At 46.4% G+C, this 53,096-nt stretch overlaps 2 long non-coding RNA genes across 2 annotated transcripts in view; both read left to right on the plus strand.

Annotated features, from left to right (window-relative positions):
• Positions 1–6,696, plus strand: part of LOC108519092 (uncharacterized) — an 8,448-nt gene extending 1,752 nt beyond the window's left edge. The window contains exon 2 of the long non-coding RNA XR_001882523.1: positions 5,456–6,696. This is a non-coding gene — a long non-coding RNA (uncharacterized LOC108519092). The remainder of the gene's footprint in view (positions 1–5,455) is intronic.
• A 14,414-nt stretch (positions 6,697–21,110) lies between these two features.
• Positions 21,111–52,499, plus strand: LOC108519149 (uncharacterized). Its single transcript, XR_001882541.1, has 3 exons — positions 21,111–21,191; positions 52,108–52,242; positions 52,393–52,499. It is a non-coding gene; the product is annotated as an uncharacterized LOC108519149 (long non-coding RNA).
• Positions 52,500–53,096: the final 597 nt, after the last annotated feature.

A 53,096-nucleotide genomic window follows, 5' to 3' on the forward strand; every position in this document is an offset into this window, starting at 1 on the left:
TGAGCCACCGCGCCCGGCGGGAATGCTATTTTATTTATCCTTTTACTCTCTCCCCATTGTGTGCTAGCAGTGGTACATGAGGGGAGACATGATTGTGTCATTTTCATGTTTTTAGATTGAGAGGAACTGCACCTGAGAAGTGGTACCTGAAGAGCCTCATCCACACCTGCACTTGATCTCTACGATGAGGTCCTGGACCGTAAGCCTGAACCTTCTGCCGTAGTGGACTGAAAGTTTGGATGTCTTTGGAGGCAGTGAATCAATTTTGCATGTGAAAAGAACGTAAATAGTGGCTAGAGGCTGGATGATGCTAGCTTGCCTCCAAAGATAACCATTATTAATTATTTTACCTGTATGCACATGATACTTTCCCATCGAGAAGTGAAGTCTCTTCTTCTAACTCCTTGAATCCAGTTTATGCTTTGACCAATAGATACAAATGATGATATCCAAGGCTAGGTCATAAGAAGCTTTATAACCGCCACCTGAGTCTCCTGCAAAGCTTGCTGTTGATATATACCCTTTGGGAATCCAGCCACCATGCTGTGAGATAGCCCCAAGCCCATACAAAGGCCATGTGTGGGACTTTTGGTTCCTATAGCTCCAGCTGAGCTTCCAGCTGACAGCCAGTGTCAACTGACAGCATTGTGTCTGCACCAACTTCGACAGCAGGCCCACTTGAGCCTTCAGGTGACTGCACCTCGGCCGCCATATGACTGAAACCATGTGAGAGAGCCCAAGTGAGAACTTACTTCCTTAACTGAGCCACATCAACCCACAGAACCATGAGTGATAATCATAAATTGTTTTAGGCAACTCAGTTTTGCAGTGGTTTGATGTGTTAGTAGCAGTAAAATTATACAGGTCAGCAGCAACCTCAATTCTTGCCTCCTCAGAAGAAAGAATTCAGTTGAGGGGCATAAGGCAGAGTGAGAGACTGAGGCAAATTTTAGAGCAGGAGTGAAAATTTATTTAAAAGTTTTAGAGCAGGCCAGGCAAGGTGGCTCACACCTGAAATCCTAGGGGAGGCCGAGGTGGGCAGATCACTTGAGGTCAGGAGTTCCAGACCAGCCTGGCCAACCATGGCCAACATGGTGAAACCCCATCTCTATTAAAAATACAAAAATTATCTGGGCGTGGTGGTAGGCACCTGTAATCCCAGCTACTCAGGAGGCTGAGACAGGAGAATCGCTTGAATCCAGGAGGCGGAGGCTGCAGTGAGCAGAGATTGCACCATTGCCCTCCAGCCTGGGCAACAGAGGGAGACTCCATCTCAATCAATAAATAAAATAAAAATAATAAAAATAAAAGTTCTAGAGCAGGAATGAAAGAAAGTAAAATACACTTGAAAGAGGGCCAAGTGGGTGACTTGATTCAAGTGCATGGTTTGACTCTTGACCTGGGGTTTTATGTGTTGGCAAGCTTGTGGGGTCTACGTCTCTTCTCCCCTGATTCTTCCCTGGGGTGGGCTGTCTGCATGCGCAGCCGTCTACCAGCACTTGGGACAGGAACATGCGCAGTGTGTTTACTGGAGTTGCGTGCATGTTGGCTTAAGGCGTTCTTCCCTTACCAGCTGAGTGTTTCTAGAGTAAGGTCATATACCAGTTAAACTCCACCATTTTGCCTCTCAGTGTTCATGCTGAGCCCACGCCTCCAACTCCTGAGACCTTATTGGGAAGCTGCTGATCATCAGTTTCAGGTGTTTCTATCTGTTGGGAGACTGCCTTTCCCTGGTGCTGGCTGTAACCAATTATTATTTTAGAGAGACAGTTAATGACCACCTGACCATCACCTGACCCTCATCTGACATTCCTGGTTGGGAGGAGCCCTCTCCTGCCCTGCTTATGTCTGCCTGACTACCTACTGTAACAGACGCAGCCAGCTGGAACATCGGCTTTGCTCGGTATCATGTAGAATCAGATTTCCCGGGCTCCTTTGCCCTCTGGGTTCTTGGTAGTTTGAGCTAATGGGAAGCACTGGTGGGAGACTCAAAGGTGGAAGGAAGGAAGAAACCTGGGTGTTTTCTTTCTCTCACTCTCTCTCTCGGCTTTGGTTGGCATCTCCCGCAATGGCTGTATCTGTTCCTTGGCTGTATGTCTCCTCAGAAAGACCCTCCCTCTGTGGTTCCATCCCCAGGGGGCAGCTCTCACTGTATTCTAGCTCCTACCAGGCTGCCCCAGCTTCTAGCTCCTGGCAAATGTCTGTTATCCTTCCAGCCTCAGGGGTGACAGCAGTTCACTGTCATTGCTACAGCATTTTCCTCACCATTTTCCTCACTCGTGTAACCAACTTCTAGGATTTAAATTCTTTCTACTTGAAACACCTAAAGTTGCTTCTGTTTTCCTAACTGGACCCTGGAGGATACAGCGTGTAAGAGGATAGCACAGTCTAGTCCAGCAGGCCAGGGAAGGCGTCCCACCAGAAGGGGTGTTTGAGTCAAGGTATGAGAAATGACTAGGCTTTCCGGGCATAGGAGATACACAAGTGCAGTGGCCCAAGGGAAAGGCAGACTGACATATTAGAAGTACGGGGGCAGGCCAGGTGTGGTGGCTCACGCCTATAATCCCAGCACTTTGGGAAGCCGAGGCGAGCGGATCGAAAGGTCAGGAGATGGAGACCATCCTGGCTAACACGGTGAAACCTCGTCTCTACTAAAAATACAAAAACAAAATTAGCCGGGCGTGGTGGCGGGTGCCTGTAGTCTCAGCTACTCGGGAGGCTGAGGCAGGAGAATGGCGTGAACCCGGGAGGCAGAGCTTGCAGTGGGCCAGGATTGCGTCACTGAACTCCAGCCTGGGTGACAGAGTGAGACTCCGTCTCAAAAAAAAAAAAGACTGGGGCAAAGTGGGCAATGTTGCTGTGCCACAAAGAAAATGAGAGGGGGACTGTCATGAGATAAGGTTGAAGTTTGCAGGGCCAAAGCAAGGGGCTCTCAATCCTTAAGGCAAGTTAGAATCACCTGGAGATTAAATATATATAAAAACATATAGTTTGTATATATTGATATATAATATATTTAATATGTTTATACTGATATAAATATATATCAGTATAAATATTATATATTTAATATATCAGTATATATAAACATACACATATACATAATATATGGATATGTTTATATATTTTATTAATATATAGTTATATATTAATATAACTATATATTATAAAACTATATACTGATAAAATATATCAGTATATATGTGTGTATATATATCAGTATATGTAAATATGTATTAGTATATTATATATACTGGTATATATACACACATATATACTGATGCTGGGACCTCATCCCAGACTAACTGAATCAGAATCCTTGGGATTGGACCAGCATGATTCCTATATGCAGTCAGGGTTGAGAACAGCTGGGCATTGACCCTGCAAGGCCTTGTCAACCATGGTCTTTATCCTGATCAATGGGAAGATCCCAAAAGGTGGTGAGTTCTCTGGCTGTAGGGTGGGGAAGTGATTGGAGTGGCCAGGAATGGAGGCAGAAAATCCCTAGGCAGCTATTGTAGCAGATCGATGTGCTCCTGGCTTGCTGAGCATGGCAAGGGACAAAAGCTGGTTCTGTACTTGCTGGTGAGACTCCCTGGCTGACCCCACTCAGTTCCTCACGTCTGCCATCTTGCTCTGGATTTTCCTGCTCCCCGTTGGTTCCCTTCAGCTGGGCTCTGTCCTCGCGTTCATCTGCCCTGGAGAGTTTCCTGCTAACGAACCCTCCCCAGTACCCATCCCTCTTTCTCCTGGGCAGATGGATGCAGCCATTCCACATCCCTGCAGAGGGTTACTCTGGCAGAACCTAGGATCCTAAACTCCTTAAGTACCCTGAATTTTAAAATCGTGATTGTATTTGGCAGCTTTAATCAAAAATTGGAAGTACATGGAATTAGAACCTTTGGCCAGAGACTCTCGGAGTTGAAAGCCCTCCCTTAGAAATAGCCTCTTCCAACCCCTGAATTTCATTATCCAAGAAGATCCATGAGCTCTGGAGAGTTCAGGACCCAGGTCTGCTAAGGACTTCTGCTTCCCTGACTTTCCTTCATGTCTTGCTGTCCTAGGGATTTAAGACCATGAATTTGCAAATGCTCTGCCTGAAGCGTGTACTGAAGCTCTGGAGACCTCACCCAATTCCCAGGGCCATAATTATAATAATGTACAAACGAGAGAGAATCTTTCTGTAAATTTAAACCACTGCATTTTCACTTCTTGCTTTGAATTAGGTTTTCTTGCAGCTGCTCCCTCCAGGGGAGCCAGAAGGCTTATTGCCCCAAGGCAGGAGAGGCTGTGTGAGACCTGGTTTTGAAAGCTTTGAGAAGAGAAGTGCTGGGATTCCTTTGTCTCCCCCATTAGCACATAAAGGGCAAAGCCTAGAGGATCTTAGGGATCCCCGCGGTCTGCTTGGGGAAGGCCAGGCCACCACTGGGAGTGGAGTCAGGGAGGCTCTGGGAGAGAAGCCAGCCCCATGGGAACCTGGAGAGTCATGGGAGAGAAAGGAGGAGGTGTTAGAGGTTGGAAGGCCAATGAGGCAGAAGCTTGTCTTCTGATTCTTCTTCCTGGACCCAAGGCTGGAAGATAGGGTGTTGGAACCATAAGGATATTCATGGCAAGGAGGGAGCTGTTGCCTCTGGTCCTGGAGCCCACCTTCAGAAAGGTGCCAGGAGAGTCAGCTGAGGAACCTTAAGTTTTCGCTTTCTCCTGAGTGGTACAGAGACTGAATGAACTGCCCAAGGGCCTGCCCTGGGCAAGGGAAGGTGACACTCAGGCCAATGGGCTGGCTGGAGGTGACAGCAATGGCAATCCAGGAGGGATCCTGCACCCCTAACAAGCTCCAAGATCAGACTGAGAGTTACCCTGGCCCCCAGGGGCTCCAGGGGGAGAGGTGACTGTGGGGACCCATGCATGCCAGCGGCACATCCATATGTTACTGGTGGAAGGTGTCCAGGTTCTTGGCGTCTTGAACAAAGAATTGGACAGAATGCACAAGGTGAGGAAAGCAAAAACACAGGTTTACTGAAAACGAAAGTACACTCCATAGTGCGGGAGTAGGCCGGCGCATAGGGGCTCATGAGCCCCGGTTACGGAATCTTCTGGGGTTTCAATACTCTCTAGACATTTTCCACTGGTTACTTGTTATATGTTCTGTGTCAATGAAGACAATGAAGAGAAGTTACAAGTCATTTACTCGGAATGTGCGCTATGTAAATGGAGAGGATGTTATTTGGTGTATGCGGTTTATGTAAATGGAGAGGACGGATGTGAAGTTACCAAGTGTAAATGGAGAGGATGTCACTTGGTCTGTGTGGTCTATGTAAATGGAGAGGATATCACCAGGTGTGCAGTTGATGTAAATGGAGAGGATAAATATGAAATTACAAAGTGTAAATGGTGTAACTGGAAGGGATGAAGTGCGGTTACAAAGCCATTCATATTCCATTTGATTTTGTTCTAGGAAGTCAGCGTGGATCAGCCTTATGTTCCTGGCCTCCAGGTCCTATTCTCCTGCTTCACAGGGACGGGCCAGGATCTCTATCCTTACAGCACGTTGGAATGTATATGTTCCTCTCCCCACATTGCCTTAGGGAGCAGGCCGGTGTCAGGGGCAGCACAAGGACGGCCAACAGGACAGGTGCATAAGTAAGACTGATACAATTTGAGGGATCAAATCTGAGAATATTCTAAACAGGATCCAAGTAACATTTTTGCCTCCTAACCAGCAGGTGGGAGCTCAAGAGAAAGACTAGACTTATTCCACATTAAATAATAGTATTTTTTTTCTTGAACATCTTGATCATAATATCAATTAAATGTGTGGCCCTGATTCAATAGCTACCGTTTACTGAGCATCTGTTTTGTGCCAGACTCGCTGCTGGTATTTGACAGTGCGGTGCCTGACAAGTAGACACAATGGCTTAAATGTCGTTGGTACTGGTATTATTGTTACAATGATGTTTTAATCCTCCCAATGTGATTGAGCCTTTATTATAAAGATCATAAGATGTTCACTTTGCTTATTTCCTTGTCCTTTTCTTCCTCCATGCATGCTTGATTGCACAAGAGAAGTCACTAGTAATTGATTGACTTCCTATCCTAACCCCCAGCGCTGCCTGCAAGATTGACGAACTGTTTTTCTTTCAAAGAACAAGGACCCTTAGGTCATGCAGACCTCCTTGATAGCATCTAGGAGTTTGTTTCGGCAGAGGAACTCAAACAGCTTTGATTACTGGGGGAACCCATCTTCTGCATACATGCTTTGCTCATAAAAGCCCCCAGTTATGTTAAAAGGCAGATTAGATTTGAGAGACTGCTTCTCCTGCCTTCTTGTTTTAGCCAAATCAAATAAACTTTTCTCTGCTTCTAAGTGCTGATGTGTCAGTGTTTGGTTTGCTGTGTATCAGGTACATGAACCTAAAATTTGGGGTTTGATAACACCAACAGCTCTGCACAGGAGATATTGTCATCCAGTCTTACTAATGAGGAAAACGTGTTCACAGGACTTGCCCAAGGTCACACATTTTAATCAGTGGCAAAGTTAGAGTTAAAAATATTCATGTACTTTTGTTGTTTTATAATTCAAGGATGCATCACTATTCTATGTACCACAAAGAAGAAAAAGAGCTAGCTATTAAACTATAGTATTTCCTTCACATTTAGAATTTTTGTTGTAAACTCATTATAAAGAGCTCTTTTAAATTTAGTTAGACATAGACTTTGGTTGTTTATTGTGCTTTTGCATATATAAAAAAGAAAATATGAGTAAAATAAATGGGTTCGGCTGGGCGCAGTGGCTCAAGCCTGTAATCCCAGCACTTTGGGAGGCCAAGACGGGTGGATCACGAGGTCAGGAGATCGAGACCATCCTGGCTAACATGGTGAAACCCTGTCTCTACTAAAAAACACAAAAAACTAGCCGGGCGAGGTGGCGGCCGCCTGTAGTCCCAGCTACTCAGGAGGCTGAGGCAGGAGAATGGCATAAACCCGGGAGGCAGAGCTTGCAGTGAGCTGAGATCCGGCTGTTATGCCCAGACCGTTTGTTCCCCGAAGAAGACCACCAGAGTCCAGTCAGAGCAAAGCCAAGCACGGCAAGGATCCATTAATGCAGGTTCGAACTTGGTCCCTCCTTTCCACAAGCATACAAGAGGGCCGAACAATGCCAGCGGGCTCGCTTTATAGCTCCAGGGAAAACAGGACTGTCAGGTTACAAGAGAACAAGGCATTTCTCTCGGGGCACAGGCATACATTGGTTTACAGTTAATGTAATAGTTATCCTTTGCACCCTTAGTGGTTCCTGACGGCTTTCACAGAATACGTTTATCAACGGCTATGAGTTTTGTGTTGGCCAGGTGGAGGCATTGCTCAAGGCTGTGATGTGTTGAGGAATGTGTTCTTTCAGTTAAGGCTGAATACCACTGTATGTACATAGCACACTCTGTTGATCCACTCATCCATTGATGGACATCTGGGTCGCTTCTACCTCTTGGCTACTGTGAATAATGCAGCTAAAAACATGGGTTGACAAAGATCTCTTTGAGATCTAGTTTGCAATTTTGGGGGTATATATTCAGAAGTAGAATTACTGGATCTATGGTAATTCTATTTTGATTTTTTTGATGAACTGCCAAACTGTTTTCCATAGCAGCTGCACCATTTCACATCCCCACCAATAGCGCATAAGTGTTCCAGTTTCTCCACATCCTTGTCCATATGCATTACTTTGTGTTTCGACAGTTGCCTTTACAATAGGTGTGAGATGACATCTCACCGTGGCTTTGGTTTTGATGTCTCTCATGATGAGAGGGGGTGTTTGCCATTTGTAGATCATCTTTGGAGAAACGTCTCTTCAAGTCCTTAGCCCATTTTTAAATTGAGTTATTTGTTTTTTGTTGTTTCTGACATTTTTACATTTTAAATGTTTAAAAAAACAACAAAAGAAAAAGAGTGTTTTGTGACTTGTGAAAATTATGTGCAATTCAAATTTTAATGTCCGTAAATAAAGTTTTATTGGGACACAGCCACACTCATTTGTTTCTATTTTGTCTGTGGCTGCCTTCGTGCTGCAATGTAGGGTAGTTGCAACAGGGATCGTATGTTCTGCAAAGTCTAATATTGCACTACTTCATCTTTTATAGAAAAAGTTTGCTACTCCTATGCTAGAATCTAAGAGGTTTAGAAAAAGCCTGCAAAGTCCAGAGACCCTCCTGGAGACAGCTGGGGGCAGCAGAGAGCTGCTCTGGTAAAGATTCCATATGGGTCTTGCAGCCCAGAATCCTAAGATGTCTGGGCTCCAGATCTCACTGAGGGCACCAGGGCTCCTTGGCATGGAAGGGTTGGTGGAAACCAACCTTGTGAGGCTGAGCTGGGAGAGAGTAAAATCCTGCCAGTCCTCCCTGCCTACCTCTCTGGATTCCAGTCTTTTCTCCCTGTGGATGCCAGACTGGTCTTCCTAACACACGAATCTGACCCCGTCACTTCCCTACTTAATGCTCTCCACTGGCTGTCTCTGCTGTTCTTAGAGATCAAGTCCAAGCTCCTTCAGTCTGGTTTCCAAGGTCCTGTCTCTCTCTCTGCTTTTATCTCTTGGCTCCATCCATCCGGGATGGCTCAGAACCTCCTGTTCCACCAGTATAAAACCATGCTCCCAGGTCTTCCATGGCGTTCTCTGGTCTGTAGGCCTCGGATGACCTGCTCTCCCTCTTTTTTTTTTTTTGACAGAATTTCAATCTTGTCACCCAGGCTGGAGTGCAATGGCACCATCTCGGCTCACTGCAACGTCTGCCTCCCAGGTTCAAGTGATTCTCCTGCCTCAGCCTCCCGAAGTAACTGGGATTACAGGTGCCTGCCACCACGTCCAGCTAATTTTTTTGTATTTTTAGTTGAGACGGGGTTTCACCATGTTGGTCAGGCTGGTCTTGAACTCCTGACCTTAGGTGATTCACCCGCCTTAGCCTCCCAAAGTGCTGGGATTACAGGCGTGAGCCACCACGCCCGGCCAACCTGCTCTCACTTTTACCCTTGTCCCCTCCATGTCTTACCCAGATAACTTCCCCTATCCTTCAAGGCTCAGCCCAGTCTCCACCTCTTCCAGGAAGCCTTCTTTCACCTCCTACTTAACCCCAAACACAGTCAGGTACTCCTCTTCTGGCTCCTTTAATTCTCAGTGTTTACCCCCTCCTAGTACCACAAACATTGCCATGGTTCCTGAGGGCAGGACCAGGGTCTAGTTATCCAGTTATCTACTTACGAATGAATGAAGAAACAAATTAAACACAAAATCCCATCAAGAAAGGAGTGAGAGGCTAGGCATGGTGGCTAATGTTTGTAATCCCAACACTTTGAGAGGCCATGGTGGAAGAATGGCTTGAGGCCAGGAGTTTGAGACCAATCTGCGTCACATAGGAAGACCCCATCTTTACAAAAAATTTTAAAAAATAAAAACCGATTAGCCAGGTATGGTGTTGTGTGCCTATCTATGGTCTCAGCTACTCAGGAGGCTGAGATGGTAGGATGGCTTGAGCCTGGAAGGCTACAGTAAGCCATGATCATGTCACTGAACTCTATCTACCCTGGATGAGAGAGCAAGACCTTGTCAGAAAGAAAGAAAGAGAGATAGAGAAAAGGAAGGAAGGCAGGAAGGCAGGAAGGCAGGAAGGCAGGAAGGCAGGAAGGCAGGAAGGAAGGAAGGAAGGAAGGAAGGAAGGAAGGAAGGAAGGAAGGAAGGAAGGAAGGAAGGAAGGATGGATGGATATCCTTTCAGGTCAAGAGGCTTTAGTAATGTCCAGGGGACATTCTCCAGTTCTCCAGGTGAGGTTGAGACTGAGGAAAGAATGAATGCTGTACGATTTTATCTGCATCAATGTCTGGCCCCTCCGGATTTGTAGAGCTGAACTGGTTAAGAAGTGTTGCTTCTCCTGCTAGAAAACTTTATGCTGCAAGGTTGACAGCTCAAGACACTCTCTGCCCCTTTTTGCACATTTGGCATGTGAGATGGGCTGGTTTTCATGGGGACTCCAGTGGCCACACTCCATACAGCACTTTGGAGCTGAACAAGGCGGAGATGTTCTGTGGCAGTCCGTGAACACCCACTGCCCTGCTTGGGAAGCAGAATGAACTGGTAGGTCCTTCTCTGTATCTCGTCTTCCTTCCTGGGCTGCAGTCCACTTTCCTGGAGTGGACCAGGACCTGAACGGGCATTGGACGACCTGAGTCTGAGGCTGAGTACTGCTGGTCAGTAGCTGTGTGACTTTGGAACATCACTGGCCCTCTCTGAGCTTCCACTGCTTCCTCTGTGAAGTGAGAGTGAAGACTTCACCTCCCTCACCTCCTAGAGTTGCTGGAAGACCATGTGAAGATTGACCTGAGTTCTTTCTGCTGTGTCAATGGTTCTTTCTACAGTCATGCAGGTGGCCATTGGGCAGGTCACCTGGGACACAGCCACCATATAAGTAAAGCCTCTTTATCTGCCATCCAGTGCCCATTTAAGGCGGAGCACTTTTAAAATCCCAGCCAGCCTCTCAGTTCTGAGTCTTCCCGAGTGCCGCCCACACAATGCAGGTCAGAGCCGGCAAACTCATTTGAGAACTGGCAGGAGGAATTACTCACTGTACAAACAGACTTCTCTTGTCAGATGCAATTTATAAATATTATTTACATGAAGAAGTCAATTAAAACTTCCCCTGTTGATTCAGCCCTCCCCTTCCCCCTTGGCAGATGTCACACTTTATAAAAGGTATGCGATTTTTGGGACCAATTACTTTCAGAATTTTCCTTGCCTCTATTAATGGGATATGATCTGGGTTTGGTAGAAATCTTACAGTTCCTTTATTTTTTTGAGATAGAGTCTCACTCTGTCACCCAGGCTGGAGTGTAGTGGTACGATCTAGGCTTACTGCAACCTTTACCTCTCCGGTTCAAGCAATTCTCATGCCTCCGCCTCCCAAGGAGCTGGGGATACAGGTATGCACTATGATGCCCAGCTAATTTTTGTGTTTTCAGTAGAGATGGGGTTTCACCATGTTAGCCAGGCTGGTCTTGAACTCCTGACCTCAAGTGGTCTGCCCGCCTTGGCCTCCCAAAGTCCTGGGATTACAGGCGTGATCCGCCATGGCTGGCCTGAAATTTTAGTTTCCAGTTCTTGCTGTTGAGCTATTTTACCTTAGAAATAAATAAAATATAGTTATTTCTTGCTTCATTCATTTATTTATTCAACAAATGGATGAATTGTACTCATTTCCTTCAAGTTTGAGCTTAAATCTCACCTTCTCCATGAGGTTTCCCTGGCCCCCTGTTTACTGCTGCAGCCTGGTTTTCCCCCAACACTTCTAATCTCCGCTCTCCTCCTCCCCCTTTTCTCATAGCCCTTAATATCTTCTAACACAAAAAATAATGCAATTTCTTTTTTTTTTTTTTTTTTTTTTTTGAGGCGGAGTCTTGCTCTGTCGCCCAGGCTGGAGTGCAGTGGCCGGATCTCAGCTCACTGCAAGCTCCGCCTCCCGGGTTCCCGCCATTCTCCTGCCTCAGCCTCCCAAGTAGCTGGGACTACAGGCGCCCGCCACCTCGCCCCGGCTAGTTTTTTGTATTTTAGTAGAGACGGGGTTTCACTGTGTTCGCCAGGATGGTCTCGATCTCCTGACCTTGTGATCCGCCCGTCTCGGCCTCCCAACGTGCTGGGATTACAGGCTTGAGCCACCGCGCCCGGCCAAAAAATAATGCAATTTCTTATCTTTATTGTTTATTTGCTGTCTTCCCAGCTTGAAGTGAGGGCAGGGGTCTCTGACTACTTCATTCACATGTGTATCCAGATGCCTGGGACAGTGCCTGGCAAACACTGAAAAATAGTCGACCGGGCGCGGTGGCTCAAGCCTGTAATCCCAGCACTTTGGGAGGCCGAGACGGGCGGATCACGAGGTCAGGAGATCGAGACCATCCTGGCTAACACGGTGAAACCCCGTCTCTACTAAAAAATACAAAAAACTAGCCGGGCGAGGTGGCGGGCGCCTGTAGTCCCAGCTACTCCGGAGGCTGAGGCAGGAGAATGGCGTGAACCCGGGAGGCAGAGCTTGCAGTGAGCTGAGATCCGGCCACTGCACTCCAGCCTGGGTGACAGAGCGAGACTCCGTCTCAAAAAAAAAAAAAAAAAATAGTCAATGAATATTTTTTGAAAGAATTAATGAATGAATTCATGAAAGAATGAGAAGCTACAAGCTTGTTGCAAAAGACCTGAGCATTCAAGCTAAGACAGAGAATGTAGTGATACTGGCCAATGGAAGGAAGAAGAAAGAAGGCCAGGCATGGTGCCTCATGCCTATAATCCCAGTACTTTGGGAGGCTGAGGTGGATGGATCACCTGAAGTCAGGAGTTCAACAGCCTGGCCAACATGGCAAAACCAAGTTTCTACTAAAAAATACAAAAACTAGTCGGGCATGGTGTGTGTACCCGCAGTCCTGGGTACTTAAGAGACTGAGACAGGAGAATCACTTGAACCCGGGAGGCGGAGGTTGCCGTGAGCCAAGATCACACCATCTCACTCCAGCCTAGGCGAAAGAGTGAGACTCTGTCTCAAAAAAAAAAAAAAAAAAAGAAGGAAGAAAGAAAAAAAGTTTATTGAATATTTCCCTTGCTATAAGGGATCTGTGTCATATAGTCTTCACAACGGCCCTACAAATTAAGTGATTATTAAGTGATTATTCTATTTTACATGAGGAAATGTCTGCACAGAGAGGTGAGGCCATTTGCTTCAGGTCACAGAGCTGGGAAGAGGTGAGTCCACACTGTAAACCCAGTGCTAACTGCAAAGCTGCCTGTGCTGCAGCAGGAATGGGAGAAAGAACAAATGTGCTGGGGCTAAAAAAAGAAGACTTCCTGTAGGAGGTGATATTTGCGCCACTTTGAAGACAGGGTAGGTGTAGGATTTGTTATTTGTGATGAAGAGAAGGGTGACCTGGCAGCCCAGAGAGGGGATCCATCAGGGAAAGAACTGTGGCCAGGGCCCAGGCCACTTGGGAAGCACCCTAGTGGTCGAGAAGGCTGGAAGGGCAAGAATGGGGTCAGCACCAGTTGGGACTCAGGTTCAAAGCTAACACTTCATTTCCAGTTTGTCAAGCTAACACATATGTGACTGAAAGATGTGCCATGCTCTGAAAAGTCCTTAAAATAGACAGATATTAGCATTTCTCTGTTTCGCATTTCCTCAAACGAGGCAAATCCAAGATGTACCGAAACAAAACAGTACCACCTTTGACGTTTATGGGCCAAAGACATTATAAAAAGCCCGTTCAGCTAAAAGTCCGGCTGTTGCCAAAACATTTTTTTTCAAAGATCCTTGGTTCTAAAGAGGGTCTACTACAGGCTACATATTTTGCATTATGTGTATTTAAGTATCCTGAGGCCAGCTGCACAATGGCCACTTAATAAATGAGAAAACGAGGGAAGAAATGAGAAAATGGGGGCTCCAAGAGATTATGTTTTATTTCCAAAGTCACAGGGCTAGTGAGGATACAGATAAAATTCCCAAGAAGATAGTCACTTGCCCTGATGCCTCTTTTGCCCTTGAAAAAGTGCATATCCCAGCTGTAGAAACACTTCTTCAGCCGGGCGCGGTGGCTCAAGCCTGTAATCCCAGCACTTTGGGAGGCCGAGACGGGCGGATCACGAGGTCAGGAGATCGAGACCATCCTGGCTAACACGGTGAAACCCCGTCTCTACTAAAAAAATACAAAAAATTAGCCGGGCGAGATGGCGGGCGCCTGTAGTCCCAGCTACTCGGGAGGCTGAGGCGAGAGAATGGCGTAAACCCGGGAGGCGGAGCTTGCAGTGAGCTGAGATCCGGCCACTGCACTCCAGCCTGGGCGACAGAGCGAGACTCCGTCTCAAAAAAAAAAAAAAAAAAAGAAACACTTCTTCAGTGACCACCAACAGGGTGTCTCCCATGGAGAACAATTCATTTCACAACACTATGCCTCACCATTTTGGGGAAACGTCGACATGGTCCTCAGAGGCTCAGCTTGATCTGTTTAGCTAGAAAGTTCCTCTGGAGTTAGCAGATGCAGGAAGCTGGGGATCTGTGCTCTTGTCAGCCTTCTCATTTGATGGTGACAGTGTAATCACCACACAGGTTCTTCCTGCCCACTGCACAGACAAAACCAATTCACTGAGACCATGACATTGCAGTGAAGAAAGAGTTTAGTTGATATGAGGTCAGCTCATATGGGAGAATGGAAGTCGTTACTAAAATCAGTCTCCCCAAAGTCTCAGAGGTTAGGACTTTTCAAGGATAGTGTGGTGGGCTGAAGAATATGGAATGGGTGCTGCTTACTGGTTGGTAACACATCATATGGATGTGGAAAATGGTCCTTGTGCACTGAGTCCGCCTCTGGGTGGGGTCCTAAAACCAGGTGAGTCATGATCACAAGTCCAGCTGGAGTCATCTGGTCCTCAGAAATGCAAAAGTCTGAAAAGACATCTCAGAAAGCCAATCTTAGGTCCTACAGTCGTGATGTTATCTACAGGAGTAATCGGGGAAGTTACAAATCTTGTGACCACTGAAACCATGACTGGGTATTTAACTACACCTACATCTTAGCAGAATTCAGGCCACTCTCATTATCCTAACCTTGTAGCCTTACATTAGTTTTACAAAGCAGTTTAGTTTGGGGAAGGGCTATTATCCATCCTTGCTTACATCCTTAAACTATAAACTAAATTCCTCCCAAAGTTAGTTTGGCCTTTGCCCAGGAATACCCAAGGACAACTTGGAGGTCAGAAGCAAGATGAAGTCAACGATATCAGATTTCTCTTCCTGTCATAATTCTGCAAAGGCGGTTTCAACAGTCTGGGAAAGTTAAGGTCAGGGAGGCATCTCTTACAAAACCAGAAATGTGTACCCACATCACGCTCCAGAGTCAGAGAGCCTTCCCATTATTTACCCATCCAGCTCAGAGCAAGGTTACGCAGATGAAGAAGGTACAAAGTCCCTACCCTCAATGAATTCCCAGCACAGAAGGAAAAACAGATACGTAAGAGGATACTTTTAGTACAGCTCCATCCAAGCATCTGAAGACATTCCAAGGTGAGAAAGAAAAACTTTAGAAAATTAGAAGCTTTGAAAGTGCTCTCCAATATCTCTGGTTCTGACCCATTTTTTTCCAAATGGCGCAACAAGGTAGCAGGATGGTTTGAATTCCTTCCCCAATCCCCATCTGGAAAACAGTATTATGTTCCTGAATCATCTTATTTCCACCCACTATATGGAAGCTCCCCATTACAGACGTAGGATCTCCCTAAGATGTGTACAAATGGTGTGAGGATGATCTAGTGCAAAGAGTCTCCCAAGCACAGACCTTTCTATAGAGATGTTACAAGTTGTTAGTACTTGAGCGGCTTACTAAATAACCCTTCTCTTTCCTCGCTTGAGTTCAGCAGATGGAGAACAAATATTACCTCTAAGCATTAGGTTGGATGATGTTTTGGTTAGGCTTTTTTGTTGCATAACACATAACCCCCAAATCTTAGTGTCTTATGACACACGCAAAAATGTTTTTCTTACTCATTGGTCTGTATGCACTAGTGCAGCTCAGCTTCAGGCTGCAGGTAGGGTTCCCCTCTGCCCTGCATGTCTCTGATTCTGGGATCAGGGGATACATGCGCATGCTACTCCCATTGACTCTGGCAGAAGTGCTTGAAGGGTAAGCAGAAATGTGTGATGCCTCTTAGTCTCCGCCTGGAACTGACACTTTTTCATATTTCATAAGCTGAGGCAAATCACTTAGCTAAGCTGATCATCTGAGGGGCAGCGTTACACACAACGAACCAGTAAGGAAATCACACGCTCCAAGCGTGGAACTTGGAAACAAAGGAGGCATTGAGTCCTTCATCAGAAAGTCCCTCCCACTATTCATGGGCACAGCTAGACCACTGTTGGCTTCCCCACATGAAGGCCTGCCCCTGTAAACTTAACACCTAAGGAAAAGCAGCTCCAAATGCATACTTCATATAGGAATCTGGGTCTCTAAGAAGAAAGAAAGGAGGGGCTGAACTGGGAACGCCCACTTCCCCTTTCCTTCATCAGAATTCAGAGTGAACAAAGGGTTGGTAGGAGGCCCAGAGCATGACCCCAATTGATGGTCCTAGAAATGGAAACATGGACAGCAGAGAGAAGGTTCTCTCCAGACACCACGAGGGGCACTTGGTCTTCCACAGCCCACTGGGCTAGGCATACACTCTCTTTGTATGGATGGTACCCCAGGGGCTGCTGTTTTGTCCTGAAGGGAACAAAGGCTGTGTTTATTCGCTCAATGTCCATCTATTGAATCTCTATTAGGTGCCAGGACTGTCAGAACCCTTTAAGATCCTCAGGCCATAGGCTCTCCTGCCTTAGGACCTCCCAGCACTCACTATATCAAACCCATTGAAAGACACCACCATCACACATTAGACATTCTCTTTTGGAAATTTTGAAAGCCTTTAAGATGGTTTTACCTTTATTTATTTTAAATTTAATTTTCTTTTCAATTGACAAATGGAGGCTAAAGTAACTCCATCTTAGATGCTAGTCTGCCATGTTGACTTCCGATTAACCCCAGGTCTGGGAATTCCTCTGATTCCCACTTTATCTCCTGTCCCTGTGTAAGAGCATATGCTTACCATAAATCCTGCCTTTAGGTCAAGATGGCCTTGATATTATCACAAAAATTCAAGGCTATGATGTACACAGCATTTTTGTCCTTTCCTAGAAGGTCAACTTTAATTGTCCTGTGCATTTCTTATAGATCACATGTGTCTTTTCGCTGTGGTATATAAGCCCTGGGTCTCCGGGAATAACAGTGGAGAGATCTATCTGTCTTACGGCCGTCCAAGACCACACTTCTGTCCGTAAGTTCCCCAGTAAATCATCCTCTAAAGGCAAACTGATTTGTCTGCCTTGTTCTTTGGTTTCTCAGCTTCTTTCGCATTTTGGGATCACTTTGTATATATGGCCTTTCACAAAACAACAAATGAAAATGACACATATTTATGGTGTACAAAGTGATGCTTTGAAATACGAATGCACTGTGGAATGGCTAAATCAAGCTAATTAACATATGCATTACCTCACATACTTACCATTTTTTGTGGTGAGAACATTAAAAATCTACTCTTCTAGCAATTTTCAAGTACATAATACATTATTATTAACTATAATCACCATACTGCACAATAGATCTCTTGAACTTACTTTCCTGTACTGTCTAATTTATGTCCTTTGACCAACATCTCCTCATTGCCCCCTCATTTTACTTTTAAAATGATTTGTATTTAAGTAATTTATTGTGATTATCTATGATTTTTCATCAATCATTATGCATATGAGGGATTCTTGCAAAGAAAGAAAACCTACCCTACAATTTGTTTTCAATTGTAATGACATTCTCACAAACACTAAAGTGAATAACTAATGAAAATGATTTGATGTTACGGTTAATGGACAAACATTAATTTTAAATTTGCTCTCTTTTTTCTGTAGTTGGAGCTATTATTTTTTTCACGTCCTGGATATTTTTGTTTGATACTTGCAAATTTAACTGACCTAATTAGTACAGCACTAATTTATCCCTAAAGGGTAAAATAGGGCTGAGTACTATGCAGGAAGCAGCGGAAACAAGGACAGGAAAAGGCAGCAGTCTTGTCTCCTGGAAACTTCCAGTTTAGAAGGCCAAATGGAGATGTAAAAATATAAATGACAACGCAGTGTGAGAAATGGGATCATAGGAATGTGTCCAGGGTGTAGTGGGCACAAGAAAAGGAAGGGGCAGCCTTGGTGAAGGCTTTGTGGAGGCCAAGGTGCTCGACTATGACCTGGATGGTGAGTGGGTGGCCTCAGGATGGTGAGGGGGTGAGCAGGGGTTGTAGCAGGACAGAGGGGAGATGGGGAAGCGATTCCAGTTCTGGGGAAGGATATAAGTGAAAGAGCATGGAGGAACATGGTTGGGTCGCTTGGAGTAATTCACTGTAGCCGAAGCCTAGAATGTGAGCAGGAATGTGGTGAGCCTGTGGCAGAAGTGGCAGCCTGAGGCACCATCCTCGTAACTGGGTACCTGGGCAGGCTTCAGCGGTGTCCTAATTTGGTTTAATGCAGGAAAGCATAACTTCGGAGGTCTGGGAAGTTTTCTTCTATTAAAGTGTGGACTATCGTTCCTGTATGATTTGTGCTTTCTTTGTAAAACTGTGTAGTAATAGGTTAATATTTTGCCCCTTCATTTCTTTATTTTATTTTATTTATTTATTTATTTATTTTTTTGAGACTGAGTTTCTCTCTTGTTGCCCAGGCTGGAGTGCAGTGGCATGATCTTGGCTCAGCACAACCTCCACCTCCCAGGTTCAAGCGATTCTCCTGCCTCAGCCTTCCTGAGTAGCTGGGATTACAAGCATGCACCACCATGCCCGGCTAATTTTGTATTTTTAGTAGAGACGGGGTTTCTCCATGTTGGTCAGGCTGGTCTCAAACTCCCAACCTCAGATGATCCGCCCACCTCAGCCTCCCAGAGTGCTGGGATTACAGGCGTGAGCCACCACGCCTGGCTGCCCCTTCATTTCTTTTACATTTTGTTGTAACAATCCTTCATTTACAGACACAAAAGGCCTAACAGGGGACTTGTTTTTAATCCTTTCTCTCATCTCTCGGCAAACCCACTTTGGGCCTGTCTGCTTGATCAGACAGCCTAATCATTTAGATCTTTTCTCTCTCTCCTCTGTGGCTATTAATTTAACATTTTTATTCCATTTTTTTCTTCCTTTTTAACTGGAACTGTGACCTAGAAGTCTTCATTAGTTTCCTAGGGCTGCTGTAACAAATTACTACAGACTGGGTGGCTTCAAACAACAGAAATTTAGTTCAGGTGGTCAGAAGTCTGAACTCAAGGTGCTGGCAGGGCCATGGCCTCTCTGAAGCCTCTGGGGAGCATCATTTTTGCTTCTGCCAGCTCCTGGTGTCTCCTGAAAGTCCTTGGTGTTCCTTGACTTGCAGCTGCATCACTCCAATCTCTGCCTCCATTGCCACATCGTTTCTCCTCTCTGTGTGTGTCTCTTCCTAAAAGGACACCAGTCTTTAGGCTTAGGACTCACCTCATTCAGTATGGCCTCATCTTAGTTTAACAAATTAAATCTGCAAAGATCCTATTTTCAAATATGATCACATCCCGAGGTTCTAGTGGACAAAAATTTTGGTAGGGGGGCGGGAGACACTATTCAATTCACCACACCCACTGTAATTTGATTTGCTGCTTGGTCAGCTCTGTCTTTAGTGCCTCAGAGGTGGATTTCATCTTTGCAACTGCATTCCAACTTTCCTGCAGGCTTTTGTCTCAGCCTACCCTTTTCATCTCAGCCTGCTGTCCTGGAGTCTGAGATTGTCAGCTGAAGCTCCTGGATCCTATTCCACAGAGGCCACATCTTCTGAGATACCCTATCTATGATTCCTAACAGTTTCCTTCTGCTTAATGAGGAAAATAATTTTCAGAGCAAGTCGTTTCTCCTGAGGCTTTCTTGTAGTGTTCCATGTCTCTGCGGCTGTAGCACTTTTCAGGAGTCCTAGGATGTTTTCCCCCCTCTATTGATTCATTCTTAAACGAGACAGATTCCACCTATCCAGACTATGTGGACTGCCTTTGGCTGATGCTGAAGGAAGGGGAGTTGTAGCTAACTCCTAGCTCAGCTTCCAGCATCCAGCCAGCACCCACTGATTTAGCTCTGCTGAGCTGGGTAAGACTTTCTGTCTTCTCAGTTCTATAGGGAGGACCATTTGCATTAGAAGAGCGGCTTTCATTTACACCAGCCTAATCAGAATGGCCCCAGGGAGCATTTCACAAATACAGATTCCTGGGTGTTATCCTAGAGAGTCTGAGTTATGAAGTCTGGGGAGGGGTCCAACAGTCTGTTTGTAACAACTCCACGAGGAATTCTAATACATGGCCAGATTTGCAAACCTTAACGACTTGTTTCAGGTTTGCTTCCCCAACAGGGCTGTGAGCTCCAGAATGATAGCTAATATTTACAGAGCACTTTCCTCTGTGCCAGGCACTGTCTAAGCACTTCATGTGCATTGACTACTCACATCAACCCTATGAGGGTACTATACGTACCTTCATTATCCCCATTTTACTGATGGGGAAATGAAGGCACAGAGTAGTCACAGCTGGTAAGTAGAGCTGGGATCTGAACGTGTAGTCTTTCATCTTAAATAATACACAGCCTCTCTTTCCATGACAGCAGAAGCTGTGTTTGATGTGCTCCTCATGGAAGTCTCTAAGTGGTGCAACAGGGACTCAATACGTAATTGTTATGTAAATGACGCCCACCTCCCTCTCCCAGAAGAGGCCTGGTTGATCCTGGTCAGTCTTGTAGGGATAAGGGTGTGGTCAGAACATCTTTACTTGAAAACGCTGTTAACTGTGGCCTAGTGAGGTGGTGCGCTCGCCACTGCACTCCAGCCTGGGTGACAGAATGAGACCCTGTCTCTCCAAAAAGAAAAGGAAATGCTGCTGAATGGAGTTAAGGGTGGGAGGATTTCAAAGGGAAGGCTTGACTGGGGCAGGTAGAGATGTGCTAATGTGTCACATCCCAGGAGGACGCAGGAGACTACTGAGAGCCACACATTCACAGAACCTGGGAAGCAGGAGCGAGGGAGAGTGGGTTGACAGAGATGGAATGTGGCTGGCTGGCCAAGCCTGGAGACCGAAACAGCCTAAGGTTGGGATCTTTGTGCTTCCCCGGGCAGCATGTGTGGCCAGCTGCCTAACCTAGACGGCTAGGACTGACTTTGGGCAAGTCTCTGAAAATTTCCAGGTTGCCATTTCCTCACCTGAAAAATGGGGCAAACAGTATCTGTTGGTTCCTATCTTGTGTCATCAAGCACTTTGCTCTACGAACAATGCTGAGAAATGTTTATTTTCACAGCAGTTAGCATGGGCGTGTTTTGTAGGGATGACTGGCCTTTGTGGAGGGGCACATATAAGCCAACTACGGCACAAAAAGGTGCTGGGTCTCCAGGGCAGCTCAGGGGATAGGAAGGAGGGGAAGGGTTTCTTTGATGCTCAGGAAGTGAGTGGGCGGAAGCGGGAGCGCGGAGAGGAGATGGAGCCAGCGAGAAGCATACAGCCGAGGTTTTGTCCCGTGACCCCCCACGGCATCCGCTCCCCATCAGCAGCATCACACTCCGGTAACTTCTGGAAGCGCTTGAAAGAGTGGAGTTTTGTGGAAATTGGACCTGGGGCTGGGTTCTGAGAGAGGAAGCAGGAAGTCAAGTAGCTGGGGAGAGGATGGGGAGGGAGAAGTCTGGGCACCAATCAAGTGGACTCTGAAATGGCGGGGAGGCGCTGGACCTTCATAGTAATCTGGAATTGGGCTGTGGGCTAGATGTAGTATGATTTTGAAAGTCAGGAGGTCCTCTGTGGATGGCAGAGTTATGCTTAAGTGCCATATAAAGTGTTCCTATGTGTAAACTGAACTTCTGTAATTACTGCAAGGGTGGTTAAGTCCCTTACACTCCAAGGCAGCGGTTCTTAAACTTGGCTGTCATTGGAATCCCCTGGTCCCTGGGGAGTTTTTAATAATTCCAGTGCCCAGGCTGCACTCCATACCAGTTTAATCAGAATCACTTGAGGCACAGCCCACGCATAGGTATTTTTTAAATTTCCTAAGTGACTCCAGAATACAGACAAACTTGAGAACTAGTGATCTAAGGCAGACGTTGACAACCTTTTTCTGAAAAGGGCCAGATAGTGACTGTTTTAGGCTTTGCAGGCCAGCCAGTCTGGCACAACTACTCGACTTTGTTGTTGTGGCATGAAATCAGACATAGGCAATATGTAAATGAATGTGACTGTGTTCCAATAAAACTTTATTTACAAAAACAGGCAGACAGCTAAATTTGGCATGTAGCCATAGTTTTCCAGCCCCTGGTCTAATGGATGGTACAAAATAAGACATTTAACAATACATGGGACTAGAGACCTCCCAATAGACACATGGCGTGATGGTTAAGAACTGGGCACTGAAGACCTGACTTGGAGTCCCGGCTTAGCCACAAATGAACTGTGTGACTTTGGCAAGGTCCTTAACTTCTCTGTGCCTCCATATCCTTATTAATTAAATGAACATAACAGAAGTACCTACTCTACAGCATTATTTGAGGATTAAATGAGAGGTAATGAATATAAGAAGCTGGCCAGGTGAGTGGCTCAAGCCTGTAATCCCAGCACTTTGGGAGGCTGAGGCAGGTGGATCTCCTGAGGTCAGGAGTTTGAGACCAGCCTGGCCAACATGGTGAAATTCCATCTCTACTAAAAATACAAAAATTAGCTGGGCGTGGTGGCAGGAGCCTGTAATCCCAGCTACTTGGGAGGCTGAGATTGCACCATTGCACTCCAGCCTGGGTGACAAGAATGAAACTCTGTCTCAAAAAAAAAAAAGAAAGAAAGAAGAAGAAGAGCAATGCCAGCTGAGCATGTCGTACAATTCTTAGTAGTAGTATTTTCTTTTTTCTTTGTTTTTTTTTTTTTTTTTTTTTTTTTTTTTTTGGCAATTCTTACCATTTTCTAAACGAAGAGGATCATGGAGCTTTTACCAGGACTCTCAGATAGATGTTGTTTGAATAGATGCTGATTTGCTTTTAAGCTATCAGCTAAAGCAACAAGGGAAATGCATTTCAGGGAGATAACTTTTGTTTTCTGACAATTAAAGTTAATTTAATTGCCAAGGAGTAATTAGCATGTTAATCTAGGTCTCAGTTTCTCTCTTATAACCACAAAGAATGAACTTTGATAAGAAAACCTCTGAAACAAAACCAAACCTCCAGCAAATTGGAGAACTGTGGTACCTACTTCCCCAGACCCCACCAGGGAGGCAGGCCCCGGGGTGGGGCAGATGTAGTCCTGGAACTTCTAGTATGCCTTTTAATTACCTGTCAAAATCATCTCCAGGGGCCCCTTGCCTGGTTTTCATTTTTTTTTTTTTTCTGTTACTATCATGTAAACAATGACCATTTGTTTTCTTAAAAGATCCTCACTGCAGACAACAAGCCCCCGGGCTGCAAAACCCTCAGTTATGTAAGGATGGGGTTTAGGTATTGCTAGGCTCTGTGACTTGGAAAAATATCTTGGTACCAAAGGTGACCTTTTATTTTTTCTCTACCTGAAGTGATGAGTTCATTTGCTTGTCTCCCCCCACCTCCCTACCCCCGAAAAGAGCATAGATCAATCTGAACAGCCTCACCAGTGGAGCGTCAGCAATATCTCACTGTCCAGGTGGTTCCAAAAAATACATCGTCACCATGGAGCTATTTTTACCATTGCCCAGTATTTCTGTTTCCTCTGTGGTTTGCAAGGATGGGCCTCACTTCTCAGTGACGCACGAGCCTCTCAGAGTTCCGGGGAGCCTGACATGTTTCTTGTAGCATACCCCATCCTTCCTGCCTGTTCTATCCTTGAACTTTCTTCCACACAGCCTAAGCCTGATCTATTCTTGAAAACAGAATTCAAACATCTCCCCAACAGAAAGTGAATGTCCAATTTTACTGGGCCTCCCCCACCTTTTGTCTAAATTTCTTGACAGGCAGGGAATGCTCTCCCTACTGTGGTGCTGAAAATTCTTCAAGGGCAGAAGGAGCAGGCTGTCTTCTTCTTGCAGAAGACATTGTCAGAGCAGAAAAAGCAGATGGTGCAGGGAGAAGGGTGTGTCCTTTGCAGACAGAGTTTGAACTCCAGCTAGGTGACTTAATGAGTAAGGCAAATGATCGGACCTGTCTGAGCTAAACTTCCTCCTATGTAAACTGAGTGTCATAATGCCAGCGTCAGAGATTGTGGGCTGGAGGTGGTGAAATGCTCCGAATTAGGTGCCTAGCACAGCAGCTGCAAGAAAGGGCACACCAAGATGTGTTGATTCATTGATTTCCCACCTGTTTGACAGGCTAAAGGCATTCATGGAAATGTATGTGGATGGAAGAGAGAAGTGGCATAGTCCATTTGGGCTGCTGTAACAATTTATTGCTCACAATTCTGGAGGCTGGAAAGCCCAAGATGAAGGCACCAGCAGATTCAGTGTCTGATGAGGGTCTGCTTTCTGTTTTACAGATAGCTGTCCTTTTCCTGTGTCCTCACGTGGCAGAAAGGGCAAGGGGTCTCTCTTGGGCCTCTTTTTTAAAGGCACTAATCTCACTGATGTGGGCTTCACCCTCATGATCTAATCACTTTCTAAAGACCCCACCTCCTAATACCATCATGTTGGGGGTTAGGATTAGGATTAGAATATGGAATAGACACAAACATTCAGACCACAGCAGGAGGGAAAGGAGAGGGAAGACAGGGGAGTGGGAAGGAAGGAAGGAAGGAAGGAGGGAAGGAAGGAAGGAAGGAAGGAGGGAGGGAGGGNACGAAAAGACTCAACGCCATTAGTCACTAGAGAATCCACCAAAACCACAGTGAGATGCCACTTGTCACTCCTCAGGATGGTGAGGAGGAGTAGAAGGGGAAGGAGGGGAAGGAGGGAATGAAGGAGACAGGGAGGGAGAGAAGAAACGAAAGAAGGAAGGAAGAAGGGAGGGAGGGAGGGAGGGAGGTAAGGAAGGAAGGAGGGAAGGAAGGAGGGAAAGGCTGGGGGAGAACTCTAAGCAGAAAGGCAGGTGATGAAATGCAGGACAGCTGGGCATCCAGGAAGTTATGGGGTGGGACCATGGAGACCTGTGCCTTAGCTAGGCTGAAACTTAGGCCAGGCCAGGCCTGTCGTGCTGCACTTAGCAGGCTCATCTTGCCTCAGTGTGGCTGGATGCTTGAGCAAGGCTGTTGTTGCATTGAGGACATGGTACAGCCTGGACAGAGCAGGCAGGACTGCTCAGTAGATAAGAGGCTGGGTTCTGAGTTGTTCTAGGCTAAGTTTGGTGGGACAGGAAGTTCTAGAGAAAGGCCAGTGGTTGGTCTCCTGCTGGTGGTTTTGAGGGAAGAGGCCTCATGGCCAGGAGGCAATGAGATATGCTAGCATCACCCCAGAGCAAAACCTGCTGAGTCTTACAGAGCCCAGTCTGTTATGCAAGGACTGACTCCCCAGAGACAGGGTGGTGGTCTTTTGGGGATGAAAGTTCATTTGCCTTGTTCATTTGTTGAACATTTATTGAGTGTCTACTGTTTGCTGTGCTAAGTGCTGAGACAAAACATTGTCCCATACTTGAAGGAGCTTCCAGGCTATTTGAGGTCATAGGTGTCAATAAGTGAATAGTTTGTTCCAATTCAGAACAATAAGTACTGTTCTGGAGCTGAGTGAGGTGCAGATGGGCAGGATGCATGTTTCAGCGGACACAGAGAGGACCCTCAACCTAGCCTTGGAGGTCAAGCAAGGCTTCTGAGTATTTTACTTGGCCAAAAGGGTGGGAAAGATGTTTCATTTGGAAACGCAATATTTGGGGGCTCAGGAGAGAGCATGGTGCCTGCAGCTGGGACATGCTTTGGTTGTGATCCTAGGGGAGGCTGAGGGTGAAGGATGCACAGATACCAGGCTAAGGCCTTGGCATTTTATCTTCAAGGCACAGAGGAGCCAGTGATAGGTGAATTTTGACTGGGGTAGTGCTTTGATCTGGTTTACCATCTAGAAGCATCATGGGGGGAAGATGAGAGTGGTCAAGAGCATTCCCTGGACTTGGGGACTGGAAGGGTGTAATGGGAGCCTGCATGAAGGTTCTAAAAGGAGAGAGGAAAGGAGTGGCAAGGAGAAGGTAGACAAGCATGCTGGGGAGGCAAAGCTGGCTGGCCTTGGTGACACAGTGGATGTGAGTGTAAGGAAGAGAGGGACGACCCCTGGGAACACAGAGGCTGCAGATTGGATAGGAAGGGGTAGCTCTAGAGAGAGAGGTCAGCAAGGAGGAAGTTAGGAGTGTTGGGCTGAGACACGGTACTCCTGATCTGGAAGGAGGGTGGTTTGGATGGAGAGCAAGTGCCTGTATTGGTATGTTTTCTTGCTGCTGATTACAAGACGGTAATTTATAAAGAAAAAGAGGTTTAATGGACTCACAGTTCCACGTGGCTGTGGAGGCCTCACAATCACGGTGGAAGGCAAGAGGCACATCTTACATGGTGGCAGTCAAGAGAGAAATGAGAGCCAAGCAAAAGGGGAAACCCCTTATAAAACCATCAGCTCTTGTGAGATTTTTCCACTACCACGAGAACAGTATGGGGGAAACTGCTCCCATGATTCAGTTATCTCCCACTGGGTCCCTCCCACAACACGTGGGAATTATGGGAGCTACAATTCAAGATGAGATTTGGGTGGGGACACAGCCAAACCATATCAGGGCCATTTTTTCTCTAAAATATTTGGGAGAAATCTCCCTCTCTGTGAGCTAGAACCCATTTCCTGCAATGGAAGTTAATACAAATTATAGGCACCTGATTTCCCAGGTCCCTTTGCATCCAGGCTGTGTGCACATGACCTGGGCTTCTGCTCCTTGAGTCAGAAGTTTGTGAAGAAGTAGAGATATCCTGGCAGGGCTGGTAGCAAGGCAGCAGCTCCACTAGATTTCCAGGTTAACAGTGGCAGGGTCTGGAGTCCAACACTGGTGATGCATCTGTGCCCGCAGCTCAGCAGCCACGTCTCCACCCAGTGGGGTCTTCAGGATAGTTTGGGGTGTCAGTCCTGGATGTGTAGCTTCCAAGCCTGGTTTTCTAGCCCTCCCCAAGAGTGTTACCTCTCTGATGTCTTTTTAAAATCTTTTTTAAAATTGTGGTAAATTATACATAGCATAAAAGCACCACCTTAACCATTTTAAATCCATCTCCAGAACGGCTTCATCTTCCAGACCAAAACTCTATACCCGTTAAACACTACTGTTCTTTCCTCGCTCCCAGCCTCTGGCAGCACCATTCTACATTCTGTCTCTGTGAATTTGACTGTTCTAGGTACCTCATATAAGTGAAATCATAGAGTGTTTGTTTTTTGTGACCGACTTATTTCACTTAGCAGAATGTCTTCAGATTTCATCCATGTTGTCGCATGTGCCGGTATTTCATTCCTTTTTAAGGCTAAGTAATTTCCCCCGTGTGTAGAGACCGCTCATCTGTCGATGGACTCTTGGAGGCTTCCATGTGTCGGCTATTGTGAACAGTGCTGCTGTGCATGTGGGTGTGCAAATATCTGTTCTAGTCCCTGCTTTCAGTTCTTTGGGGCATATATCCCAAAGTGGAGTTGCTGTATCACATGGTAAATATATTTTTAATTTTTTGAGGAACATCATATTGTTTTCCACAGCTGTGCCATTTTGCAGAGATGGGATTCTTCCTGGGGCTCTAAGTAGGTCTGAGCCTGGCTGGGGCAGGTTCAGGGCAAGGTCCTAGGAATTATTCAAGAAACCAGATTATTCAAGGAACTCAGATGAAGGGTCATCTGAGTCCTCCTCTTTCAGGGATTGACATCCAGGGTAGAGAACAAACTCATGGCTCAGTGTCATTTCTTGCCTGTTGGACTGTTCCAGGATCCATATAGTCATTTGTACAGAGACTTCACCTCTTCCTCCTCCAAAACCCCCTTCCAAGATTAGTCATCACCTCCCTCTCATTAGCTCACATGGGAACACATTAATGGCCCTTCCCCATAAGCAATGCACCTTAAAAATGGCCAAAGCCGGCCAGGCACGGGGGCTCACGCCTGTAATCCCAGCACTTTGGGAGGCCGAGGCAGGTGGATCACGAGGTCAGGAGATCGAGACCATCCTGGTTAACATGGTGAAACCCCGTCTCTACTAAAAATACAAAAAATTAGCTGGGTGTGGCAGCATACGCCTGTAGTCCCAGCTACTCAGGAGGCTGAGGCAGAAGAATGGCATGCACCCGGGAGGCGGAGCTTACAGTGAGCCGAGATCGTGTCACTGCACTCCAGCCTGGTCAACAGAAAGAGACTGTCTCAAAAAAAAAAAAAAAAAAAGGCCAAAGCCTGCCAAGGAGAAACAGTTAGAAAATTATTTGGTTACTTCTCTGCTCACCCCTCTCTCATTTAAGGAAAACCTTTTCCTTGGAGGCTGTGAGCACTGACTTGGGAATGAGGATGTCCTGATTAAATCCTGGCCTTATTTAACTCTCAGGGTGACCTGGGTGAGACCCCACCCTCTCTGGGCCTCAGTTTCTCCATTTGTAAAACAGCTGCTGTAGACCAGGGATTCCCAACCCCCTCCCCACCAAGATGCTCTTTGGTTTTTGTCCTTGGAAGGCTATATTTTGAAAGATGTTATCTGTCAAATAGAGCTTATTTAATAACATTAGGTTCTCCATGTTTTATTAAAGACATCCATAGCTTCCAACTAAAGCTTCTGATCACAGTATAAGCAAATTGAGTTGATGTCATTTCATGCAAGAGCTGGTGCGACCTCATCTTGGTTGGGAATGTGATGTTCCCTTTGCAATTTAAAAATATTGAAAATAGTTCTCAGATCTCCATTACTATTCCTGGGGAGCCTAGCCTCAGTACCGCTGGCAATATGGCAAGACTGCAGTACCTGAGTCTTAGAACCAGCTCTGTAATTCTGTGAAATGGAAAGAGTGTAGACTTTGGGGACAGAAGCCTGAGTTTTTAATTTTATTTCAAGTCTACTGATTAATCTGGTGTGACCTTGGCAATGTGGAAAAAAGTCCACAAATTATTTGAAACCTCAGATGAGTTTGGGCACGTTCAGGGTGTGTGGCCGTAAACACCCAGGTCCCTTCCACTTATGTGAGGACTGTACATACTTGGTGACTATGCAACTAGAATGTGGTGGGAAAGCTGATGTTAGACTTTTAGCACTAGAGCACGGAAGGCATTGCAGCTTCTTCCTTGTTCTTTCTCTGAGAGCACTTGCTCTGGAGGAAGATGGTTGCTCTGTTGTAAGGACACTAAAGCAGACTATAGGAGTCACCCTCATGGTGAGGAACTGAGGTCTTCTGCCAGCAGCCATGTGAGTGAACCACCTTGGAAACTTGTATTCGTTTTCTATTGCTGCTGTAACAAATGACCACAAGCCTAGCAGCTTAAAACATCACACATTTATCTTGAAGTCTGTAGGTTAGAAGTCCAGCAGGGTCTCCCTGGGCTAAAATCAAGGTATCCGCAGGGCTGTTTCTTTATGGAGTCTCTAGGGGAGAATCTACTTCCTTGTCTTTTCCAACTTTAGCAGTAGCCTGCATTCCTTGGCTTGTTGCCCCTTCCTCTGTCTTGAAACCAACAACACTGCATCTTTCCGATACCGCTTCTGTTGCCAATCTTTCTCTGACAATCTCTTCTGCTTCCCTTTTCAATTTTTAGGACCCTGTAATTACATTGGATACTCTAGGATAATGTCCCTATATACTAGTTGGCAGCCTTCATTCTGTCTGCAACATTCATTTCTTTTTGCCATACAATACTCACAGGTTTCAGGAATTAGGATATGGACATCTTTGTGGGGCCATTATTCTGCCTGACACAGAAGCGGATCCTCCAGCTATCCATCAAGGCTTTGGATGACTGGGACCCCTGCCAATGTCCTGATTGAAAACCTCATGAGAAACTGAGCCAGAACTACCCAGCTATGCTTCTCCCTGGTTTCTGACCCACAGGCACTGTGAGATAATGCATGTTTGTTGTTTTAAGCCGCTGGGTTTTGGAGTAATTTGTTATGCTGCAAAAGATACCAAATACAGGCAAGTTAATTAGCCTCTTTCAGCCTCTTTCATTTATAAAATGGGGATGGTTCCTACCTTGCAGAACTGTTGTAATGGTTAAGTAGGTCAGTGTTTGGAAAATACCTGGCATAGAGCAGATGTTCCATAAATGCTAAATTTCTTTTTTCTTAGCCTCCGTTTTTGTTTTCTAAAGGGCACCCCAGCAGTGGCAGAAAATAAGGGCAGCCGCCAGCAGTGGCGGAAACTCCAATCTTTAGCAATGAGTTTGTCATGCAAATTCAGCATCAAGACAAATATCCAAGGCCAATTACCAACCAGACCACCTCCCTTCAACCACTTCTCCACAGAAATTCTGATTGGTGTTACCCTTGAGGCATTGCTGGAACTCTTATAAGCTCCAGGGCACAGCAATGAAAAACCACTGATAGACAGATGGACTACACTTAGAATATTCACCTTCCAAACAATGAGGTAAGCATGTCACACACACCACTGTGTGTAATTCTTAAAGGTTTGGAGGTGATATGTGGGTTTGACCAGGTGAAGGAGGGATGGAGGAGCAGCTGCTTTGGCTCTTTGTTACGTAGGAGTTCTCATCAATCGTGCACCAGCCACAGCTTCTCAGGGTGATTACTATGATCTTTTGGCTTCCTCTGAGGCTTGACAATTTAAGATATTAATACATTACCAGGAGTGGAAATGTTTGGAATATTAAATGTCATTATTTTAAAAATGGTTCCTCCATCCCCAAAAAAGTGGTTGTAAATTTAGGAGAGATATGTCAGAAGTGGAGTGAGAGCGTGGGCATGGATTTGTCTGCATGAAAAAATAAATGTGCCATCTTAAGTACTTTTTTAAAATGTGGCACCATCAATGGGAATGACTTGCTTATTGAAAATGTACAGTGTGGGCTGGGTGTGGTGGCTCATGCCTATAATCCCAGCATTTTGTGAGGCCAAGGCAAGTGAATGACTTGAACCTAGGAGTTCCAGACCAGCTGGGCAACATGGCAAAACCCCATCTCTACTAAAAATACAAAAAATTAGCCAGGTGTGGTGGCGTGTCTGTAGTCCCAGCTACTCAGGAGGCTGAGGTGGAAGGATCAGTTGAGCCCAGGAGGCAGAGGTTGCAGTGAGCTGAGATCATGTCACTGCACTCCAGACCGAGTGACAGAGAGAGACGCTATCTCAAAAGAAAAAAGAAAATGTACAATGTATAGGTAGGGCCCTTAGAGGAAGAAAGGAGGTGAGAGAAGACAGAAGTAGAATGCAGAAAAACTGTACTGGGATTAGAGGAGGGACCTGAGGATTGGGGGCAGAGGAGGATATCAGAATGATTCCAGTTGACAGACTGGAGCACTGGGGGAGGTGCTGTAAGACTCACAGATGCAGGAAAAGGACAGAGACAGGACAGACATCTTAGAGTGAGATAGATACACATACGAGACATACATTACCCAGTGAGGAAAATGGAAGAGTATTTGCTGGGGCTCAGGCAGAACAGAGGGGTTAGTGACACCCCACGGAAGGGTGAGAACATGTGCCACAAGCTAGAACCAGTGCAGCTGAGCCAAGGAGAGAGGGTAGAAGGAGAGAAAAGGCAGTCATGCTTGGCATCAACTGTTTAGGGCTTTTCATACGTTCTGTCTTTTGTTGTAATATTTACTGAGCATTTACTGTTGTGTCATGTCCAAGCTAGGCAGGAGAGTGGGATCCGCAGAATAATGCACCCCCTCCCCAGAGATGTCCATGTTCTACTCCCAGGAATCTGTAAATATATTAGCTCGCATGGCAAAGGGGAAAATTAAGAATGCAAATTAAATTAAGGCTGCTAATCAGCTGACTTTATATAAGGAGATTTTTCCTGGATTATCTGGGTGGGCTTGATGTAACCACAGGGTCTCTACGAGTGGAAGAAGGAGGCAGAGTTAGAGTCAGAGAAGGAGAAGACACTAGGAGAAAGGTTCAAGTGTGAGAGGAATCCAGCCTGCACTTGCTGACTCTGACCATGGAGGAAGGGGCCATGAGTCAAGGAATGTGGGTGGCTCTAGAAGCCGAAAAGGTGAGAAGTGGATTCTCTCTCAGCCTCCAGAAGAAACATAGCCCAACGGCATGCAGGTATTAGCCCAGGCAGACTTGTGTTGGATTTTGAACCTACAGCATTGTAAGATAATAAATGTGTGTTATTTTAAGCTACTAAATATGTGGTGATTTGTAATAGTAGCCATGGGTAAGTCATACAGAGGGGAAGGCATTTTTTTTTGAGATGGAGTTTCGTTCTTGTTGCCCATTCTGGAGTGCAATGGTGCGATCTTGGCTCACTACAACATCTGCCTCCCGGGTTCAAGCAATTCTTCTGCCTCAGCCTCCTGAGGGATTACAGGCATGTGCCACCACACCTGGCTAATTTTGTATTTTTAGTAGAGATGGGGTTTCTCCATGTTGGCTAGTATGGTCTTGAACTTCTGACCTCAGGTGATCTGCCTGCTTCCGCCTCCCAAGGTGCTGGGATTACAGGCGGAACGCATATTTTAAGCCCCATGTCTGATTGCTCATCCCTGGCACTCATCGCCTGGTACAGGCCCATTAACAATTTGCGGAATGAATGAATAAGTTAGGGCTCCTTAGTCAGTGTTTCTGGAAAGAATGGATAAAGATGCCAAGAGGATGGTGGTCTGGTCAGAGAGACAAGGCTATGAAGAGTCCCCATGGAGTGAGACTGGTGCTCCAGCAGGCATTAACACAGGGTCACCACAGGCACCCACCTGCTGTGGGTCGGTGGCCATCACAGATTCGATTCCCAGCCAGTGGACTCTGAAAGGGAGGTTGCGTGCAGGAGGCATATGGGGGCTGCTGTCAGTGACACCTGCAGGGGTGCAGAGCAGGGAGCAGGGCTGGGCAGAGGCAGAAGCTGCCATGTGGCATGGTTGCAGCATAGGAAGCTCTAGATGGTTCTTCAGAGTTGCACTGAGTGGAGGCCAGCAGCTGCCTCTCTGCCCTGGGCCCCACTGCCCGCATCGACAGTGATCAGGCTGGAAGGATGGCATGGCCTTGGGAGAGGCAGTTCTCTTGGGAGAGGGCAATTCCTGGGAAGGGATCCAGTGAGGAGCTCCCAGCCTCCAACACCCCCACAGCTGGGGAGGAGAACTCGGTCCTGAAGGAGGATCTGGGTGATGCCCTACAGCATCTCCTCTGGGAGGAGAGAGGGAGGAGCTGGCGGAAGAGACTCCCTGTGCATTGGGGCTATAGAGCAGAGGGCAGAAGGGATGTCCAGGCTGAGAAAATAACTGTGGCAAATTGTGGAGGCCTGGAAAAGTAGAGAAGACATGGGTCCTGCAAGTCTTTGGGGACATCGGGTGGGAACTGTGCAGAGGAGGACTGGACACTGGTGGGCAAGGAGCCTGGGAGGCGAGTGATGACCATATGATGAAAGAACTTGCAGATGAAGCAAGGAGGTGGCTTCATCCTCTGGGTCGGGGTATGGCGGGATAGGGTCTGGATAGACTTTGAAAGCTTCCTGGGGCACAATTCAGTGCAGAGGAAGCCATGGGAGGCAGGGAGGCTGCAGTCCAGGCGAGGGTGATGAGACTGCTGGTGCTGGCTCAGTTACTGCAGTGCAGAGCCAGGAGACCTTGGCAGAGTCCCCCAGGGCAAAGTTTGTCTCCAGAAATCTCCTCACTCTGTGTGTGTGTGTGTGTGTGTATGTGTGTGTGTTTGTGTGTGTGTGTTGGGGGATGGGGATTAGACTAGGACCTCTGCACTGCATGTGCTGGATGACACTGCTAGAGGGAATGGCCAGGAACAGGGAGGGCCATTGCTGGGGTGTCTTCTTTCCTTTTAATCCTTGGGGTGACACTGATAAATAACTTACCTTGACATTGGCAGTAGTGCCCAAGAGGTCAGGCTGTGGTGGACCCCAGGTGGGCAGAGGTCTGAGATGGGGGTTAAGCATTCCCCACTGGGAGGGATCACAGGATTGCCAAGGGAATGAGAGCCACACAGCCCAGGGGTGTCTGAGGTGCCAGAAGCATCACCAGGTACTGGGGCAAAATCCTGCTGTTTTGGCCCAGAGGATGTTTTGGCCCAGAGGATGTCATGCCCCTGCTACTTTGACCTCATTGTGCAGCAACCTCACTGGTGAACTTGAAAGAAATAATGATGCTAAGCAAAACCACCTGGCAGAAGCCAAGGTGGGTCCAACAATTGCTCAGTGAATCCAAGCTTTGTTGTATGACCACGTGGACAAGATAAGCCATGCCCAGACCCATAGCTAGCTGCCCCGTGCATGCCAGGGGCTGCCCCCAGCCAGCACTTCCTGAAGTTGTAAGAGGCAGCAGCTCTGTGCCTGAGTCCAATCCTATGAAAACAATTTCTAAAATGACTAATGGACATAGGGAAAGCAAGACACAGCTCATAATATGTGGAAAACTATTTTGAGAGCTTACATTAGTTCAATGGATTTCATACCAAAAATAGTTTCTTACCAAAAGTCACTATTATCATAATTTTGATTCCAAAGCTCCTATATATAAACATGGGATAAGCCATCCCTGAGGTTACAAGGGGAAGGCCAGCATGGTCACTGCTCAGACTGGTAGGGTCAGAGTGTCCTAAATTCCCAGACAGAACCTGGAGTTTAATTTGGAGCAGATATAAGAGTGGGCATTTTGGAGTACAGCAGACAGAGCTTGTTGTGGCCTCTGTCCTAGTGGGTTTTGGTAACAGAGTCATGAATCAAAGAGCCACCACAAGTCTGATCATGACTGAGTGCTTTCTGTGTGTAAGAGGCTGTGCTGGGTGGTGGTCAGGGAGGGGGTGTTACAGGCTGATATCGTTGGAGGAGGGGCCTGCTGGGAGGTGACTGAATCATGGGGGTGGACTTTCCTCTTGCTGTTCTCATAATAGAGTTCTTATGAGATCTGGTTGTTTGAAAGTATGTAGCACTTTCCCCTTCGCTTGCTTGCTCTCCTGCCAGCCATGTGAAGATGTGCCTGCTCCCCTTCACCTTCTGCCTTGATTTTAAGTTTCCTAAGGCTGCCCAAGCCATGATTCCTGTACAACCTGCAGAACTGTAAGTCAATTAAACCTTTTTTCTTTACAGATTACCCAGTCTCAGGTATGTCTTTATAGCAATGTATGAATGGACTAATACACAGGCATTGCTACATTGGATGACTAAGAGGTAGCAGAGGTAGTTTCTCCAATGAGGGAACATTGGAACTTTAGGAGGATTAAGTCAATTTTCCCAAAGATAACCAGCTGAGAAAGAGTGACCAGGATTAAAACAGAAGCTTGCTGGACTCCAGAAGTCCCACTCTTAACTCCCTGCTGGGTTGCCTCTGGGAAAAGACGTATATAAGCCATTAATACACCATTGTGTGAGCCTAACCCCTTCTCCATCTTTCCAGGCTCCTACTGGACCAAGCCTCTGTCATCCTGGCTGAATTATTGCAAGAGCTCCTTCATTGACTCTGTATCCACCTTGTCCCCAGCCATCTATTCTTCACATAGTAGACAGTCCTCTTTTAAAATTCAAGTCAGATCACATTCCAGCACTGCTCAGAAGCTTCCAGTCCCTTCCAGCCATGCTGAAAGGAAAAGCCAAAGAGCTTTTTGTGGTGCACAAGGCCTTATACAACTTGGCCTCGTCCCCACCTCTCCTCCTTTCCTATTGCCTTCCTCTGGCTCATGCTGGCCTCTTGCTGTTCCTTGACCAAGTAAAGTCGCTCCTGCCTCAGGGCTTTTGTACATGCAGTTCCCTTTGCCTGGAATGCTTCCTTCCCAGATATCTGCCTGGCTACCTCCTTCTGCTCCTTTGGGCCTTTGCTCAAATGAAACTGACCTAGTGAGGCTTCCCTGACCTCTGATCTAAAATTGCAGCCACTCCCCTCCCATTTTTTTGCTTGTCTCCACAGCTCCTGTTGCCATCTGACACATGGTATGTTTACCTGTTTACCTCTGTATGTGGGGCTTATCCATCTACCAGAATGTCAGCTCCACAGGGTCAGGAGTTCTTGTCTGTTTACTTCACTGCTGTATCTCCAGCACCTAGAACAGGACTTAATTCATAGGTAGGGCTCAATAAAAACTGTGTTAATGAATGAATGCAGTTATAGACAGATAGAGAAAGCATGTCCTTGTTAAGAGTCTATTTCTTTCATCATATTGGCCAATGGGCACAAAAGTTGTTTTGAAACAGACAACATCTAAAGATCCCTCAGTTGCTAGACAAGAGTCAGTCTGAGTGCAGGGAGGACCCTTCATGCCCTTTTGTGGAGTCTCTGTTCTTTTCTGGAATTAGCCACTCCTGTCCAAGGCAGAGGCTTCTCCCTGAATCCCTGGTTGTGTATTTCATCTCTGTCTTCATCCAAGGCCAGGGGTGTGCCCTGACTTCTGGGTGCTTTAACCAGTAGGTAAGGTTTGTCCTGCAGCTACCAATGTTCAGGGGAGGTGCTGGAGGGGAGGCTGGAGACCCCGAGAGTATTGGAAGGTTCCAGCCTGGGAGTGTGTGAGAGTGGGGCTGGGTGGGACAGGGCAGCTTCACTAAGCAGAGCGGAAAGAGTAGGCATGCTGGATGTCAGGAGCAGAGGTCCTGGGAGGAAATGGCCCAGGACACAGGAGTGTGGCTCTCTGCATCTTTATTTATCACCAAACCGGGTTCTTGGTGTATGTGTGTATGTGTGGTGTGTGTGAAGTGTGTTGGGAGGGGTGGTGGTGTTATTCCTGACCTCATCGTTTGGGCTTTTTCTCCGGAATTTGTGAACTTGTATAGCAGAGAAGAGCTCTGCAATTGTTTAAATCCTGACTCCATGTGAATCTAGGAGATGCTCCACCCACCTCTGACCCTCAGTTTCTTCATCTACAAAATGGTGGTAATATTCCTATTTCATGGAATTGACATATGAAGTTCAAATAAAATAACCAATAAAAAGTGGACCTAGGCCAAGTCATATTCTCAGTAAGCAGTTCATGTTAATCCTGATGATCATGCTCACAATTTTGCCACTGGGTGGGTGGATTTGTTGGCCATTGCTGTTAGTAATTCTGAGTCTCCCAGCAGAGATTGGCAAAATCTTCCTACCCCTGTCAGCCTCAGCCTGGGTCTTTCTGGAACTGTAAGGGAAGCAGCTCCCCTTCCTCTGCACCCTGGGCCCAGGAGGGGCATCATTGTTGTAGAAATGAGAGAAGCACGCAGGTAATTAATTGCCTGCTGAAGGTAGAGGGAAGAAGAGCAGGGACCTGTCACCTCACCATCTGCTCAGGCTCAGCCCCATCCCTGCAGGATCCTGAGCAGGGGCTCTACTCTCCTCTCTTCCTTGCACCATCAAAACACGCTCCGGGTGATGCTGCATGAAATCCCCACATGCTCATGCCTCCATTTCTTTTTCCAATTCAAAGACATTCTGGGAGTGTCTACCACACGCCCAGCCCTGGACCAGATGGAAGCATCATGTTTGTTCGTCAGTATCACTGACTGAGCACTGTTCTGTGTTCAGTACCTCTTGAAGATGTGCCTAACTTAATGCTAGATTTAAAGCCTACAGCAACCAATGGAGACAGGCATACTATTATCCTCATTTTACAGATATACCCAAGGAAATCCACAATAATTCCAAAGCATCTCCTGATATCCAGTTCACATCCAAGTTTCTCCAAAAGAAGGACCAAGAAGATTTGACTCGACGTTCCTCTTCCTTTCATCTGAGGTCGTCCTGTAGCATATCATTTCCAGCATTGACCCTGGATCTTGCCCTTCATTAAATTGACATGCTTATGTCTTTAGTCATTGGTATTCTCTACAACTAGTGGGGAGTGGGGAAAACAGGTAAGTGAACCATCAAGTGGTAGCTACAGTGATGGAGATCAATCCATGCTGCTTTAGGAGCATGAAGAAGAAGCTGATCAGCCTAGGAAAGGCAAAGAAGGTTCCTTGGGGAAGGGAAATTTGAGCTGCACACTGAAGAAAGAGAGGTAATGTTTCAGGGAGAAGAAGGCAGGGAGGGCATTCCAGGCAAGAGGGGACAGTAGAGCAAAGACAAGAACATGGGACATATCATGGGGACATGTAGAAAAACTCAAGCAGTTAGGTGTTGCTGGAGTGTGAAGTGCAAAGCAGGAAGCAGTGAGAAGTGGCGGCTACAGAAGTCTGCAGGAGCCAGGTCATAAAGGGCCTTAAAGGTAGGGTTAAGGACGTTGGGTTTATCCTCAAGATGATAGGGAGCTATTGAAGGGTGCGGGTAATGATTTGTGTCTGGTATCACTCTGATGGCAGCAATTGGGAGCCATAATCATATCATATAATTCATTCATTCATTCATTCATTCATTTATTCAAACACTTATTGAGTACTTTCTATGTGCCAGACACTGTTCAGATGCTGGGAAAACAGCAGTGAATGAAACAGCCTAAAATTCTCACCTTCATGGAACTTAAAATTGAGTGGAGGGAGACAGATAGAACAAATGAATGTAAGGTATGCCAGAGCGTGAGGCGTGTTATAGGAAAATAAACAGGGACAAGAAAGGGTCCAGTAGTGGTGTACTGTGTGTGTGAGGGTGTTAGTGGGTGTCCTTTTTTTTTTTTTTTTTTTTTTTTTGAGATGGAGTCTTACTCTGTCGCCCAGTCTGGAGTGCAGTGGTGTGATCTCGGCTCACTGCAAGCTCCGCCTCCTGGGTTCTCCTGCCTCAGCCTCCTGAGTAGCTGGGACTACAGTCGCCCGCCACCACGCCCGGCTAATTTTTTGTATTTTTAGTAGAGACAGGGTTTCACCATGTTAGCCAGGATGGTCTCAATCTCCTGACCTCATGATCCGCCCTCCTCGGCTCCCAAAGTGCTGGAATTGCAGGTGTGAACCACTGCGCCCAGCAGGTGGGTGTCTATTTTAAATAAGGGGCTGGACGCAGTGGCTCATGTCTATAGTCCCAGCACTTTGGGAGGCTGAGGCGGGTGGATCATGAGGTCAGGAGATTGAGACCATCCTGGCTAACACGGTGAAACCTCGTCTCTACTAAAAATATGAAAATTAGCTGGGCTTGATAGCTGGTGCCTGTAATCCCAGCTACTTGGGAGACTGAGGGAAGAGAATCCCTTGAACCCGGGAGGTGGAGGTTGCAGTGAGCCGAGATTGCGCCACTGCACTCCAACCTGGGCGACAGAGCAAAACGCTGTCTCAATAATAATAATAATAGTAATAATAATAAATTTTTAAGAAAATAATAAGAACAATTAGGGAAAGCTTTTTAGATGAGTGGCACTTGAGGGAGGTGAGGGCAAGAGCCATGCAATTATCTAGGAGTTCCAGGCCAAGGGAGCAGCAAGTGCAAAGACCCTGAGGTGGAAACATGTTTGAGGCATTGCCAGGAGGCCACAGTGGACAGAGCAGAGGGAGCAGAAGGAAGAGTAATGGGAATTGAGTGAGAAGGGTAAGGGGGATGGGCAGCAGATCAGGTAGGGCTCCGTTGGCTATTGTCTTGACTTTGGATTTTAGTCTAAGTTAGATGGGAAACCACTGGGGAGTTTTGAGCAGAACACGACATAATAAGACATGACTTCAGGTCAAATGGTGCTGACAGGTTGAGTAGGATGAAGGGTGAAAACTGTTGGATTTGGCACAGTGATGGTCATGAGTCATGAAAGCAGTTTGGGAGGAGCAGTGGGGTGGTGAAGGGATTTGCAGGAGCACAAATAGACAATTGTTCCAGTGTTGAGTGCTGTCTTGGCACTCACATCTTAGTGGCACAGAGCAATGGCAATCATTTCATTATCTGTCATGGTTTCTGAGAATAAGGGCTTGGCTGGGCAGTTCTGACTTGGGACCTGCCAGGCAGTGTCATGCAGGCCCTCAGTGGCTGGAGCCGCAGCTTGCTGGGTGCTGATCAGGCAGATCTCTGTCTCGCTTTTCATGAAGTTTCAGGGTCTCTCCCTGATGTTGCTGGATGGGAGCTCATTTGGGCTTCCTTGCAGCATGGCGACTTCAGGGTATTGAAACTGCTTAAGAAGGAGAATTTGTGTGAACAAGGCAGAGCTGTGTGTGTGGCCTTTTACCCTACCTTGTTAGTCAAATACTCTCAAAAGCCTACCCCATTTCAAGTGGGAGACATGGACCTCATCTCTCCCTGGGAGCAGTGTGAAAGAATTGGCAGACATAATTAAAAACCTCCCCAAGAACTCTATCAGGGAGTTTTGCAATAAAAAAGAACAAAGAAATGGGGCCACAGTGGGAACGAAGTGTAGGGTCGAGTGGCTCATTTTCAAAATGGAAGGAAGTGACTCCATGTTTACCTTGGATGTATATGATGTATGTATCATGTATCATGGCTGTAAAGCGTGACTACCATGTATATCATGGGTAGAAAGAGCCCTGGCCCATAGTCAGAAACCCTGAGTCTTCTCTCTTACAAACTGGAGACCACAAGAGGATGGGGGGCTGCAAGGGTTCCTAGAGGACACTTAGTTCCATGTCTTTTTTAGAGATGGATAAACTGAGGCCTGAGTGGGTCATGGCCTGTCCAGAGTCATAGAGGGAGTGAGCAGCAGAGCCAGGATAAGCTCCCAGGCCCTGAAACTTCTGGGCCAGTGGCCTATACACAGAGCTTCCCACCCTCCCTACTTCATTGGATTTCTGCAAGCCCTCCCCAACCCCAGCACTCTGCAGGGCCTGGGAAGTGAACCAGGTAAGCTGCAAACCTAAGGCCTTATTATTAGAAAGCCCATCCTCACAGGTTGCTCCCTCACTTGGAAGGAGAATGCGGCCAACGTGTCTTGTGCCTTGCTTGGCGTGAAAAGTCGGACCTTGGGAGCAGCAGAGGCAGGTGTTGCAAAATTCTAATCTTATAATGGCACTGGGACTGTAGAAACCTTGGGCAAGCATTGTGGATTTTGAATTTGAGAAGAGGGAAGAGCCAAAAGAAGATTTCTAGAGCATTTGAAAGGCAAGTCCAGTGCCGAGCAAAGTTCCAGAGTCCGCCAACTATACAAGGAGGGAGGAGCGGAAATGAAGGCGTCAGTGCTGAGCCTAGAGCAGGCACTAATCATCCGGGAGCATGGCAGTAACGGGGAGAAAGGGAGCTGGGGGCAGGGGGCCCTCAGCAAAAGCCTAGCCACGTGTGAGATCTGGCTCACACCCCATGCACCCCATACACCTGGAGTTTTCTTGATACCATTTTTACAGATGAGGAAACTGAGGCTCTGTGTGCAGGGAAACGTGGGTGTCACTGGTGGCCTGCAGATGCCCAGGGAATTGGGTCTTATTGCAGAAGTATCACCCCGGGACTTGGGAGAAATGCAGACTCTCAGGCCTCCCTCCTCCCTGCAGAATCAGATCTGCATTTTAACAAGACCCCCAAGGTGGCCACACTAAAGGACTCCCCAGGGTCACCTCACTGAGTAGGGCAGCACTATGATGTGTCTGTCTGACTCTAATGCAAGACTTCTTTCCATTTATGTGGTTTTGCCCTCAAAAGCCATCAGAAGGAACTTTTAAAATGCAAATCAGTATAATGCAAATGACTTGCTTATAATTTTTCTGTCAATTCTGATGTCCTTCAGAGCAAGCCCAAGCACCCCATGATGGCATTCAAGGTCACAGAGCGGGTAGGTGATTTATCCAAGGTCACATAGCTGAACTCTCCTTCCAGGGGCAAGAGGCTCATTTGGAATGGGGATGTCAGACTTCCTGGCTTAAAAGCAGATGTAGGAGAGCTGGGGACAGGAGGAGGGCTGTGACTCAAACAATTCTTCCTCCTGAACAGCACAATCTAGTAACTGCTGAGGAGCTGAACTGAGGGTCAAAAGTTAAGGAAGAGTCAGCGTGGGGTGATGGCCTTGAGAGCTGAATGTTGCGGTGCAGTAAGGCACAGAAGACATCTAAAGCCTTGTAAACCTGTTGTCTGGGCTTGTGTGGGGCTCACTTTCCTGGGAGCATTTCTGGAGCCTTTCAAACCCCAATATTCAGGCCACTTTAGGCTGCTGTGCTGTCAGCCAGGGCCAAGGAAAGGAGGGACACGGAGGGGGAGTCTGGGGGGCAGCTGCCCATTCCTGTCGGTGGTTATCTCTGTGATGCCCTAGCCACAGTCTTGCAAGGCAGGACCATATCCCCATCTGATATGGACCCCAGGACCAGGACCCCATCCCCATCCACACCAGCCTTGAGTCACCTTGTCTGCAATGGTGGTGGCAGTTTCTGAGACCTTTTTCTACAGCTATCTCCATTTCTTCAGATTTTGAAGTGTTTTTATAAACCCCTTTCTCTGGGAATATTTTAATTTTCTGTGTAGCTGGGAGTATTCTTAGAGAAGAAAAGTGCTGATTTAAGAGATACTGCATTATTTGTGAAATACAAAATTCATCTTGTAAGTGTAAGAGATGCCTTTGCAGATGGATGAAATTCCTGGTACTAATTAGCAGGTAAATAGACCCCACAGCTCTCCAGAACAACATGCTCAGCCGTCCGACATGGGTCTGTGCTGTACTCACTGAGCCTAGGGTCCCTCCCACCCAAGAGCCTTTCTCCATGCCCTTTTGAACTTTGTTCTTTTTTGTTTTCCTCTTTAGGAGTGCAACGAAGCTGCTGTGTTCTCCAGCTCTTAGTTAAGGGCCAGTCAGGATCAGACATTTTGCCCTGATGGCAAAGAAGATGAGCAGATACCTCCTGACCTGAATAGCCATTAATTTTGGGGGCCTGGATCCCAAAGGGCTTTAGGATAGGGCAGCAGTTTGGATTTAGGATCAACATGGTGTTTGTAAAAGCATTGCAGTGTTGGGGAAGCATCATTTAAAAGAACTTGTGGGTCCTTGTCAGGCCCCTCTTGAGACACTCCAGCCCCACAGAAGAGAAGGCCTAGGGCTGGCTCCCTAGGGTTTTGAGAAACTCCAGAATGGTGTTGACTTCTTTCTTCCCCCAGGGTCATGCCAGCATGTAGCATGATGCCTTGCACACAGTAGGTACTTAGTAAACACTTTTGGATCACTGAATGCAATGACCAGTGGATAGAAACATTGTTCTTGCCCTGACCAGATAAGACCCGCTTCCCTGGGCATCCACAGGCCGCTGGTGATGCTCAGCCTTCTCTGTGTGGCCTCTGCCTGGTGGGGGGAGCATTGTGACCAGTTCCTCCCCGCTGAGCCAAGGGAGAATGGGGGGGAGCATGAACATTTGCTTGTTTCCCTTATGGCTTCTGAGTCTTTATTATTTTTTTAATGAAAATGTCTACTTGAATTTAGTTAAGGAAGACCTGGCTCTTAGTTTTTGCATTTTGAACTAAAAAAAAAAAAAAAGTCTTTCAATGAACACTAGCAGGACAGTCTAAGCAATCGTGATAAAGACCTAATTCCTACCTCTTTCTCCTGCTCTGATGGAGCTGACGACAGCACAAATGGGAGAGGGAGAATGTAGCAAGGACACTGAAGGACAGAGAGTTGTCCAAGCCACCAGGAAGGTGGAAGTGGGAATTCATTTTCTGTGCGATTGGGTGGTTCCTTAGAGAGGAAAAAACATAGACTAAGAAAAATGTTGTATTATTTGTGGAAATCAAGTTTGTATTGCAGGTGTAAGAAATGTCTTTGTGGGTTGACAGCATTTCTTGAACGTGACCCTTTATTTTTGGAGCTCCTCCAATGTACCATGCACTGTCACCTTAACAGTCCCTCACAGTGAACCCATAGAGTCAAGTGTAAACTGCATTTTTGCAGAACTGAGGCTCAGAGAGGTTGAGGGTTGGCCTAGGTATCCAGGTAGCGAGCAACAGAGCAAGAATCTGGACTCAGGTTGTAATGCTTCATTGTATGTGTCAACTTGACTGTGCGAAGTGATGCCCAGATAGCTGGTAAAGCACTATTTCTGGGTGTGTCTGTAATCTCTTTCTGGAAGAGATTAGCATTTGCATGGGTAGATTGAGTAAAGAAGACCTATTCTCACCAAGTAAGCGGGCATCATCCAATCCACTGAGGGCCCAGATTGAACAAAGACACAGAGGAAAGCTGAATTCTCTCTCTTTGCTCTGACTGGGACATCCATCTTCTTCTGCCCTCGGACATTAGAGAGTTTAGTTCTGGGGTGTTTGAACCCAGTAACTTATAGCCGCTGTCCCCCAACCCTATCTCAATTGTCAGGCCTTTAGACTTGGAAAAAAGTACATCACTAACATTCCTGGTTCTCCAGCTTGCAGAAAACAGGTCGTGGGGCTTCTCAGCCTCTATAGTCTCAAGAGCCAATTCCCATAATAAATCTCCTCATGTATATCCCAATGGTTCTGTTTCTCTGGAGAGCCCTGACTTATGCCCAGGTTGAACAGCCACTCCCGGGTTCTTTTTCCACCTTACCATATGACTTCTTAGAACAAGACAAGGCCTCCACTGTGGTTTGAATCAGAAGACTCATGAAGGTTGTATGAAAGAGTTAGTGGTATTTATGAAGAATGGCTAGGGAAATGCTTTTGTTCCTTTGTGAGGAAGTGGGCACCGTGGGGTGGGGATAGATTGGAGGGCCCTCTAGGAGAACAAGGCCACATGAACAAAGCTGAAGATCATGAAGCATTTTAGGTAACTGCTAATAATAATAAGTAGAATTATTAATATTAATGCTGGCTGCTATTTCTGAGAGTAAATTCTGTCTCAGGGACTTCACATGCATCCTCTTCCATCCTCACAACTGTCCTAGAAAATAGATTGTATTCCTAATGTGCAGATGAGTGGTTGAGACTCAGTGAGTTCAGGATCCCATGGTAAATACGTGGTAGAGCCCAGATGCTATCACAAAGCCCAGTAAGGCAGGAAAGCAGGAGTCATAAAAGGGAGGACATCTGGGGCTCAATAGAAGTGGGGAACCCCAAGAGGGCCCGTCAACTCCTCCCAGCGGCAGAAAAGATGGTTTTCAGAACCCAAGTCCATTGATTCTCTTTCCTGTGCTCCTTCCCATGACTTTCAGCTCAGAGATACAATTGACTCTTTAAGACCAAGAGGGAGCAATACTCCTATTAAAAACACTCACTTTTCCTCAGTGACTTCTCTAGCTCATGGCCCTCCAGACAGAACAAAGGGCTCCCAAAATGCCTAGTGTGGAATCACAGAATGGCCCAGGCTTGAACCATCTTTATTCCCAGAGATAGTCACAGGGATGCATGGTAAGGGACAGTCTTGGCAGGGCCTGTGAGGAGAAAGTGGAATCAGCAGGATGATGGGGCTGGCTTTTGCAACATGGATGCCTGTTGGTGGTGTGCTGGTACTACACACATGCATTCACACATATATGCAGATACATGTACTCACACATACACACACACAATAAAAACACCCACAGACATGCATGCTTTTCCATTTATTTGTGATTGGTGTGCCCCAGAGAAGAGTCTCTTTTACCAACTGCTCTACTTGTTTCTGACTTCTGGAAGAGTCTGGACAGAGAAATTCCCAGTGTATCCTACATCTCATTCTTGGTGTGAACCAGGAACACGCACTCGTTCCTATTTGGCTAAAGTCAGTCTTCACAGCTTTCTACTGTTTCTTTTAAAAGAAGGAAACTAAAATAATAAATTCAATGTTGTCTAATCAGCTTTGATTACTGTTGGTCCGTGTTTGTGAAGTGTTGTGCTGGCTTGAATGGGAAATTCAAAAATCAAGAAGGTAAGGTCCAGTCCTTAAAGCCTCTAGAGCAAGGGTTGACAAACCATAGCACTTGGGCTAAACCCAGCCCACCACTTGTTTTTGCAAATAAAGTTGTATTGGAACACAGCCATCCTCATTCATTTAGATGTCTCTGGTTACTTTTGTGCTCTAATGGCAGAGTTCAGTGGTTGCTACAGAGACTGTATGGCCCACAAAGCCTAAAATATTTACAATCCAATTCTTTAAAGAAAAAATTTATATACCTTAGCCCTGGAGGCCTGTATTGGAGAGAATACATGTACCCCAAAAGACAAAGAGCTTGACCAGGCAGCCGTGCTAGGTGCCCTGTGCCTTTGTGGACAGTAAGTGGCTTCAGAGTGCAGAGGAAGGGTGTGTGTGGGCTGAGGTAATCAGAAACGGCTGCTTGGTGGAGGCAGGCTCTGGGTTTTTTAGTGAACAGGAGTGTAGGATGGAGTAGTGGTGGGATGGGCACGAGGTCGTTTCAGGTGTGGGCATTGGGGTGAGTTCAAGTCCAGAGGTGAGCATAGAGAATGCGGGGGTGAACATTTGTGGTTTGGAGCAAATCAGCATCCACTCAGCCATGGCTAGTCAGAGCCCCGATTTCCTCTGAAAGTCGTCACAATTTGCTTCTAATGAGGGTGACCTCCTCCCTGTTTCCAAGAGCATGCAACTCAGGCCTGGCCAATCAGAGCCTCAGGTCCCCCTCTGATGATAGTGATTGGCTCAGGGATGGGCACATGACCCAGCTCTGGCTGCAGAGCCAAAGAGCCCCAATCCTAGACTTGTTTTTGTCATTGAGGAAGTTGATTGTCCGCTCTCCAATCTTCTGGTTGTGAACAAAAGATAGTGTGACTGAGGCAGCCACCTTCCCAGTTCTGGCCCCACAGGTTGAGCCCTGAATCCAGCAGGGCCTGCCCTTCCCCCTCTCCCTACACTTTCCCATTATATGAACATATTTTCGGTTTTGCTTATGGCCATTTGGGTTGAGCTATTTAATACTTGTTGCTTGCAAACAGAAGAGCTAAACAGATCTGGCATATCTGGGGATGCTCGTGTTTTGTTTTGTTTTGTTTTGTTTTTTGAGATGGACTCTTCTCGCTCTGTCACCCAGACTAGGGTGCAGTGGCACAATCTCAGCTCACTGCAACCTCTACCTCCTGGATTCACGCCATTCTCCTGCTTCAGCCTCCTGAGTAGCTGGGACCACAGGCACCCGCCACCACGCCTGGCTAAGTTTTTGTATTTTTAGTAGAGACGTGGTTTCGTCCTGTCAGTCAGGGTGGTCTGGATCTCCTGACCTCATAATCCGGCCGCCTTGGCCTCCCAAAATGCTGGGATTACAGGCGTGAGCCACCGCGCCCAGCCAGGATGCTCGTTTTTTCTGTGGGCTGAGAGTAGCCAGCTCAGACCAAGCCTCTGACAAGAGAGCCTGAAGTACTGGGAAGACGGATTTACCCCTCCTGGGGGCGATTTTGGTGAAGCCCCTAATTTGGGTGAAGTTTTGAGATCCATCTAAGATTGGGCGAATGGCCTCCCTGGGAAAACAAGAAACAGACATAGGCGGCTGTGGGTGGACAGGCCCCAAGTTAGTTTCAGATGGAACCTGCTGGAGGGAGCATAGCACAGCAGTTAAGAGCCTGGGCTGCCGTGTTTGATGTCTGGGTCCAAACTGGCTTCTCAGGCTTTGCCTCTTGTTCATTAAGCCATGCCAGGCTCCCTGCCAATCTGCTGACAATGAAGAAGGCAATCTCACATAGACTTGGGCTGCTCTGGTCCCTACAGAGTTACACCTCGCATTGTTTTAATAAATTAATAAACTGGCCTTCTGCTTCTTACTTCACTCCTGTGGGCTGGGTTAGTGGACATCTACTGAGAATTGGAAAATTCAGTTTCTATGAATGCAAGGTTGAAGGTTGACTCTGGATTGCGAAACATTGACCAGGAGGCCTCTGGAAGACAGGCTGTCAAGCGTGGTAGCTCCCTGTTGCTGCCCGTGCCAGCATGCTTAGATTCTTGTCCAACATTTATTGATCATCTTCTGTGGCATTTGACATGCTTGGCCTCTTTTAATTGTCCTGCCCTCACTGTTGAGGAGTTCCCATTTGGGAGACCTGCCCCAGGGGCCTAGATGAGGATGCTGCAGTGGAGGGGTAGAAGGAGGAGGGGCAGCTGCCTGTAATCCTCAGAACAGCCCTCCTCTGTAGCACACTCTCTGAGCCTCATTTTGAAGTGACTAATCTTCTACTTTTAAGATCAATAGCTCTGAAACGTGTTCAAAGGGAAGTGGAAGGGTGAAATATAGCAGCAGCCTTCAAACTGGATTTCTGATTCTGTTGGCCAAACCAAGCCCTGAGGCTGTGGCTCATAAATTGTTCTGTGTCTCCCACGCCAGCTACCTGCACAAGAAGGACAGTGATGGCGGGTGGCACAGCAGGGCTGGTAATGGGGTTTGATTGACAATGGTGTCAGGGACGTCTGCCCTGTGTCACTGAGGCTGTTGGTACCTGATGGATAAGAAGCAGGCTGCCTGCCCCAGCCAGGCCCACATGGGGACAGCAGGGTCTTAGTGGGGCTCCTCAGAAGCCAGCAGTCTGAGGTACTGAGACATTGTAAGCCATTCTCAAATCCACACGGAGGACTTTTCTTACTCATTGTTTTCTTCTTCCCTGGATTCCTGATTTTGAAAATGTGGTTGCCAAACTCTGTATATAAAGTGATGTAATAGTTAAGTAACTATATCCATCAGAATTCCTTCCAGATAGAGCCCATATTCCTAGTTGCTAGAATATACAAAGAATGCTGAAAGCTCAACAGTAAAAAACCAATCTACTTAGAAAATGAGCAAAAAATGTGAACAGACATTTCACCAAAGAGGATATAGAGATGGTAAACAACCACATGAAAACGTGTCCAACCTCATTAGTCATTAAATGAGTGCAAATTAAAATCACGAGATACCCCTACACACCTATCAGAATGGCTAGAATACAAAATAATGAAGACACCAAAAGCTGGCAAGAATGTGGAAAAACAAGATCTCTCCTACATTGCTGGTGGGAGTATAAAATGGTACAGCCACTTTGGAAATCAGCTTGGCAGTTTCTTGTAAAAGTAGACAAGCAACTACCATGCAACCCAGAAATAAAAACTTGTGTTCACACAAAACCTGTATCCAAATATTCCTAGCAACTGTATTCATCATCGAGACTGGAAACCATTCAAATTTCCTTCCATAGGTGAATGGTTTAACTGTTGTGTGTGCACACCATGAAATACTATTCATTGATAATGACGAGTGAACTATTAACAGATACAACAATTTGGATGAATTTCCAGACAATTATGGTGAGTGGATAATGTCAATTCCAAAATGTTCTATACTGTATAATTGCATTTTGATGGCAATCTTGAAAGAACAAAAGTATAGAAATGGTGACTAGATTAGTACTTGCCAGGCGAGTGGGGAGGAGATGGCTCTGGCAATAGAAGGGTGGCTTGAGGGGTACCTCTGATGGAACTGTTTCATATATTGATTGTGGTGGTGATTACACGAATCTGTGCATCTGATAAATTGCATAACTAAATGTGCACGTGCACACGCACACACACAAATGAGTGCATGTGAAAGGAAATCCGATACAGTGGATCATATCTAATATGGTGGGTCATATCTGAATACAGTGGATTATCAACCAGGGCTTTCTTGGTTATGATGTTGTACTACAATCATACCATAGGAGGAAAGTGAATGAAGAATGCATGGAATCTCTCATATTATTTTTTCCAACTGTATGCAAATCTACCATTATTTCTCAATAAAATATTTAAAAAAGAGAAACAGAATTTTAGCCGTGGAGTTAATTTAATTAATGTGTTGTTTTGACCCGTTTACCTTTTGGGGTAGATAAATTCAAATTGCTGTGACCGGTCCCAGGAGGACCCATAAAAGTTCTATGGTCGGTCCTAGGAGAGTGGTCTCTGGAAAGCAGCCCAGGATCAATAAACTGCTGCTGTCTACCTTTGAGGGCGCTACCTCCAAACACAGCCACATTGGAAGTCGGGGTGTCAACCTAGGAATTGGGGGGAAACACAAACCTTCATTCCTTAATGGGAATCCAAGTCAGGGGGGTCATAAGTTGAGTGTCAGAAGAGAAAGATGAAGGAGGTATTATTAGTGCCTGTGGGCCGAACCTGAAGTCTAGACACGTTACTTAATCATTACATTCATTCATATAGTAAATATTCACCAGGTACATATATATTGAGTGCTGGGCTAGTTTCTGATGATGCAAAAATGAATGGCTTTATTGTCTTTGTCCTCAAGGCCCTCATGGTCTAGTGTAGAAGGCAGAATGTAAATATTTACCATTCAGTATGATATGTGCTGCTGCAGAGCGTGGTTTGGGCACTATGGGGAACCAGAGGGCATGGAGCCTGGTTTGGAGGGGTAGGGAAGACTTTCTGAAATATGGGAGACAAGTTGAAACCTATCTGACAACGGCAACATGCAGGAGGAGGCGGGACATTCATGGCACAAGGCCAGCATGGCAGCAGTGTGAGCTGTGATGGGCGCGATCCGTTGGAGGAACTGCCAGGTGCCCCATCTGGACCAATATGTCCGAGCTGGGGGCCTGGCATGAGGGTCATGTGGTCCTGTGGGTGCCAAAACAAGGTGGTTAATTTTATCCTGAAAACAATTAGCATCTACTGAGGAGTTTTCTTTGGGAAGATGTAAAATTAAATTAGAATGGGCAATGTATCTCTGGAAGCAGAGTGAAGGGGGAGCTGGAGGGGCAAGCCCAGAGGCAGGGCCGACACTGAGCTGCATGGTCCCTGCAGTGGACAATGTGAGCCTGAGGTAAATGAGCTGATGTGGGACTGATGGATGCAAGGTGACAGGCTAAGTAGGGACCGTCATTGCTCCCAGTCACACTGCAAGCTGCAGCAGGGCAGAGCCATGTCTGATTTGACCCCAGTGCCTGACCAGAGTTGGGGCTCAGAGTTTGTTGAGTGAATTCTTACTGCATGGCCAGGGTTTCTGGTCCTGGCAGCTGGGTGGATGGAGGGGTCATATTGAGAATCCTGGAGTGCAGTAGTAGCCATGAGTGAAGAGTCAAGCAGGTCTGCAGCCTGAGGATGAGTGTGGCAGCAGGAGGGTCCTCTGGGAGCTGGTCGTGAGTTTGATATGGACCGTGGGATGGGGCCCACTTTTGTTTGTATCCTGGGGTACAGATCACAGCTCCATGAAGGTTTGAGCTAGGCAGGTGAGCCACGCTGGGAGCAAAGATGGTGGTGGCTAGGTACTTGCTTGTCCCTAACAGAAAGCCTGTCTGAACTGGCTTGGCCTGAATAGTTACAAAGATCTACCCAGATGGCAGGAGAGCTCCTTGCCCTGAAGTAGAGGTGTGGCTGAGAAGGAGGAGTCAGAGTTGGAGAGGGGTACCAGGATAGGGTGAGGTGAACAAGCTGGGTATGGGTGCACAAGGCTGGAGCAGCAGTCCTATGTGTGAAGATGGGAGTCAGGTTTTCTGCTCCCATTTGACCCCCCTCTTCCTAGTGGTGTACCAAGGTAGGAACAGACACATTAGGACAAGGACACTGCCAGCATTGGCTGCTGTTCTGGGAGCAAAAGCATGGCTGCCATGTGAGTTTTTGTCTTCAGTATAGTCATGGTGCTGAGAATCATGCCTTGAAATCTGGCAGCTCTGTTAAAAACTGAGCAAGGTGTACTTCGGGGTTGTATTGAGAAGGGTGGTGTTCAGCTAACTCAGGAGGGAAGGCCAAGGAAAATCAGGCCTGGTACATGTCAACAGGTGGGATCCAATAGCCAAGCACATGGTCCTGTACACTGTACTACCCAATCTTCACAGCAAGGATTCCAACTTCTCACCAGGGCCTAGAAAATTTGCCTTCATGTCAACCACCACCTTAGCCCTTGACTTTGCCCAACAGACTCTTCCCAGGTCAACAGCCACTTCCTCCCTGGGGCTTAACAGGCATTCCTTGAATCCTGCCCTTGAGTCCTTCCCTTTTTTGTGAACTCATGGCTGTTTTCATTGTCTGCACACAGAGCAGTGGTCTAAGAAGTGAAGAGTTTGGGAATGGACCGTTTCCTTTCTTAGCTTGCTGTAGGGAATGTGTTTCAACTAAGCGAAGTGGAAAAACAGAAGTACAAAGCAAGGGTCCCAGACCTGAGGGCTCTGCAGCTCTGGAATCTGGATTTTATTCCAGATTCAACACTTAGCAGGGAGCTTAAGTGGTCAGCCCTGTGCTTTACAAGGCTGATTGGGCAGCACCCATAGTAGAATTGTCAGCATAAAGTAATTGAAAGGATCAGAATCCAGGGTTTTAAAGTTGTTTTATTTGTTTTAAGTTTACTTCTCTTTAATCAGTCTCACTTTATTGACCAGGCTGGTTTCGAACTCCTGGGTTCAAGTGATTTCTCCTGCCTCAGCTTCTGAAAGTGCTGGGATTACAGGCGTGAGCCACTGCACCCAGCTCAGAATCCAGTTTTAAAGAGTTTATTCAAGCCAAAAGCTGGGAATGACCATCTGAGAAACACAGACTCCAGGGAAATGGGGCCAGGGCTCTGAAGTTAAAAGTTAAAGTCTTGCTGACATAGGCAGAACACAAAGAAATTTAGTAACCTTGTAGAACATTTTCTTGTATAACTTTTCTTGTTTAACTTTGTTGTTTAACATTTTCTATGCGAGGCTGGTTTATGAGTTACAACGTATAATTAATTATAGGTTGTTCCCCTACCCCCACCTTGTTTTCTTTTCTCTACAGCTTGTTTTCATTTCCTTTCCAATTTAAAAATGTGTTTAACATTCTATCCCAGACAATGTGATGGTCATGAAGTCTCTGTGAGAGAGGAAAGAGGGAGTTAATCTGTACTGAAGATCAAATCAACAGTGAAGAGGAAAGGGGTCTCCCCTGGAGCCCTTCAGTCATATACAACATTTTATACAACAATGTAAGTAAGGAAAAAGGCTGATCTATAATCAGAGAAACAAAGGTTGCAGCTGCCTGTTTACATGACTCAGGTCCCATGATCAAATTCCCTTAAGGCTCAGAATATTTTAAAGTTCCAACAGCTTAGATTTTGAATTGCTTATTTTCACAGAATGGATCTGCCTAAGGAGGTATGTGTGGGAGAAGATTCCAGAAGGTCTTGAGACACTCCAGATGAAGGTTAGTGTGGGGCTGTGCTGCTGGAGCACCGGAGAGTAAAAAGAGGCAAGTGATTTATAGTCTCATTAAATATCGACAAGTTTGGGTTTTCCTTTAGAGTTGGGCAAGGCTTGGCTTGACTTCTTTCTCTGCCAGTCTCCATAAGGCTCAAACATGTTCTGATTTTCAGGTTCTGAAAAAGCTCTCAGGGAAAAAGCAGCTTCCATTCTGTTTTTTGCACTTTCTGAATTCCACTTCCCTTCGATTTTTGGCCTGGTAATTTCTGTCTTACCAGCTTTTAGATGTCCTTGAGTTTTTCTTTTCTTTCATTTGTTTTTTTTTTTCTTGAGACAGGGTGTAAACCAAAACTCTTTTATTCTTTTTTTTTTTCTTTTGAGACAGGATGTACACCAAAAATAAAATTCTGAGGCACCCCCACCCTGCAACCATCTGAATGAATTTCCTCCTGGGCCAGGGCACTCTTAACCTGAAAGACTGGTTCAGGCCATGATGGGAAGTAGAGGTCAGACGGGACTCATTATACCTCTCTGATGAGAAGCGTTTACAATCTATTCTCTCCGAAGCCTGCTACCTGGAGGCTTCATCTGCGTGGTAAAACTTTGGTCTCCACAACCTCCTATTGCAACACAGACATTT

This window comes from Rhinopithecus bieti, unplaced genomic scaffold, assembly GCF_001698545.2.
Source record: "Rhinopithecus bieti isolate Rb0 unplaced genomic scaffold, ASM169854v2 scaffold_41913, whole genome shotgun sequence".
In the NCBI taxonomy this organism is placed as follows: domain Eukaryota; kingdom Metazoa; phylum Chordata; class Mammalia; order Primates; family Cercopithecidae; genus Rhinopithecus; species Rhinopithecus bieti.